The sequence below is a fragment of the Ammospiza caudacuta genome, chromosome 4 (genome assembly GCF_027887145.1).
Source record: "Ammospiza caudacuta isolate bAmmCau1 chromosome 4, bAmmCau1.pri, whole genome shotgun sequence".
Classification (NCBI taxonomy): Eukaryota; Metazoa; Chordata; class Aves; order Passeriformes; family Passerellidae; genus Ammospiza; species Ammospiza caudacuta.
Window position 1 is genome coordinate 77,758,125 of NC_080596.1, and position 71,048 is coordinate 77,829,172.

General features: G+C 43.1%; 2 protein-coding genes across 6 annotated transcripts in view; both read left to right on the forward strand.

The window, feature by feature from the left end:
• Positions 1–2,265: 2,265 nt before the first annotated feature.
• On the forward strand, positions 2,266–49,990 carry MAEA (macrophage erythroblast attacher, E3 ubiquitin ligase). Of its 4 annotated transcripts, XM_058802986.1 has the most exons (10): positions 2,291–2,425; positions 9,920–10,013; positions 19,762–19,944; positions 23,396–23,599; positions 36,359–36,481; positions 39,400–39,476; positions 45,388–45,496; positions 48,279–48,412; positions 49,097–49,292; positions 49,687–49,990. In XM_058802986.1, exons 3-10 carry the CDS (start codon positions 19,837–19,839, stop codon positions 49,780–49,782), a joined length of 1,047 nt encoding a protein of 348 aa, XP_058658969.1. In that variant the 5' UTR covers positions 2,291–2,425; positions 9,920–10,013; positions 19,762–19,836; the 3' UTR covers positions 49,783–49,990. The 4 variants fall into 4 exon arrangements, with proteins under 4 accessions (XP_058658967.1, XP_058658969.1, XP_058658968.1 ...); XM_058802984.1 differs by lacking the exon at positions 9,920–10,013 and having other exon boundaries at positions 2,266–2,425; XM_058802985.1 differs by lacking the exons at positions 2,291–2,425; positions 9,920–10,013 and adding an exon at positions 11,506–11,585.
• A 17,566-nt stretch (positions 49,991–67,556) lies between these two features.
• Positions 67,557–71,048, forward strand: part of UVSSA (UV stimulated scaffold protein A) — a 46,609-nt gene continuing 43,117 nt past the window's right edge. For both annotated transcript variants that reach the window (XR_009274647.1, XM_058803156.1), the window contains exons 1-2: positions 67,557–67,781; positions 68,016–68,346. Coding sequence is in view for 1 of the 2 variants with exons in the window: in XM_058803156.1 (XP_058659139.1) it covers positions 67,684–67,781; positions 68,016–68,346 (429 nt within the window). In the remaining variant the exon portion in view is untranslated. The remainder of the gene's footprint in view (positions 67,782–68,015; positions 68,347–71,048) is intronic.

The following is a 71,048-nucleotide window of genomic DNA, read 5'->3' on the forward strand; positions in this document are numbered from 1 at the left end:
ATTAATCATGGGGAACACTGAAGAGCAAATTTCCTTCTAAATATTAGCTTACAGGATGCTGAAGACAGACAGGAAGAACAGGAATATTTTACAATGCCACACAATTATGTTTGTAAATACAGCAACAATTGAGCAAAGTTTTCAATCCTCCACCCAAGCAGCTCAGGGTGAACCATTCCCTGCACAGAGCCTTAATGGAGTCAAAATCCCCCTTATAAAAATCCTCTTGCAGGATCTGGTCCCAAGATCGTGTCTGGACACGAATGCTAATCCCAGGTGTAACTAACACAAAGGTTTTACTAACACACTTCTCAAACAAAGGCTTTGCACCTGGTGTGGGCTTGGTAAATTATGTTTAGGCATACATTTGCTGGTTATGGTCAGCACAAGGCTGAATGCTAGGGCAGCTGTGAGTAAATATCAATAAAAAGTTAAGAGTCAAGAGCCAAAGAAAATCCAATACTCAACTACATGGCTTCCCACATTCCCTTTTATTTACCCCCATCCCTTTGTGGTGGACAGATACTTTCAGTGCAATGAGATCTATGCACATCAGAAATAATACCACTAAATATTCTCAGAAACATACTTGCTCTTTCAAACCAAGAAAGCTAAATGTGTTTGCTCCTCCTGGAAGTCTTGGTGTTTATTTTCCCTCAGTCTTCTGCAGACCAGTAAAAACATAACCGCAATGTTCAGAGAGCATAAAAATCACCAGGGTTATTGATAGGTACACGGTTTGGGGGCTCTTTAAAGCTTCAAACTCAAGCAGCACACTGCTTGAAGCACATTTCTGCCAGTGCATCAGGAAACTAAACTTTTGACATCGACTTCAGCAAGAGAATGAAGTTTGTATGTACTGCACGGGCCGGAGGTATGGGCGCCTTTCCCTTCCTCTCAAGCTCGCTGTGCTGCAGGTCCGTCCCGGTGCCCTGTGTCACTGCGGGTCACAGCGAGGTGCCGAACACCGAGACACTGCCCAGAAAGCAGCTTTTACATTAGGACTGACACTCCAAGAGCGGTTTTATTCCCTCGCACACGCACAGAAGTAGAAACTCTGCGGGATTGCCTCCCTTTTCTTTTCTTTTCTTTCTTTTTTTTTTTTAAGGAAACACTCACGTACGTCCGCCAGAGGAATTACTGCTCGCTTAAACCGGTGCTTGTCACCTTACAGGGACGGGCCAGAGGTCAGCGGGTCACGCGAAGCCTCTGAGCGCAGCCATGGAGATCCCCAGCCCGCCGGGAGCCCGCCGGGAGCCCGCGCAGCCAGCGCCGCCCGGGACAGCCCCCGCTCCGCACCTGTAGCGCCCGGCGGCGCCGGCTCCGCGCCCGGCCAGGCTGCGAGGGCAGCGCCGCCCATGAAGGGACCCCCAGAGCCCCCGGCGGCCGAACGGAGCCGCCCTCCCTCTCCACCCCGTCCCCCGCGGGGCGGGCGGGACCGGCCCGGCTGCGGCGGGAGCTGCGCCCGCCCCACGCCTCCGCTCACCGGGAAACTCGGCGCCGGCCCGGAGAGCCGCGGGCAGGGGGCTGCCGCCGTCTCCGCTATTTAAACCTCTTCCCGCCGTCTCCGCCTCACTGGCTCTCACTCGCTCCCTCCGCCCCGCGGAACTCACGGAGGCGGCCCCGCCCCTCCCGATGTACACACAGCCACACACCGCCCGCCGCTCCGCCCGCCCGCCCCAGAGGCACCGCCCATTGGCTCAGCAGCCTGCCCGTCAACCTGAGAGGCTACGGCATTGGCTGGTGGCGCTGTCAATCACATCGCACCCCGCCCTGCGCCCCGCCCCTCCCCTTCCCGGACACCTCGGGGGTGTTAAAACGGCCGTTTGAAGTCACCAGCAAAATTTACTTTTAGGCCCCGCCCACTGAGCCCGAGAGCTGTTCTGATTGGGCCGTAGGAAACGGCTCTCTGCCGCCCCTGAGTGGCTGGGTGTCCATAACCCCCCCAAATCCCGCCTATCCCGATGCCGTCATCCCATTTGATTTGTCCGCGCATCTCCGCGGCCCCGCCCATTCCCGCACCGCTGCCCATTCAGGCGCGGCTCCCCGAGCTCTGGGGCGGTGCCCACACTCACGGCGGAGGAACGTGAGGGAAGGCAGCCGCTCATTGGCCGGCGCGCCGTCGCTCTCCGTCCGTCACCGCCCCCTCGGAGCGTACCAAGCCGCGGCGGCGCGGGGTGGCGGGAGGGGGGGAGCGCGCGGCGTTGGTTCGGCCCATGTCCATGAGGGCCGGGGCGGGGCGCGCGCCGTTTCCCGGCATGCCGCGCGCGCCGTAGGTAGCTCCCGCCGGGACGCGCTGGGAAGGAGGGCGGGAGGGAAAGGAGGGAGGGGGGAGGCGGCCGGTGCCCGATCCAAGATGGCGGTGCAGGAATCAGCCGCTCAGCTCTCAATGACTCTGAAGGTGCAGGAGTACCCCACTCTCAAGGTGGGTGCCGGGCCGCCCCCGGCGCGGGGGGGAGCGCGTTAACGCCCTCAGCGTCCCGCCCGAGCAGCGCTGAGGGGGAGCCCCTTCTCCCCACCCCGTTCTCCCCGCCTCGGGAGCCCCGGGGCTGTGGGATGGAGGTCGGGAACGATTCCTATCGCGTGGTTCCCGCCTGTCCTCGTTTTTCCTCCGCTTGACGTCTCGGCCGGTGCCGCTCCGCTGCTGCTGTTCCCATCCCCCTCCGCGGAGGGAGAGGGACGTGCCTGGAATATGCGGCTGTTCCCTGGTGTCTCCGTGCCCTGAGGGGACGGGGGAGGCCCCCGGGCCACGCCGGGGACACAAAAAGAGCTGGAAAGGAGCTGGGAGAGAAGTGAGGTCCTTGTGCTCGCGGGGCGGTGTGAGGGGGGAGCGGGCTCGGACGGAGCCGGGCTGGGGGAGAGGGGCTGGGGCGTGTGAGTGGAATGTGCCCCCTCAGGAACACCGAGCGCTGCCTGGAGTGCTCATCCCAGATGATTATCTGCATCTACGTGGCGTTGTTAGGAGACGTGGTAAAGGGGAGGGAGTGGAGGTGGCGGTGTAATATGGTTCCCTGGCTGCTTGGTCCCCCGAAGATGGAGATGAGCTTAAAATATAGAAAGGGACAGACGTACTGGGGGGCTGTGGAGGCGAATAGGCAAAATGCAGTTCGGTAGAAGCTGTTCCTTGAGATGCTGGGGCTGCCTGCGGAGGGAGGTCTCCCAGGGCTGCATAGGTGGGCTCGGGCTTTGAGCAGGTGTTGGGAGGCAGGTGAAGGACTCGGCGGTGACCTTAGCGCTCAGTGCCCCCGAGAACTGTTGAGCTGCAAGGATGGTGCTCATAGGAATCAGCGGGAACCTTTGTTTGAAGTGTCGTGGTGTGTATACAGGACGTTTGCCACATAAATAGCTGCAGCTGTGGAAGAAGGATCCCTATTGCAGAATGCCTATTTAAACATCTCTCGTGTCAGGGTGTCCACGTTTTGCCGTGTACAGGAGATGTTAATGCAAAGTCAACTTTGTTGTGCTGAGATCATGCTGTCCTTCACACGCCGAGCATTGTGTGCTCTTTACAGTGTTGGTTCTGCAGGTTCTCTGGCCATGTTCTTCTTGTGCACGTCCTCCTCCACCAGCTCCATTCTGCTCGGGTCTGAGAAGCAGAAGGACAGTGTTGATTCCCCTTTTACGTGTGAAGGCTCCTTTCTGTCACCCAGAAGTACTTTGAACCTGACAGCATCAGGCCTAAATTTTAAAATAGCTGTAAAGAGCTCTCTGGCACTTTCCATAGCCAGAACAATGTGAAGGCATTTAATGTTAAGAAGATCGTTTTAAGACTGTATTTTAGGTGTATTCCAGTTGTTGCCACAGCTTTGGTTGCTGCATTCCTGAAAAATTACTGGCAGTGAGGATCAGTGAGTTTTTGTTTTGGTGCTTATGACTTAAGATGAATTGTCAAAGTGCCAGCCATTTCAAAGGTAGATAATATTTTGGACTAATTATTTTATTTTCACAAGCATTCTTTTCACCTAAAATATCTCAACAAAAATATACATAACAGAATGGAATGTTGTTTGTCAAGTTAGCAAGCTAGATAGTAAGAGGGTGATACACCCTTGCACTGAAATTCCTAATTTCCAAGCAGAGGTGATGTTTATTGACTCTTCCCAGCAGCCATTCAACTTCTGGGTTGTTCCTGTAATCTTTAGTAACATTTTTCATTGTTTAAAAAAACCTGCCAGAACATTGTCTGCTCAAATCTTTTCAATGTGTCCTCTGAAATGTTCTTAGCTCTGAGTCATATATCAAAACATTTTACTGGTGGAGGTGAAAAGGCAGCACGGAGAAATGAACACTAAGGCTAAAGTCTGCTAAAGTAAGTTGATATGAAATCTCATTTTGATCTTTAGAAATCAGATGATGCCTACAGGTTTTTGTGGGACTGAGACTGAATTTTTATTTCCAGTTTATTTAAAGGCTGTGTAAAATGAATGTGTACCACTGAGGGCTTTTTATTCACCAACACAGTAGCTCAGATGTGTCTCTTGGAGCTCTGGACACTGGTGGTTTTCCCTTATGTGAGTAAAATAGAAAAGATTGCAGACTTGTATTTATATCCTTCCTGTTTCCTCCCTCTAGCTTCCTCATGCCAGCATCACTAGATAATAGTTGTGTAATAGTTCTACATTTACAGTGTGTTCCACAGAGCTTTTCATGTGAGAGAGTGCTTCAAACTGCAGAGGGAAATCCCTGCTCCAGAGCTCAATTGTGCCTGCTGCTGGAGTGGAAATACTTCAGCAGTTCAGCTCAGGGGAAGTAAATACACTTCTTCAGCTGAATCTAGAGGAGCTCTTTAAGTGCAGAAAATAATTCTTGAATATTGCCCCCTGCTCCCTCCAGTCCCTTCTCAAGGACAAGAAGGTTGTCAGCTATTCTTCTACCAAACTGCTGTGGAATTTTTTTTTCTTTTTTTTTTTTTATCCTACCGATGGGGAATTCTGCTAGTCTCAGATGAGAGCATGTAAGATGAAAGCTGGCAATTTGAAAGTGAATGAATGCAAACATTGTTATCGGAGTTCTTTGCTGAAAATAATAAATAAGTGATGACAGGAAGCTGGATAATTCATCCATATCTTTAGAGTATGAATGATTATTAAAGTGATAGCAAGCTGTATAGGCTAAGACCCTCCCAAAAGTGAAAGACCCAAAAGCAGGAGTGGTCACTTTGAAAATATTCTGGTCTGCAGGTTTGGGTTAACTGCTCTGCTACTGCTTTAAAAAAAGTTGCAACAGGAGAGTTGTAGAAGCACAGGATCTGTCAGTGCCTTCTCAGAGCTGCTCTTTGGTTTCTTTTGTTGGCAGCTCTGTCAGGGAACATACTGGCAGCAGATTTAATAAATACTAATTTCTCATGGCAATGCGGTTTTTGGATTGTTGCAGGGAAGCATGCAGGAGACTGGGTTTCTCTGAAGTGCATGTTGTGTCTGTCCTGGGCCCACAGAACAGCTGAGGTTCCACCTCTGCAGACAGTCTGGTGCAGTAGCAGCCCTCCCAGCAGGGTCAGCTGGAGCAGGCTGCTCAGCACCACAGCCAGACTGCTCTCAGTTCTCTTCCAAGACGGACACTCCAGCCTCTCTTGGCAAAGCTAGCCCAGTGTTTGACTGCTGTTGTGGTACTAGAAGAATGTAATCTTTTGTTGACAGGAAATTCTCTCTATTGCAGTTTGTGCCCATTGCCTGTTGTACTTCGATGGGGCACTGCTGAGAGGAGTCTGGCTCCATCTTCTTTGTTGTCCCCATCAGGGACATTCACACCCCTTGACAAGGCTTCCCCTGGGCCTCTTCTGGGCTGAACAGTCCCAGCCCTCTCAGCCCCTGTTCCATGCCAGATTCTCCAGTCTGGTGGTGATCTCTCTGTGCTCATCCCAGCGTGTCCATGTTTCTGTTGGACGGGGAGCCAGAACTGGGCACAGCACTTTGGGTGGCTCTGAGCCCTAGTTAGAGGGGCAGGATCACCTGCCGTGAGCTGCTGGCAGTGGTTGCCTCACACAGCCTGGGGTGCTGTCATGGGCAATTTGTCCAGCAGGACCCCACGCTCTGTGCTGCCAAGCTGCTTCCCGGGCTTTGTCTCCAACTTGTCCTGGTCCAAAGGGTTGTTTTTTCTCAAGGGTAAGGCTTTACATTTCTCTTTATTGAATTTATGAGGTTCTTGTTTGCCCATTTCTCCAGCCCAGTGAGATCTGTGGAATGGCACCACGAGCGCCTGGCATAGTAACAACTCCTCCTGGTTTTGTGTCCTCTGCAGGCTGGGGAGGTGCACTCTGATCCATCATCCAGGTCACTAATGGAGATGTCAAACATCTGAACAATCAACTTTTTACCCAGTGAGGCAGAAGTGCACATTAATTTTTTGCATAACTGGTAGCAGTACTTTATTTTTTTCCCATGTTTATAAGCTTTACTCAAGTGGGTTTTGAACCTAATTTTAAGAGTCAGGAGTACTTTTGTTAAAACTTTGAAAAGGTAGCAGCAAAAGTTGTTCAGTGAAAGTGGTTCAAGCAGGACTTAAGACAGAAGTAGCAACTTGTAGCATTTAGTTCACTGTCTGTACATCAGCATAAGAAAATACAAATACAGATCCTGATAGAATCATAGAATGGCTTGAGTTGGAAGGGACATTAAAGATCATCTTGTTCCAGCCCTCCTGCCAGGGTCAGGGACCTTCCACTACACCGAGTTGCTCAAAGGCTTATCCAGCCTGGCCTTGAACACTTCCAGGGAGGAGGCATCCTCAGCTTTCTGGGCAGCCTGTGCCAGTGTTTTACCATCCTCACAATGGAAAAATTTCTTCCTCTTATCTAATCTAAACCTGCCCTCTTAGGTGGAAGCCATTCCCCCTTGTTCTGTCACTACCTGCTGTTGTAAGAAGTCCCATTCCAGCTCTCATTGGCCCCCTTTTGGATTATCTGAGTGCTTTTCAGACAGAAGGTTGGCAAAATAAGCTAAGCCTGATGTTGGTGACAGCTCTGCACTAACTCACCATGAACACTTCTCTCACCCTAAATCCATCTTCAGCCTGGGTGCTCTGACTCACCAAGTGTGTTCAGTGTCCGTGCCGAGCGTTCCTGTGCTGCTGAATAATGCACTTCCTGTTTTGACACATGGTGTGTGCGTGTGTCAGCAAACAAGTGTGAAATCTTTCCTACTGCTGTTGTTTTCCTGCACTGCACTCTGTTCTAAAAACACTCCTAAGAAAGAGCTAACGCTGGCACGTTGTAAGAAGTTTGACATTGTGCAGTAGCTGAAGAAATTGGTTTCTTTTCCACCCCCGCCCACTCACTATAAAATACATTTTAAAGTTATTTATGAAGGGAGAAAACCCAGTAAAAGACAGTGTGGTCATCACCTAGAGCTGTTGCTTGGTTATTAGTACCCCTTTGTGCCTGTAGGAAGATACTTGAAGAAAGGCATTCTCAACCATCTCACAGAGGATCTCCTGCTAGTATCTTCCAAGTGAACGCTTACCTGATGTTGCAATTGCTGGTTGCACCATACTTGGTTTGTAGTGTTTTCACAGGACAGTGCCCTGTGGTATTGTCAGTTTGGTTTGTGCATGTTTTCTGGTGCAGGAATAGTATGTTTGTGTGGTAGCTAGCACATTGGGGTCTTTCAGTGTTGACATCAGACTTGATTTGAGTCTTAGCACAGTGAGTGTTTCTCAAGAGCTGGGAAATAAGTAAAGATGAGCCCCAAACATTTCCTAGTACTGCAATAGGAGGAGAGTGCTTTGCTTGGTGTGCTCCCTAAGCTTCTTCCCATTGTCCCCCAAGTCAGTGGTTGCTGTGTAATCAGGAGTGTTCCTTTCAGGCTCACAGCCCTAGGGAAGTGCTGCTCTGGCAGATTTGCTGTAAGGGCACACTGACAGCATCCATCAGTGCTTGTTCAGTCACAAAGCTGCCTGAATTGTGCACTTGGCCTCCCACAAACTACAGCCCGAAGATACACTGTGTGGGAAGTATTTGCTAACCCAGAACGTGAAATATGCCCAAGTAACTGACTGCTTACAATATGTGATATTTCATTTAAATAAAGCCATTTTTAAGATACTTTTATTTTGATAGTCAGTAATTTAACTACTTCACAACTTCTTTGGATTTACTTCAGCTTTTTCAAGAGCTCTGTGGATTAACTGGACTTGTAAACCAATGAAAATGAAATTAAACCAGATGATACACTGAGTAGAACTTTGGTCATTCATATATTCTGATATGGGTCTGCTAATTTGAATCAATAATGCCTAATTGTCTTACAAGAAATGCTGTGACTTTGGCTGGAATAGGTTGTTTTGGGAGCAGTTTGATTGGAAATGGGATCTCTAGCAGTATCATGGTGTCTGGGCTGTGCAAACACACAGAAGGACAAAGACCTCTATCATTTAAAGAGGTAAAGAGGTGGTGCTGGGATTAAAATGAGCAAATATTTGGAGAAGAGAGAAGGATCGAAACAAATGGAAGGACTTGCTCAGGACACAGACCTGCTGAGTGACCTTAGCTTTGCAGCTCAGCTTTGGCCAGGAAGCAATGCTTAGGTTCTTGTCAGTACTCCAGTATTTCTACTGAAAGAAGAAAAGCAAAGACATTTCTTGTGAGGTGTAAGTGCAGGGTGGCAGCTTTAAACAAGTGCCTTGGAAAGGCCTCTGATGTGCTCAGGGTGGTTCTAGGCAAGGCTCTAAAATGGCTGTCAACCCCCTTCTACAGGGATGTAAGACAATTGTTTGTAACTGTAATATCACTTTGTGAAGCACTTCATTTTCTTGCAGGAAGCCTTGTTCAAAAGTTGATCATACATTCAGAAATAAGTTCCTTGCAGTTTGTGTAACAGGATAATGTTCTGAAGGAGTGTGATTGCTTCTGTTGTAAGTATGTGTGTAGCAGATGGATAGCCCAAGAATTTTTGCTGTTCATTCTCTCCTGTATTGAAGTAGCAGCTTCCAATAATGCAATGATGGTTTCTTTTGGGACACAGCTGCTCTGCAATACACAGTACTGTGTTCCTGAGTTGTGAGACTGACTGCTGTGTAACTGAGGCAAGCTACTGGGCTTCCAAAACATGTTTGCAAAAAGAACTGCTTTTTAATAATCCAAATTACCTCCAACTGCTTTTAGGCTTATGAAATTACTTAATTTGGCTCTGTATCTCTTCAAGATTTTATTTTAATGCTTTTCTCTAATTAACCTAACTCTAGACGTTATTTTAAGCCATCTATTCCTCAAATATACTACTACTCTTTTAAGTGTATTTTCCTTTTCTGATTTTGCCTAGAACAAGGAAAAACTATTACTGTTTTAAGGAATTTGTAAGAGCTACTCGTCAGAAGAGTTCACTGAAGAGGTGCTGATACCATTTACATTTTGGATAAGTCCAGTGACAAATAATGATGCTGACTCTGGTCTGAAGTAATCCAAGAATTGTTGAGGAAAAAATGAACTATATAAAAATGCAGAATTTCAGTAATTCTGCAAGGAAGTTCTTAATTGTTATTTCTTTGAGGGAAAATTTTCAGTAGTTTATTGTGCCCTGCCTCATTTTTCTATGTCATCATATATAGTAGATATCCTCTACTGTTCTGTTTCATTGAAGCAGTGAGCATGGTGTTCTAATTTAGTCTCAAGAAAAGAGCTGAAGGTGTTTCTTGTGGGGTTTAGTTTTTCTCTTGACACAGTTTATTAAAACTCTCCAGGAGATGCTTAATTTTTCTTACAAGTTGTTATATTTCCCTGTTCTTGCCTAAAGTGGTGCTAAGTTGTCTTTGCTGCTAGTTTTTTGAAAGGCAATTTCATCACTGCACCTCTCTTGTTTTCCCTAGCTGGCTGGCCAGGCTAAATTTCATGTAGGGGCATTTGAAAAAAGCTTATTTCTATCTGAAAGTCTTCAGCAGAATTGTCTTGGAGACCTGTAGATTGATACAAATCTCTGGTGCTTTTCAGGTGTTGTAAGCTAACACAGTTGAGGAGAGGAAGCTCACCATTTTCCTGCCCCTTGAAAGGAGAGCATAGTTCTGTAATGGTTCCCCCCACCTAGGTAGGACTCTCTTGATTTTATATTTCTTGAAACTCTTATTTTTTTTCTTCCTCCTGATTTTGTGACTTCATGTACTTGATAAGATTTTTACAAATCCATTTTTAATTCCCTCCTGCTCATGACTGAGTTAATTTGAAAATATACACAATGTGGGTTTTTATGTTTTTAAAAGAACCACATTTTCTGTGGGAAGGAGTTTCCTTAGCCAAGATAGTTTAACACTGAGGATGCACACAGAGATCTGTCAAGTCAGGATATACAGTTAAAAGTTCCCTCTGTAGGAATTTGTACCAGTTAGACCCAATTACCTACTTTATATCAAATACAGAAAGAAAATGGATGTTCTTTACAGAATTGCAAACCTGTGTAAATGATGCTTGTTTCTGTTGTCTATACTGTTTTCTATAAAAATTAGTTTTTAGAAACTTGGAAAATTCCTGTTAACAAGAGTCTGGAGAATATTTAATGATTTTATAGCCAAATACTTCTTCCTTCAATTTCTTCCTTCAGCTGACTTTTTTGAAGGATCACTTTTACTCTGTAATTCTCAACAACCCAATGATAGCTATACAAACTGTTTTTTACTTTTTTCTGCTACATCTGAATTAGTTTCGTCCATGCAGTTACTGTGGGCTAGAAACATTTTGAATAATCTTGTGATCTGAAAGTGATTGTGTTTTAGTTTCCATTTTTATTTGGAGCTCCTTAGGGTTGAATCTATATAAGTAAAGAAGGAATTTGGCCAGTGTTGTAGTGTGAGAACTGGTGTGCTGAAAGTCTAAGGTAAGGCTAAAGATTTGGGGGAGAATAAAGGCTTACATTTTTTTCAAATCTTCAGTCATAAAAGAAATTTTTAATTCAGTCTTTCAGTATCGGTCTGTACCAGTTAGAAAAACTTGTGGGCAGCATCAAAGTGGTATTTGAATTTTTCACAGTGGCCATTAGACTTTGGCCTAACATCCTACACCTCCAAAGGAGTAGAAATGCACACATAACACTTGTTATAAAAAGCTTTTTATTTTGGGAGAAATCCCCTTCTCCTGTGTTGAGTCCTCCTCCTAATTCTCTGATAGATGCTGAAGTAGTCTGGGGATTTTGTTGGATAGCTGTGGAAGAAAGACAATGTAGAAGACTGTTTGCATGCTTCTACTTTAAGTAAAATTTTAGTGAGATTTTTAATATATGTAATTGATTTTTCCCTTCCAGCCAATGGCTTATTGATGCAGAAATAGTATCCTGACTAATCCAGTATGGAATAATGTACATCAGCTAATGTGACTTTTAAAAAGTGCATTCCATATAAAGATATTGGAGTTGTTTTGAAAAAACTGCAGTGGGCAGTGAGGTGGACTTGGTTGATAGTTTATTCATATCACTGGATGTTTTCTGGAGATAAGCTTTACCAGGAACTCTTCAAGAAAGACTGAAATCCTTAGGCAGATAAGGAACTGAGCAAGATAAAAAACAAACATCAAGATTTAGTAGCCAGCTTCTCTAATGGAGCAAGATTGGTGTTAGGATTCTGCTGGCATCCTGGTGCTATTCAGCTGTTTGAACAGCCTGGAAGAAAATGTAAGTGCTGAGATGAAGCAGTTTCCTTGATGCTACTGAGATAATTGAGGTATTACAGCTGTAGCCAAAGTGTGAACCATTAGAGAAAAAATAGTGAGAGACTGAATGGGTGTTAAAATAAATTAAATTCGGTATAGATAAGTGCAGTGTGATACAGTTTTTAGGTATGGTGGAAAGAAAATTAATTCTAGTGTTAAATATATATATAATAACTGTGTTGGAAGTGATCATCATTGCTCAGTGGGATGTCAGGGCTCATAGTGAATGCTTTGTGTGAGTGGCCCGGTTAATGGTAACAAACACAGGACAGAAGTGTTGGGAAAGGGAACAATGGAGAACTCTACACAGCTTAAAAGCCATGGTTTCTTCTTCTCTCAAGCAGGATGAGTTACTCTTAATTTCTCCCTTCTCTCATCCTGAGAAAGGGTTTAGCAGAACTGGAAAATGGCTACAGAGGGCAAGAATGATTAGAGAGATGGAATGTCTGTCTTCAAGGAATGGTTCAAAGAGTCTCTCCAATCTCCAGATATGTGAGAAGTATGTAGGAGAAGGTTCCCTTTTTTGCTTCCAACACAAGAACAAAAGGGTTTCAAGTCAATTGTAAAGTCAAAGCTAAGAGTATTTCTTCACATAGTTGTGAGCCTGTGAAATATCTCCCAACAGGATGTTGCAGTGCTAAAACTCAGGTCAGCAGCAACCAGAGTTCATGAGTGAGAAACACCCTGTGGTGTTCAATTCCCATTATTAAATTCCCATCTCTGGCTCAAGAAGTCCAGTGAGACTTTGGGCTTAGTAACTTTGTTCTTGCCTTTTTTCAAGTGTCATCCTCTTTCTGGATATCCTCAGAGGAAAGACAGCGACAGAGAGGGGATTTTTGGTCTTATCCGGTATGGTCATTCCAATCTTCATATGGCAATGTATTTTTTGATGTCTAAGTTAGCAGAGATGAATTCATTAAATTAAGGTAGGAGAGTACTCCTGCAGACTGTTAAATTCAGGCTTCTGCTCGAACCTTGGCTAACTTCAAAGCTGGTCTGGGTTGCTCAGAGTCCTGCCAAGTTCTGAAAGTTTTTGAGGGTGGAGATTGCATCACCTTTCTGGGTTGCTGTTCTAGTGCTTACCAAATCTTCTGATTGAAATATTTTTTGATGTCCAGCTGGAATTTTCTGTAGTGACAGTTGTCAGCTCAGCCTCCTTCCTTTTTGCTCTGTAACTCCGGAAGGTCTGGCTGGCTCTTATCTGTGACCTTCACCTTTTGGTGGCAGAAAGCTTTTATCAGATTGTGCCGCTTCCAGCTCCCAGAGCCTTCCCTTCTGCAAAGGAAACAAGCCTGCCCCTGTCAGCTTCTCTTGGACTTTGTTTTATCCTCCACTGGCATGGTGGCAGCCTTCTGGACTCCCTCCAGGTTGTCAGCATCTCTTTTTTAGTGGGAGGGGGGAATGACCTGAAAACCAGACTCAGTATTCCAGATGAGTCTGCATGAGTGCTGAGCATGAACAATCACTCCTCTCTACCCACTGCCTTTAGTCTTGCTAATGCAGCCTGGCATGGGGTTACCCTTCACTGCCATGAGAGCCTGTTGCTGATTCATGTCCCACCTGCTGTCCATCAGGACCTCTGCATCTTTTCTTGCACTGGTGGTCCTAGCCAGTTATTCCACATCCAGTACTAAAGGCTGGAGCGGTTTTGTGCCAGATATTGGGCTCTGGTGTTTCCCTTGATTGTTTCACAAAATTCTTGCTGTATTTCTCCAGTTTGGCATTGTTTTTGAATGGCAGCTCTGACACCCATTTATCAAGCACTCTACCAGTTTGCCCTCTATGTGTTCTGTAGTGCAGGTGGTTGAAGATGACGTTTGTTGGAGTTGATAACATTCCTGGAGACAAGCAGTACTTGTCATGGGCCACCAGGAAGCTTTGGGACCACTGACCATTATTCTTAGAGCCTGAGTAGTCAGTCCCTGACCCATCTTGTGTTCAGCCATTGAGTCTGTGTGTCCTGTTTGGCCACAAGTGAGACAATGTCAGAAACCTCACTGCTATTGGCATAAAGAGCTGCTGCGTGCCCCTGCCATTCAGAGACAGTTCAGCACTGAAAGCAAACAATTTGTCAGCTTGATTTGCATATGACAAATCTGGGCTGGTTGTTCCTAGTCACCTTTATAAGATTGGAAATGGTTGGGCTTTTTTGTATGTTTTTTCTGTAACTTTCACGAGAGCTGAGGTGAGGCAGACCAGCCTGTAGGTTTTGTGATCTTCCAGGTTCTCTTTTTGGAGTAGAGGCACAAAACTTGCTCTTTTCAGTCACATTCACCTTTTCTTGTTCACTGTGGCATTCCAGCAATGGTAGCAGGTTAACAGTGTCATCCAGGAGCTCTCTCCTTTCCTCCCTTCTGCTCCCGTGTACCTGTGTACCTTCAGCTTGCTTTGGACTTCTTCCATGAGTGAGTAGCACCTCTCTGCCCAGGCTTGCTCATACACCATCAGGAAGGCTTAGGAGCAGACCTTACCAGTAAAGACAGAGAAAGCATTTAGAAGGGAGACCCTGTTGTCCTTGGTAGTTGGGTCACAAACTCAATTCTGTAGATGCTTTTCATCTTCCTTAAGCTGCTGGTGTCTGTAAGGCCCTGGTAATGTCCATTACTTATTTGAAGTCTAGCTGAATTAAGTGGATGTATATGCTGGCTGTGATGGTAATGAGAGCTGTATTTCTAGCTGTAGCTCAGAAGGTTTTTTGGCTGGACAACTACAACACCTCTGCAAAGAAGAGCTCTCCACAGCTGATGTTTGTTTTATGTTGTACTCTATCCCAAGCAGAGAGCCCTTCAGCAGTGTCTGTATTCAATTTGTTTGCAAACCCCAGGTGCTCAGTGAGTGACTGTGTCTGTTGTAGAAGCTGCAGGTGTGCAACAGGCTGAAACTTCACCCCGTTCTCAAAATGCCATTCAGCTGCTTAATAGAATTCAAGGTGCTACAATGAGCTTAAGTCCAGTCTGGGTGTCTGACTTCCAACAACATAAATGCCATTGAGGTAGCAAAGCATTTGAAGCTTTGATCACTATAATTAATAAACTTCTATGAGGGGAAAATGGTGTGCATTCTGCTCTCCCTTTTCACATTGTTAAAGGCTGTATGGATGCTATGCTCTTATCATGGGTTTTCTAAAGGCATTTTTCTGTGAGTCTGTAGAGATAAGCAAGAGCTGAGGTGGGAGTGTGTTCAGCAGCTGGTTCTATATATTCCATTTATGGAGAGAGTACAAAGTGTGCACACGTAGATAAATTCAGAAAACCTTAAGAAGAGAAGGAAAATGAATCTCAGTAAAATCTTGATAATGAGTAAAAAAGCAATATGCATTGTAGGATGCTGTGTAAAGGATTAGGTGGTTTAGAATCATAGGAGGGTTTACTTTGAAGGCAACTTGGGGATAATTTAATTCCAGCATCCTTGCCATGTTCATTAAAGCAGGTTGCTGAAAGCCCCATCCAGGCTGGCCTTGAACACTTCCAGGGATGGGTCATCCACAGCTTCTCTGGATAACCTGTGTCAGGGCCTTTCCACCCTCACAGTAGAGAATTTTTTTCTCATATCTCATCTAACCCTGCCTCTGCCATTTTGAAGCCATTGCCCCTTGTCCTGTCACTCCATGCCCTTGTCAAAGTCCCTCTCCAGCTCTCTTGTAGCCCCTTTAGGTACTGGAAGGTGCCATAGGCTCTTCCCAGAGCCTTCTGTTCTGCAGGCAGGACACCCCCAGCTGTCCCAGCCTGTCCCCACAGCAGAGGGGCTCAGCCCCCTGGTCTCCTTTGTGGCCTCCTCAGGCCTCGCTCCAGCAGGTTCAGCTCCTTCTGGTCTTCAGCTGGGTGCAGCATTGCAGGTGGGGCTTCAGAAGAGCAGAGTACAGGGGCAAGATTGCTTCCCTTCACCAGCTGCTCACACTTGTTTTGATGCGCTCCTGTATGCAGTTGGCTTAAAATTATTTATATTTCTTTAAATATTTATTTGCTGCCTGATAATTAACACTTGAGAAGTGTATACAGTTTGCAAAACATCAGGTTACAACATATGCAAGCATTTAATACTGGCTGGTGTTTTTTTCTATTTTTAATGTGTTTTCAAAAAACTCAAGAAAATGGAATCACTTAGTAAGTGAATGGCTCGCTGAAAATTTTCTTTTTATGAAAATATATTTAAATTCACTCTAAGGATATTTCAAGTTACATTTGATATGGATCATGAAAAGAAAGATTGTCTACAGTTGCCCAATGTGAATAGTTTTAGCCACTTCATGATTTGAGAACTCTGCCTTGCTTTGGTACCTTATTTGCATTCATGGGCAGGAAGAGGACTGTGTTTGGGCTGAAGGCCGGGTGGTAAACTTCACAGCTGAGTTCCCAAGTGTGCACTTAAAAACTCCCCCTGACGTCCTTAGCTCTGCAGTTTTCTACTCCTTGCTCTGAGTGATCAACATGTAGCTCTCCTGGCAGTCCTTCCTGCTCTTCCACCAGTTCCAGCTTGTACACCCAGAACAATGCTCTTCTAAGTCTTGTCTCCACAGCTAGAGGTTGTTGGAGCATGTTCTGGGACAGCACACCACTTTTTTGGCTTTCTGAAAACAGTGAAGTAACTCCTGAAATGAAGAAAGTATTTGTTTCAGGTTAATCAGTCGTCTCTGCTTTTTTGTTAGTGTTTAGCACCTGGAAACAGCCACTATGGTTGCAGAAGCCTCCAGCCAAGCAGACTTTGCTTCACATCACAACAAAATTCTGATCTTGGAAAAACTTGTGTTACTGGAATTTTACCCCTTCAGTCAAATTCCTTTTCACTAGGTTTAAGTTTGACTTGGTTTAGGACATGCTTAGGTTGAATATGTGTCTGCAGCTGTGGAAGCTGATGAACAAAAGGAGCAGAATCTATTTAGTGCCACTGGATTTAAATGTGCTGCCCACTAATATTTTACAACTCTCCTTTGTATCCTGTTGTATGCTCACCATAGGAGCCAGCTGGGTGTGGCTTTTCAAGCTCTAACGAGTAGGACAAGTTGGTATTGTGCTCATACAGAGCCCATCCTGGTCAGTACTTGCTGCTGTATTTCAGATGTTCTTTTTTCCTTAAGGTAATGCTTCCCTAGGCTGGGCTCTGTAGGTCACTCTTGTCTCTAAATCATGGTGTGTAATCCAGGTTTGGTCCCAGAATGGTACTGGCAGCCAAGATTCCCAGTCTCTAATAGGTTTATGGCAATTAATGAGATATAAATCTTGCATCTGTCTCTTAGTCTAAAAACTTTGGTGTTCACAGTGTTCTAAAATGGTACCTGAAAATCAAGTGAACTATAATTAAAAATGTTTAAAATTGCATTGTCCAGAGCACTTACATGTTCTCCTTTCATTAACTTTCATTATGGGTGGAAAGAAATGCTCCTGTTGGTGCAGTGCCTGTAACCTGTGAAGGGTTCTGCAGCAAAGCAAGCCAGTGCTGGGTCTTTTGGCATGTTGGAGCTGTAGGAGTAATAAAGAACCAGCAGATGAAGATGCAAATTCAAGATAAAATCCTGCTGTGTAAGGAATGTAGTTCTAAATTTTGGCATTCACAGACTCTGTCTCTGTAAAGTAAGTGTAAAATCTGTACCAAGATATGATTCACAAATATTCTCATGAAAACTGCTGGCTCTAGAATAAGAAACAACTGCCTGTGCAAATTACAAAAATCTCTGGTAAAGTGTATTTACTGTCAGCTCCAGTTATGCAAATAATTTCATTGTACCTTTAATTTCCCTTGTTATGACACTTTAAATTATGTTTCTCAATATGTTTACTTTTGTTTACTTTCAGAGTATATAGTGGAAACATTTCAACTCAGTCTCTTCCACAGAAGACATTCAGATTGTTTTTATGGTAGGGGAAAAAAAAAGATAAGATTCAAGACCTATTGCACCTAGACATTCTAAATGATATATAGTGTTAGCAGCTGAAATTGAAAGTTCAATTGTTCTAAATGTCATATGAACACAAAGTGTGCCAGAACTCTGCATGCTGAAGAGACAGCACAGGAAATGGGTGCTGTTACTGCTCTTGAGCACAGATAAGGAACTAGGCAAAAGGGAGATTAAACACAGACTTTTTTCCCAACTGACTAAATCTGTGTCCAGCTGACTGCTCAAAATTTAACAAAAGCACTTGCTGTACTAAAAAAGGTACCTCAAATTAATAGTAGCTTATGAAAGTCTTTATTGATGCAGATTTTCAGTGTGGCGTGGAAAGCTGATTGGCAAAATACTTGCAGAAATATTTTTTGGTGAACAGTAAGAAAGATGCAGTGGGGCAAAGGAAGGGAAGAAGCTATCTTAATGCTGTCTGGCATCAGGTCTTAGAGCTGGAAATAAGTTTCATGTTCAAAAACATGACATGTCAAAATAATGGTCTCCTAGAGCATTCATTTTATCTGTGGATCTTTAAAATATTTCATATTTTTTGTGTAAATGGAAAAAAGAAAAGAGGGTTGGAGATGGAGTGTTGTTACATAGGCAACTAAGTAGGTGCTGAAGCCTATAATTTGTCATGGTTTATGTGGCTTGAGTTTTGGGTGGGTGTACTGCTGGGATTTTATGGCAGAATGTGTAAGGAAAAGAATTGTTTTGGCTCAGTGCCTTCTGTGGTGGTCTTGTCCTGTCACTTGTTTAGGTTGAGATCCCAGGAACCATTAAATAGATCATTTCAGTCCTTACAAGAGGAGCCCTTTCATGTCTTATCAGGATTGTCCTTGTCTTTTATTACTACCACAAAGAAGCACAGCCTTTTGTAGGCAATGCAAAGTCTTGGAAGGCAAATGCTTTGGCTCATCTTCCTTCCTCTGAACCAAACTGTTCTCTGATGGGGAATTGCAGTGCTGCTGCAGGAACCTCTCTGCTGATAGAGCCCAGAAGGGCTGTGGCCCCTGGGGATACTTCCTTGCATGCAGATAATTAGAAAGAGGAAAACTGAGCCCTTGATGTAATTGATTAGAAGTTATATGCTTGAAAGATTTGTAATCAAACATACACGTGATATGTACCAAACAGAGCCCTGATTTGTGCTTCCTGTTTTACCTTTAGCATAGATAATCTGATTGCTATCCAAACTATGCCTTTGATTAATGGAAAAGCAATCAAGATTATCATAACTACCTGAAAGAACTTCTCATGGACTTTTAAAAGATTAAAGATATGGCTGAATTAAGTGTATAGCTCTGGAATGTCTTTAAAAATTCCTGTTTCTGTGAAGTAATAGAACTTCCTGTGTAAATTGCTTTTGCTGCCACTGTAGTGGAAGCAGTTTAACACTTCCTGTAAGCTTTCCCCAAATCATTCCCCAGGCTGACTGCTTCCATCCATGTGTCCCTAATGGCCATCAGCAGCAGGTTTCATTCAGCTGTTCCACAAAGGTGTGGGACAAGTAGGACAGGAGAGCTCCAAGACTGGCAAATCTCTTAACTCAGGAATGGAGCATTAGAGGAAATTAACCAGTTTAGTCATACATTTTAGGCTTTTATCTCTTAAAATTTACATGGGGTTTCTCTTGGAATTCCTTATAATTCTTGTATATACAAAGTATATACTACTTTTTAGTAACGCTTCCTAAAAAGTAGTCTTTCATGGGTAGAGGTATGTAGGAGACTCGTTGGATTTCCTGAATGACTGTTGGTGTACTGTGCATAAATTTTTCAGTAGCCAGTATGCATTATACATGCTTTCTCTCAAAGGTAACTTTCTCTTTTTTAATGAATTAGAGAAGAGAAGAAATGTAAAATTAGAAAGTCAGGGTCTGAAGAGTGATCTCTCAGTTGTGGTTTAACTTCCAGCTTTCCTTTTGTAGGTACAGATTTGTCTTTATATTCTGTTGTCCCTGGATTGTTTCCATCAATGCTTCCTACAGCCAAAGCAGGATAGGTGAATCTGGTATCAGACAAGAAACTGCAGCATTTTTCCTGTTGTTTTTTCATAATCTTTGAAGTGTGAGCTCCTTGCTGAGAGAACTTAAACAAGGGTTTCGGTATGGGAACTAAAGTTCAGTCAATGACCTCTAGTCCCCTGGAACCAAGGTGCTCTTTGGGCTGCATCAGATGAAATCATCGGTCTTGCTAAGCTCTGGAGGAGCTGACTTGTTGAACACAGCAATCCTACCGAGCTGCTGTTTGTGCTTCAGGTGCCGTATGAAACCCTGAACAAACGATTCCGGGCCGCCCAGAAGAACATCGACCGCGAGACCAGCCACGTGAGCATGGTGGTGGCCGAGCTGGAGAAGACGCTCAGCAGCTGTCCCGCTGTGGACTCTGTTGTCAGCCTGCTCGATGGGGTTGTTGAGAAGCTCAGCGTTCTGAAACGCAAGGTGGGTGCTCTTCTGCCTTCGGTGCTGTGCTCTTTGCTTGGGTTTTCTTTTCAAGGCACCGGGCATTACTGAATCTTTAAAATGAAACTTTGCTTCGCTGTGCTTCAGAAACACAATTTGGTGGTCCTTGTCTAAGTATAACAAAACAAACTTCTGTTGAGAGGTAAAATTAATAGGTATCTGTAGTCCTGGAAAGGACTTTCTTTACTAACAGAAAAGAAATAGTAGCAAAATGCATTGATTTGTACAATTCCTGCTTGACTAATGGAAAGATTTGTGTAATTGAATAAATTGATCACTGGAATAGCAAAACAGGTAGAAGATGAAGCTGAAAAATGGGAAACCCCCAGTGCAGGAATAGTTGTATGCAGTGTTGAGACTTCTCTGCAGAAGAAAGTGCAAGTTTGTCCTGGATTGTTACTTGAATATTTTTACAAACACTCAACTTGCAATTTGAAAGATTCCTAGGGAATATTAAGAGCCTTTTAAACAAAATTTGGCTGGATAACCTACTTCTAGCTGTTAAGCTTGAACAAAATACAACCAGCCTTTCATGCTTTTACCACATCTTTCTTAGAAAAAGATGTATATGTTCTCAGAAAAAGAAGCATAAGCCATCCTTATTTTGGATGGGAATATTACTCATCCCTAGAGTCATCAGAACACTTACTTGAAACAAGTCTTGCAGAAAAATGGAAATAGCTTTGTTGCCTGACTTGAGAGCAGTGCTTCTCCAAAAATAAATAGATGAAACATAAAAGCAGAGTCATTTCATTGAAACTTAAATGAAATAACCAACAGATATAAATCTTGTGACAGTACTATGTGAAGCATCAAAATACCTTGGAGGTTTGCAACATGAAAATAATGCTGTCATATGTGTTGATTTGGGGTTTTCTGCTTGAACAACTTAGGTGTTGAAAAGCTGTTCTGCTGAAGGCTTGATAAATTAATTGCTCTTTTCATCCTTGGCTTGTGAGACTTAAAGAGGTCTTAAAGGATATGTTTTCTTCACTTCTCTGTTACTTACAGAAAAATAGGAGCTATTTGTGACAGAGGTGTTGTATCTTGGTGGTAGGTGTGTAGTAATGATGTGGAGGAGTAAAAGTTATTTACTTGTTAAAGCTTTGCTGACTGTGGGGGTGTGTCTGAAGGCATTGCTAAGTGTTTTGGGTGCAAAGCTCCATTTTAGATTAATTGCTCATTTGTTTTTGACTGCCTGAAAGACTCTGGGGAATCTTATAGCTACTTGGAAAGAACAAAAGGCCAAAAAAATTATTTAACAGTAAAAGTCCTCTGAAATACAAAGGTCTTGTTTCTGCTCCAAACCCTCAACTCCCAACTGTCTTCTCTATAATCTCTGCCACGAGCAAAATTGTTTTCTTTAGAGCCTGTGGACCCATGTGGGATCTCTGTTGCCTCCTGTGTTTAGACAAGGATCTCATGAACTGCTGAGATGGCCATAATAGAATTGGATGGTTCCTTTATTTAACACCTCACTCACTCTTGAAAGAGAGCTTTAAAACACAGCAGGTTTCTTAGGTTCTGAAAATGATCCTGGGGAAACCTAGGCCTTTGTGTTCTCCCTTTTGTATCCTGTTTAATATGCTTGTTCCCTCAAGTTCTGTTAACATCCAGCAGGGCAAGTCCAGATAGACTTGCTTCAGAGGGTTTTAAAAAGAATCTGCAGCCTTTCTGAACATACTAGAAGGATCAAAAAACCAGCAAGAGCTGTATAAGTCCAGATACAAAGCCATATAAAAAGAGCCCTTTGGGAGCAGAAGGGGTCTAACCTTTGTGCCTGGCTGCCTTGAGTTCTTAGTTGTATTCAGAATATTTCTCAAGGTTGCCTTCACATCTGATAATACTACAGATATCTAAAAAGTGAAAATGTGTTTTGTCTTGAGTTAGTATTTGCCTGCTGCATAGGAAGAGACCCAGTTCATAACTCAAACAAAATACTTGTCACCAAACTCTGTTACAAAGTAAAGCTCGAGTCAGCAGCACAAGTAACTCCAACTTCAGTAATAAAAGTAACTTATGCTAGAGATGTTTACATGGATGTTAAGAGACTCTTGTATGGTGACTAGTGTTTCAGATACTTGAATTTGGTATCAAGGGCCAGATCAGAGTCAGGCTTAATTGGGGGGAAGAGGGGAAAAAGCTCAGTGAGCTTTCCTTGCAAGTTTTCTCTCATTTAACTTTGCTTTTCAAATGCTGATCCTTCCAGAAGAAGTCTATGGGTAGGCATGGTAAATGCAATTAGAGCCAACCTGTGTTTCCAGAGCTGGAGCTGTATCATGTATGACACTACAGTTTGAGTTCTGGAAAGGTCTCTGTGTCAGCATGGAGTGCAGAGTGGGCTGCCAAAAGCCTGCCAGGTTCTGCCTCTGCCTTGCAGCTGCCAGAGCTGTGCAGTCATTCCAACACAAGCCAGCAGGTTTAAAGTCACCACAGGGCAGCCTAAGGTGCAATTGCATCACCAGTGATGTATTGCAGATGGGAAAGGTCCTAACCATCCTCTGCTGGTTTGCCTTTACCTTAGCAGGCACATTAAAGTTCTGCCAGCTCTCTGGAGTTCTGTAGCCTGACCTGGCCCAGAGTTGTCCCATGCTGTGTACTGAGTCAGCTGGCTTGGAATCGTGGCTCTAAGGGTGAAGGAAAGCAACTGAGCTGTGTGTTTTGGTTTTAATTAAAAATATTGTGGCAATACCTTGAGGGATTGGTGGGTGGTTTTTTTGCTGGGTATGCCAATATGTTGGTTTTAAATCATCAATCTATTTCTTTGGACAAATGTGTTTTCCTAAGTAAAGCTCCTTAACAAGGGATGCACGTTCCCACAGTAGCAGAGATATATAAAATAATACCAGTTTAACAAAACTGATGATTTTGAAAAACTGCTTTCAGATCCTTGAATTACAGGTGCCAAGAGGCCAACCATTTGTATAATTTCCATTATTGCATGACTGATGAAAATGGCTCCAGTGTATTAGAAGTAATGTGGATTTACTCTGCATCACTCCTGAGTAGAACTAATCCAGCAGGACAGCTGCTGGAGGAAGAGGCCATGCATGGGTTAGAGGTGAAAATTTTGCCTTTCAACTGTTTGGATCAGATTACTCCAAACCTTCACAAAGCTCTTTGCAGGCTATTACAGGAGTTGCTGCCATAGTTGATATGTTTCTGGTTTTGGATAAACTGCAAATTAAGCAGAAAAATGTATATATTCATAGTGTCAAATAGATCAAAACTTACTTGTGTGCAAGAATACCTCAGAACTGGACCAGCCGTGCAGAAGCTTATGCACTGCCATGGGCAATATCTCTAAACAAAAGAGACACTACTGGGAGTAGCTGTGTAACACATAAAGAACGCTTACAAGCAATGGCTGTGTTTTGCTGTAAAAGGAGATGGCAAGCGTGCAGCCCTTACGGTTGGCTTTTCCTTTCAGGCCGTGGAGTCCATCCAGGCGGAAGATGAGAGTGCCAAGCTGTGCAAGCGCAGGATCGAGCACCTGAAGGAGCACAGCAGTGACCAGCCCGCCGCCGCCAACATGTGGAAGAAGAAGCGCATGGACCGCATGATGGTGGAGCATCTCCTGCGCTGTGGCTACTACAACACAGCTGTGAAGCTGGCCAGGCAAAGTGGCATCGAGGTGAGGCCGCTGGGGAGGAGCTAGCTAACAGTGGCAGTAGAGAGCAAGGTGGGAAATGGGAACAAGCTGCTTAACCTCAGAGCAGTTATTGTTATGTATTGGTGTGCCTTCCTGCCTAATGTTTATTTCTTATCATTTTAAGCTTGAGTTTGTTCTCCTTCCTTGGCATAAATTGTGTTTTAATGCATTAAATAAGTCGAAGGCATCATTTTTAGTCGCAAATTAAATACTTTTGGATAAACACCTTTCTCTGTTAAAACTCAGATTAATTCTCAAATGTCATACAAAATTTCTTGTTAGAGGCCTTTAGGCTGCTGATTAAGCAGGTGGTGGAGCTTCCCATCTGTCTAGGCCCACTCAGCTGATACGTGTAGGTGACCAGACTGAGCAGAATAGCATTTGCTGATTGCAGGAGCAACTGTTCTGTTGTATCATCCTACTGTTTAATGCACTGAGAGAAAGGCTGGCTTTTACTTGGGAAAAGAAATTTTGATACAATTTGGGTTTTTTAGTAGCCATTATATCTTGCATGATCCTAAGAACATTTTGCTGGTTTGCAAATCACCATTTTGTGATTGTCGCTTTCCTTCTCACTGGTGAGCTAGTTGGTTTTGCTTGGGCTCACAGTGAGTTATGAAGTGTTTGCAGTTTGTGTACCTTGGTGTAGCTATTTTATGCAGACCAGTGAATCCTGATTGTGGTCCTGTGACAACCAGGAGGACATGAAAACTGATTTTTCAAGAATTTGCTTTTTGTCTAGAGAAATCATGTTTTGCAGATTTTAGGTAGCCTTTGCTATTTGATCCTGAGTGGTCCTTGAATCTTGTTTTGATATGCCTGATTGCAGAACGTATGCAACTCTTCTAGTTAAAATCTTACTCTAATAAAGATGCTGAAAGTTGAATTCTCTTACATGAGTTATGTACTTTGCCTTTCTTAGGTGGAATAGTTGAACACATCTCTCTCATTTTGTTGGGGAAAAAATATATTTTTTACTGATGTCAAATTAGAGCATATGTACTTGTTCTTTGTTGTGTAACAGGGACCTATTTGTCATGTGTCTCTTATTCCTTGGCTGCTTTGCTGTCTAATCCTGTTCAGCCAGCAGCAATTTCAGTAAATGCCAAATAGGAAATAGCATGTAGAGGCTGAATAGAAGTGAGAGGGGAAGTGGGTTACAAAGTATTAATAGGAAATAGTCCTGAACAAATCAACTGAAGAGGCTGTTGTGCCTCACTAGTGAAGTAGCCCGTGCATGTGAGTCAGAAATACCCAAGGCAGTGAGCTGGGATAACTGCAGCTTGACTGCTCAGCAGCTCTCCCACTGCTGGAAGATGCTTCCCTCTGTTCTGAGCAGGAGCTCATCTCTGCTGAGTCATCGTGTTACTGCACCTACTAGGTCTGCTGAAAAAGCACTATGGAAATATTTTCACTTTCCTAGCAAGCTCTGTTATGCCTGATTAAGTAATGCTCAGCTTTGGTTTGGCCATGAGCGTGGAAGTCTTCATGACATACTGCAAGACCCTGTGGTGAAAACATCATACTTAAAGCTTTCCATTCTGTTTGTTGAATAGAAAATTTTGTGTTGAAAAGCGAGTTTTAAATAAGATTATTTACCTTCTGTCTGCAAGTCTAACTCTTTAATTTGCATAACATCAGAGTAATAACACAGAACACAGTTGCATGTTGAATGCACTGAGGCCTTTTTTGTTCTAGTTCACTCAAATTATGCATTTTAGTCAGTGTTATGGTTTGTTTTGGCTTAATGAAGATAAGACTTCCCTCAGTTTCCCTGATTTGCACTTGGTCTGACTGTATGGCAATCTTCTTTGTGAACAGCTTTTACAGAGTATGATTCTGGGACGTGTTTGTTACACAGAATTTCTGGTTTTGTTGGTTTAGTAAGGCAGCAGCTTTGTTTCTTTTTGTTCCTTTCTTGCTAAAGGATGTGAGCATTGAAATGTTCTCTAATGCTTCCAAAATACCATTTTATTCTCTCATGCCAAGTAATCTTTGTTTACTGTGGTCTCACCTGGCATTCTGATTAATGTCCCCACCACCATTCTTGTCTTGATTTTGTTACGACTGGGTAGACATTATACCCTAAGTAAGAACCTGAAAAAAGTTCTGTTATTGTTCAGCTTGTCCAGCAGCCAGAGGTGAGGTGGGTGCACAAGATAAGCATGGCCCAGTGATGTTCCCTGGTGGCAAAGACAATTGAGCAGCACTCTGGGTTGCACTGGGATCAGCAGCAGCAGAAGGGAGGTCTCCAGCCCCTGTAGTCACCCCTGCTTAGAGCCGGTGGAGTGCTGTACCAGTTCTGGGCTCCCCAGCAGGCACAAGGACCTGTGGGCTCTCCCTGTACTTGGAGATGCTCAAACCCCACTGGAATGGGAAAGATCCCAAATAACCTGTTAGAGGTGACCCTGCTTTGAGCAGGGAGACTACACAAGTTCAGAGATCTGAACCTCAACCATTCTGTGACTGTTCCTCTGCTTGTGGGGCACATGGCTGAGGTGCCCTTTGCTGCTCCTTGGGAAGGCTGAAGGAAGCAGCTTTTTCAGTTCAGTTGTAGCTTGGGGATCCCAGTTAAACACTTTCCAGGAGCTGTTAGACCAGTCTTGGGAGCGAGTCTCAGCCTGCCTGGTTGAATTTCTTGTGTGGCTCCTGAACGTGAGAGACCTGCAGGGCTGCCAAGGTGCTCCGTGGGTGAAGCAGGTCAGAAAGGATTCTGCTTCAGTGACCAAAGGGAAACCATTAAATCACCCCAGTGTTTGGGCAGACTGTCAGCTGTGTGCTATTGGCAAAGATTGACTGTGTGCCATAGTGTACAACTCCAGTAGTTTTTGATGGCCTGTGACAAATTCTGGGCTATTTTCTAAATTAATTACCTCCATAGGAATGATAGGCTATCAAGTCTTGTAATAGAAGATAAGTGCTTAAAAACCATGATTATAAAGTAGGAAGCAAACAGAATGGAAAGGAATGCTGGATGTAAAAAATAACAGGGAAATTTTAAATATCAGAGTTAAGAACTTGCTCAAGTAAGGAGTAACTGGGCATAAGGCATTTATACAGCATAAAGTTATGGCAATATAAGAAATAAATTCCAAACATTAAATATTTTTTATATGTCTTTAAAGAAAAGTAATGCTATTTGGGAAAGTAAACCAGAATGTAAGATTAAAATAAAAGCTGACAGTCAAAGACAGAAATTTTTGTGCAAAGTAAATACGAGGTAGAGGGGATTCTATTGTGGACTTTTTTCTTGATGTCTTCTGGCTCCATAATGATGTGAAAAACAGTTTGGGTTGAAGATACAAACTAAATGTTATGGGTTTTTTTGTTGCATATGAATAAAACTCATCTGTATAGGCTTATTAGAATAAATAGAATCAGAATAAGGTCATTATTGCAGTGTAATACCACATCAATATAAAAATGCCTATTTTCATCTGCAGATTCATATTTCCAGCTAGCTGGCAACGTTGTCTGTTGACTTCAACTTTGTTATTTCATGTTTTGTTATACTGCTGTCTCATTCCTATGCCATTAATTGATATGCAAATCTAGTTTAGGAAGAGTGGTGTTCCAGTAGGAAGTTGGTTTCTGTTTGTAGATAAATTTTATAATTAAGCTATGTATATGGTACTTAGTGTACTGTTTCTGGAGGTGGTGGGGTTTAAAATTGTATTTGTTTTTCCAGCCCTTTCCTTAATAGGCTAGGAAGAAAAAATAAACATATAAAGTGTCTTTACATTCTTTGCTTAATTATGTATAGCTGTAGTGATTTTTGCCTGTAGGACTGAAAACAAACCCAGATTCTGAAGCTTCCAGTCTCCCTTATCATATGCTGTAAATCCTCTTTCCATCTTTGCTTAGCTTATTTTAGTAAAAGGCTGTATCTCCTTGCCTTACTGCTCAAGCTGTACAAAAGCTGAACAAGTGGCAATGGTTTTTCTGTGAAGGATAGCATAAATTCAACCTAATTATTGGTGTGTTGGGGCAGGGAGCAAATTATTCAAAAATCTGTAATCCACTGAGGAACAGAAGAGTTACTGCACCCTGGGCAGGGTGGGCAGTGACACTGGAATGTGGACAGTTAAATGCTTGAGTTGAAAAAACTCTTAAATGACTTAAAAGTTGTTAATTTCACCTTAAATCAGGGATTGTGTATATCAATTAAAATTCTGCCAATTAATGTTCTTAGATCAGTAATTAAGTACATGCATCATCCCTCAAGAAACTTAGTTAGCCCTTTGCATTCATACCACAGTGTGCTTTTTGCTTTTGAGAGCTGAGGGGGAAATGAGTGTTCCATTGACTTAAGGAGTTTGGTCTAGACATATGACCATTGTCATCACTGATTGGTATTAGAAGGGCTTCTTGACACTTCAGGTATTGACAATTGACACAGTCCCAAAAAGATAGTCATTTTCTTGAAGTGGGAGTTCAGGTCTCCAGTTATTGTCAATGGTTTCCTTCCTGAGCTGAACTTCTATATCTGTGGTAATGGTTATTCACTGGAGAATGTCAAAACAGGGCAGAGACTGAAAAGCCATTCTACAAGTGTTTGTCTTTCAAAGTAGTAAATACATTTATTTTAAAAAAATTCATTTTGTTTAAATAAGGAATAGTAGTCATTGGAAAAACTGATTATCTTCCATTTTTCTCTCCCTCCCTTTTGGTCCAGTTATTCTTTTTTACTGCATCATTGCAGCTTCAGTTTCTGTAAAGCTGTTTTTGGAGGGATTAGCCTAACTAGAAAAGATACCTGCTACAAATTCAAGCATGTTCCACTCTCTTAATTTTGTTACAGAAAGCTGTGAAATATTATTTGATGTCCTGTGGTATAAGAGAAACTTGAACTTCATGGCTTTTGACCAAATATCTGATCTCTTTCCTATTCTATATCATGTTCCTATTTTCAACCCCAAAGCTGAATGTTCTTTCCTTGCTTTAGAAAAGTGTTCTCAGCACTGTGATATGGATCCTCCAGCTGACACCTCAGTAGAATACTGCTGAAGGATTTCTGTCTGCTACAGGGCAAAATCTTCCTGAAGCTGCTCTTTTTGAAGTAATCCATCCCCTGAAAAACTGTTTCTGCTTGATAACTCTCTCAGAAAATGGGAGATAGAAAATAACCTGCACATTTGAGATCACAAAAAGGAGCAGTATTAAGTCTTAACTCAAAAAGTTAAAAGCTGAATAAACACATTTTTTAACAATCATACAGATGTGCCTTTAGAAATCCTCCTTGTTAAGATGCATAGTCTGAGAATGGCTTGTAGGCAAACACACACGTATGTATTAAAGTAATTAATCAGAACACATTTATATTCATAACAATTCAATTTCAAATAGGTAAATAATATTCATCGTAATGCTTGAATGTATTATTTACTTTGCTGTCATGCAGAACACAGCCAAGCTGAGTTTCCAGATGCAGGCTGAGTGGTCAAAGGTGCCTTTTGCCAGGAGCTATTTGTGTCCCTCTCCTGTGACTTGCTGTTCCCCCCCAGGAGATGTTCCAGGAAAACTCTGTGTGAAGGAACTCCTAAACTGGCAGAGCTCATTTAAAGGTGCCAGGATTTAGCTTGTGCTGCTTGGAGTTACCTGCAGTACCAGGCTATAGAGAGCTGCTTGGAAACTCCTTTAAACGTGTTTTGGCTGTACCCAGTGTAGGCATGGCAACTCTGAGTGGATTGCTGTAATGAATGTCTGGGTGTGTTCGTCTGAATTTCAAAGTGCTGCAATTCCTGCACAGCCTTACATCTGCAGTTTGTCTCAAGCATCTTGAGGAATTAGAATTATGTAAATGTGGAATAGTCAAGATTGAAGCAGAATAACAAACTTCCTCATTACGAATCATTTGACACTTCAAAAGCCAACAACGTGAATTGTGCTGTGATGTTGAACATGTTTTTTTTCAGTCTATTTAGACTAAGTGGGTTACCTGTAGTGTATCATAACTGAGCTAATTTATTACAAAATACTTACTCTGGAAGGCTGCTGATGCAAGAAAAATTCTTGAATTGAAATTCTATCTAAATGGGGAATGATCATGTCACCTGGAGATTACCCAGGAGTAGAAGAGGTTTGGGTTTAGTTATGCCTCTTCTTACTGTCCTTTCTTCCTGCCAGACATTCCCTCAAAGTATAAATCTTACCTCACATTTAACACTTGCTCTTACTGCTACATTAAATGACAAGATAATGTTTTGTTAGAGTGTGTGTAGCTGCTAAGACAGACTGATCCTGCGTGGACAAAGGCTGCAGGCCTTGTGCTCCTCTAGCAAAGGAATGGTGCCTTTCCTCTGCTAGAAGAGGCTATGACAGAAAACGAGGCACTTTTTTTCTGCCCAATGATGCATCTTAAGCTCTAGAGGCTTTGTCACACTACTGTAGTGTAGTCATTTATTACTGCACTTAGCATGGTATGACATGCTGATGGGTAAAGGTGCAGCTGTTTGCTGAGCTACAAAAATTGCTGAGGCAGGAGCAGAGGATGCGTTGGGAAAACAGATTGCTAATAACCAACCTCAGTGCTTGCTCCAACTCTGAGGCTCTTCAAGCACTTTATGTCCTTGAGTGAAAGGAGCTGGATGAAACACTTCTTTGTGCTTGGCTCTGGAGCAGCCAGTGCCAGGATACGGATAGTTTTGGTGACCACACTTTGGAGAGCTGTTGGAAAAACTGGATGGAGGGACAGGATGACTGGAGAATGTTATGGGTGGGTGCTTTGGGTATGTGTGAGAGCAGAGGTCAAATACCGAGGAGTTTTGTAATCTAGTCAGAAAAATAGAAGTTGGACACAAGTTTAGAGCATGAATTAATCACTAGAACTAATTAACAAAAGTACCAGTATCCTCTAATGCTGCACAAGCTTGCTCTTCTGACAGACACTAAGTGTAAGATCCTGGGATCCTGCAAAAACAACCAGACAGAGCTAAAGGTTGGTGCTGTGATGAGGGTATGGAAGATGCTCTCATGTGAAAGCTTGACTGTACACCATGGGTACTCTGTTTACTTGGTAGACAAAAACATTTCTGCCTCTTCTGTTGATAAATCTGTGGTTTGGCTGTCTGTTTTTGCATTTTTCCCCAATAACTAGCTCTGCAGCTGCCTTTGAGTAGGACATTCTGTCAGTTACTCTCTTTAGTTTCTCTCTAATCCTGTTAATGTGAGTAGCATCATAACACTTAATATAGCTTAATGATCTTCAGACCATGTTATTTTATGAGCAGAGTAAGGAGGCCCTTTACTGTTAATTTGTGCCCTACTTTAACTGGTCTTCAGTAATTGTGGTGTTGCTGTATTGTCACCACCTCTGCCATTATTTTCTTAATTTGTGTCTCCCTTCAATGTTAGTGCAGTTTATACATGCTGTGTTGACTTTGAAGGAACTGTTACTCCAGCAGCCTTGGATTGTGCTCCCAATTCCTCTTACTGCCATCACAACCACCTGCACTGCCCCCTCTTCACCTGCACCTGATTTTTGCTTCCTGCACTTGTTTTCAAGTAGGCAGTGTGACTGTGCTGCTCTCCAGGCTTCCTGCTCCTGCCAAGTGATGCCTCTTTCACTGCTTCCCACTGTGGAAATGCACTGATCTCTTCTTTCCTGTGGTCTTACCTTGCAACTGCTTGTGTTTGCTTCTCCCTGAGCTGCGGAACAGCAATCACAGCCTGACATGGTGCCTGCATTGGCTGTGTGTTCATCACAGGGGAAGTTTTAACAAATGAATATATTACTACAGAAGACCAAATTGACCTCTTTGTAACTGTTCATTAGTGCATTTCTATTTCACTTCCATAGAACTCAATTGTACTGAAGGTTGTGTTGCTGTGGAGAGTATGAGAGTAGTCATTAAAAGCTTAACACAGCTTTTTCTGAAGTTGTTGTTTGAGCGACCTAAGTGTTCATTGTATTTCATACACAAGTAGTTTACCATGCTGCTGAACACTGGAGTGCATCAGCAAAGGCTTTTTTATGAGGGTAGTGCTCTTGTGCATGTAATGTGTACAGATAGACAGATAGTCAATCTTACTAAAGCTGTTATTGGTACATACTCTTGGCAATGAGCCACTGATAGCTTGAGGCATACTGGCCTATTTTCAGTTTCATATTGATGTTAGTAAGCAATTAAAAATAAACAATTTGCATTTTTGAAAAAATACATAAACAGCATCCTATGATATTATGAATTGCTTATTTTATACAACACATAGCCTATTTTATGATGCTTTTTTCCATTGAGGATACTTACTTTTCTACAAAATGCTGCCTTTTCTCACTGCATCAGATCTTTTATTTTATCTTAAGCCTAACATTTCTTTTTTGATGAATTAATCTTGTTTTGAAAATGGCTTATAGGAGATTTGAAAATATCAAGTATTTGGTGTTCTAGTACCCATTTCTGGTTGGTTTTGTGCCCTGTTAAAGATTCTCTTTTCTAATGTGAAATATTCTGGGGGTTATATTAATACACAAATGTTCATATGAATTAGAAGGGATTTTATCACACATTCCTTCTGATAGCTTTCCAGACTTGTGACTGGAGATCTCATAAAGTAAAAGTACTTCAGCTCATGTGCATAGCGAAGACCACTGGAGAGGAATGACTTGACCTGATTGCTCCAAATTTTAAAGTGTTACATAAAACTCCTCATGTGAACACTACATGAATTTCTGTAGTTATTTTACTACTGCAGAAAAGATGGTTTTGTTCTTTTTAAGTAATTTCACATACGATCTCATGCGAAGTTGCTATTTTTGTTGCATCTGGTGCTGAAAATTCTGAGCAGCTTTCCTGGTGAATTTAGAGCCACACATGTAGAGCTCTGGGTTTTTTCCAGCTCACTGCTGAATTCTCTTAATTGTGCACAGTCTAAAGTTACAGCCTTTGTTTGGCTTTAAATTCAGTTTAAAATCACATTTTTATATATATTTGCCAGTTTGGTTCACAACTTTAGAATAGATGTAGCTGTGTTTAATTTTAAATTCATATGAAGCTTATATATCTGCCAGTTAAAACAAATTACCTAACTGCCTTTATACATACCTTCTCATTATTTCACAGCTATTATTCCTCACAATATTTTTGTGAATCACTTTTTCTTTTCTGTGACACAACCACATAAATTCATTAAGTCCTGGGCCCATTTTATTTGTTCTCTTAGTTTTGTTGTTTCAGACTAGTGTTCATTTTTGCTGCAGTCTTTATCTCCAGTGAGGACAGGCCCTGCTGAGGAGCGAGCCCAGCCCATCAGAGCTCAGCCCATCCCTGCTCACACTCAGCAGAGTCCAGAGGCTGTTCAGAGGAGGGGATGTGCATAAACATGTTTGGGATGTTCTCACGGAGAACCCATCTGAGCAAATGGGATCCAGCTTTTATGTTGGCCAGGAGTATGTATCTAGTAATCGTCATCATAAAGGCATCCTCATTCCTCACAGGATTTTATACCTAATAATTGGAGTTCTGTGCAGAATCATGGGGTTGGTAACCTCCCTCCCTGGAGGCACTTGCAGCTTAAAAAGAAGCCGTGATATTTTAAAAGCTATATATATGTAAATCAGGCAGAGCACAGGGTGATGGATAGCTGTATTCTTGTTTAAATAAGTATCGCTGCTTTCACTGGAGTGACTTTAGCCTTCATGTGCAGTTTTCTCTAATGAAATGTCTTTCTCTGGAGTTTTCACTGTTGTAATGGAATTAAATAGTTCTTTTATGATAAAGTTCACCCAGTGTTGAGATAGTTACCCTTCTAAAACCTGGTTAGTAACTGTTGTATAGAAGGGAAAGTTAGTTCATTTAGTCCAATACCATTTTTTAAAGCAGAAATTATGAAATCCATGTGGCACTCCTTGGTTTGTACTGTGCTTCCCCCCCTGAGTGTCTGGGTAATTGTTACCAATACTTAATGGGATGTATTCTCCTCCTTGAGACATTTGAGGCTATTTTTCAGTACAGCTGTAAAATTAAATGAAAGTTTCATGTAAATCAGTCTTCCTGCCCAACCTCAGGTAATTGTGTATTTGCTATCAAGTGATTTAGGCAAAGTTCTGACAAGGCACAGAGGCTGGAAATCTGTGCTAAGAGTTATGGTTTGATCCAGCACTGAAAAAATCAGAGTGTGGGGAAGGGTTCTCCTTATTCTGCAGCACGGGCAGGAAAGTATTGCAGCCCCCATTTCAGTGTGAAAGCTGAAAGTGTGAAATGAAGGGAGATGTTTCTGTTGTAAAGAGGGTAATTAAAGAGTTTAGAATTCCTCTTTAGTTTATGTACAAGTCAGAAAACATTTGCAATGGTGCTGAATACTGTCATTTCAAAGGGGAGTGTGTGGCAACAGATTTCTTGCTTCTGCTTTTCCTGCACCTGCAAAATCAAGTGGCAGTATTTCTCTAAAACTGTGTATTTACATTTACTTAATTTTATATGTAAATTATATAAGAGAGGCACTTTGTAGCAGCCTGTGAAATCTTAATCGTGTTTTGGGAGCTGAGAAAGACCATGTTTCTGTATGGTCTGCAGCCTGTGCATCTTGGAATTGCAGAATACTTTCAGAAGGCTGTTCAGGACTGGAGTTTTAACGGGGATTTGTTTTGACTGGAACATGAGACACTTGTTCCAAATGCTGAACTGGTTCCTGCCCATCCAGGATGAGGCAGACAAGTTGTACTCCTGACTGGGCTGTGTAGCAGAGCTGTGCCAGTTTTGATAAATCCTCTGATTCTCCTTTCTTCTGTTTCCTTAGTCCTGGCTAAGGAGGAAGCACCAAGAGCAGGCACTACCAGGAAAGATAGGAAAGTATGGTTGGATTAAAAAAACAAACCTGTGTGGCATGTGGGGTTTTGAAAGGTTTATTGCCCAATTGTATCTTAGTATTTTTGTAGTAATCAGTCTGCATGATTAAGATTTCTAACTGCTTATAAGCAAACGCAAAAGCTATTCCTGTCTCTACAAAAGGATTTCTTAATGCCCTTTTATATTGTTTCTTAACTTTCTATCAAGTGAACAGAGAAGAAAATCCTATTTATTGGTGCAATTTAAATGTAATTGTTGGTTCTGAAAGAAACTCTTTTAATTTAAAATGTTCTCCTCTGTTTTCTGGATACATAATGTCTATTTAATAGAGAAGGCTGCCAAGCTTTGACTTCTTTTGGCAGCCACGAATCTAATTAGCATTTCTGTTACATAGAACCTGATTCATTTTAAATTTTCAAATGCAATGTAGAAATTCTCTTTATTGAAGAGTTTTGTCTGTCTCAGCAGCAATTGCAGTCTTTTTGCTCATAGTAGAGGGCTGCTATACCAACACCTGATTGATAAATACAGATAGCTGGGATTCTCTCACCAGCTCGTGGGCTTATAACAAATGCTGCCCTTATGCTTCTTTATTTTCTTTTGTAATGAAGCTTAAACTCTAAAAAGCTAACAAATGAGATTAAACCAGTGATTTGTTTCTGCTTAGCACATCCAGCCCTTTTTTGATGTAAAAACAAATGGTTTTGTTTTAATTTGGTGTAAAAGCAAATGCTGTTCACTAAGAGAGCACATAGCTCAAAGCTTGAGGAGATGCATGGAGACGTTATTGTTTGTAACTTCAGTGGAATTGTCTTCCCACTCCAGCTGTATGGAAGGCAAGCAGGATAATTAACATGACTGCATTATGTGTTACGCTACTTACACAGAGGAGTTAATGGGCAAGAGGTTTTTATATGGTCACCTTATGATGCACAGGGGAGTAATGCACTTTCCTTCCACTTGAGCATATCATCAGGGAAACAGCCCAGCAAAATGATTATTCTCATGTTCTTGTAGGAATACTCTAAAAATACTGTTGTGGAACAGGCTGGCATTCTTTCAGTTCATTTGCCAACACATTGATAAAATAGATTTTTGGTTTTTTAACTCTAAGGGTATGGGAAGAGTCCATTGAAGTCCAGTCTCAGTGTTGTCCTATAAACTTGTAGCTGTCTGGATTCTGAGCTCAATCTGACTTACCTGGGTTTGATACCAGCAGAGCTGCAGGAGGCCCTTTATTCTTTTGATGGTAAATGGTTTTGTTGGTCATACAACCTATAAAATAAATGTTAATGTTTTGGTTTTAAAATTCAAGTGATGAGAGAAAGATTTAGTAAAAGCTGCAAGTTCTGCTGCACTTTAGAAATAGATGTGGTTTGTTTAAATTTCTGTAAATAACCTTTCTGCTAACCCTAATATGATTTAGTTCACTTCCCAGTAGTATTAGACTTCCTGTATTTATAAGGAAAAGCTGGCCAATGGAATGCCAGATGTGAATGTGATGTATAGCTGATGCTAGTTCTGGTTTTTCTCTTTTTTTCTCTTGCAAGGTAGAACTTCTAAGATTAAGTGTATTCAGCTATTCTGACAGATTGAAATGCCATCTATTTCTGAGAGTAGTTTAGTTCACTAGAGCTATGGTAATATTTGTGATGTTAAGCATGTCAATTATATAAAAGTCTGCAAGACTCAAGGGTTAATCTTCGTTTTCTTTTTTGTTTTGTTTTGTTCTATTCTGTTATGTAACTAGACTCAGAGAACTGTTGTCACTATCAGAACATTCCAGTCCATGGAAATATCCTGTAATGACTTTTTTGCAAAGTACGGTTCTAAAATCCAGAAGTCTTGAGAACAAAGTCTTTTGTGTCTCTGTATTCCAGCTTAGTTGAAGAATTGTTGTGTGAAGTATGAGTACAATTTAACAACATCTTCCTTCCTTTTTTGTTTTTTGAAGGATTTGGTAAATATTGAGATGTTTTTGACTGCTAAAGAAGTGGAAGAGTCATTGGAAAGACAAGAGACTATGACTTGTTTGGCTTGGTGTCATGACAACAAATCCAGACTCAGAAAAATGAAGGTATGAAAATACAACATGTTCATATTTTGCTTCATTTGTTGTCTAAACTACTTGGATGCTGGATGTGGTCAGTGTGCTTTAAATTACAGATCTTGTATAAAAGTAAGGACAGTAAGTATAAAATGTTCTTAAAAGGCATAGGTAGTTGGAGCTAAACAGTCCCACAAATGTCAGACCTGGAAGTGAGTGATAGGTCATCTTCTGGATTCAGTGTTGTCTCAACAAATGATGCTCAAATAAAATAAAATACTCAGTTGGGTTTAGTGTAATCTGAAAACAAAGGGAGAAACATGTAGTGTCTTAATGCATGTAGACTTAAATTAATAACTCTGTGCATCCTGCTGAGACTTTAACTCTTAAAAATGTGTCTTAAGAATGAAATTAGGTGAAATTCATTCATAATCTCTTCTCTCAGGTTTAAAATTCCTGAGAGAAATTTGATGCAGATTTTAGTCTTAGTAATTTTTAACTCTTAAATATAAGACGACAGAACTTGAGAGTAAAGAATTCACTTGCTGTGAGAAAATACAAAAACAAAAGCTGGAATCTAATCAAGCAATAAACACAAAAGTCTTCCTCAAGCCATCCAGTACCATGGGCTGAACATGCTGTGTACTTGTTGCTGTGCAGTCCACTTAAATTTCCTTGTCTCTTAAATTATGCATTTCAAAACATGCTGGAATCTTTTATAGGGCTTGCAGAGATCTGTTTTTAACTGATATTGACCAAAATCCCTGCCTCCCTGAAAGAAGTTTTTATCTTATTTTTTAAACTAAGTGCTTTCTTTAACCAAAAATGTTTGAGTGCCCTTAACAATAAGCAAGGAGTGACATTCTCTGTCACTCAGGGGTGCCAAACTGAGATGAAGATGGGATGCAAAAGTCAATGAGGCAGTGATTGTTCTAGAGAAAATGCTGGTCTTGTTATGGAAACCATTAAAGGAAAACCAGAATTGGTATCTAAACCACATTGTATAATTATACTGCTAAAAAAAATCCCCCTTGTGTAATCTTAATGTTAAGTAATACAAGAAATATAATCTGAACGTTTTGCTTTTTCATCACCAATTTTCAACAGGCAGTAAATAAGGAAGACTCTTCCCCATCCTCTTTTTGAAAAACAAAGTACAACAAAAATCTATTTCTGCAAGCCTTATGCTTTTTTAATTTTCTTTTTTTGTTTCTTTTTTAATCAAACAAAAACCAGAGCTAAGGCTGTGAGAGATCAGAGTTGGAAGAAGAGAAATTACTATGCTTCTTTTTGAAACACAAACATTTCTGCTGCGTCTAGTTGCTTAGAACATCACTGTTAATGTTGTAAAGTCCCAGCCACCACTACCTGAATGCAAGCCTTACCTGAAATCTGAACTGTTGGGTAGCCTGGGAAAGCAGTCCTGTCATCTTTACAGATGTGAGCTATCTGAAATCCTGTGAAGAGCTGCTGTGGGACTGTGTGAAGGTACACAGAGTTGGAATGTGCATCATCTGATTGTCCAGGACTCTGCTTCTAGTTACACCTGTCTGCAGAACCCTGGGGCCACTGGCTTGCACCTCACTTGGAAATTCATTTGTTTGACATGTGGTTTTGCTATGGAAACGTCCTAGCAAAAGAGGAAGCCCTGGGATTTGGTATCATTAACAGTTAAAAAGCTTGATCAGATTTTTAGTAGAAACAAGCTTATTTAAAATTCTAGATGAGGACTTGTGTAGATTTGGTTAACAAAGATAGTCCTATTGAAAATCTCAAGAGGAGAAATTTTTGTTTTCTGCTAAATCTGGGCTTGAATACAGAAAAATGCATATTTGGAAAGTAATTTTTTTCTGTTCCTTAAAGAAGTTAGTTTTAACATATGAAAGAATGCATCATTTTTATGTTCAAATGGCTTGTGTTTTAAATCTTAAATAAGCAGTTGTTGCAGTGTGTGCATTAGTCACCCCAGGCAGCTAACTGATAGAAATTTGGAGTTGCTCAAATTCCTACTGAAGACACTGAGGAATTTTAATGTGTCTGTGCTGATGGACAATAAACAAAAGGCAACTATTCATTACAAACATGGTTGAAGAAAAAACACTCAGCAAGTGGATTAGAGGAATACAGGGAATAGAGTTCTATACATGATTCAGAGCACTTTGGGGTTTCATTATTTTTATAAGGTAATAAAACAGTTGACTGTGTCCCCATAAAGAAGCATAGTGATTTGTTCTTTTATGGGGAGAGATCTTTTTCTTTTTAATTCCACATATTCACAGTTTTTTTATAGATTTTGTGAACTGGTTGTGGAATTTGATTTAAAGGGACACTCTCAACTTCATTAGGCTTCAAATTTTACCTTTTTCCATAAACAGGTAAATGCCACTTGGTTTTCTTGTTTGAGATTGTTTCCAGCATGGCTTTTAGATGTTTGACAAGAGGAGTGGGATAGAAGCTTGAAGAAAGGGAGGGAGTGAATTGCAGCAACTTAAACTTTGTGCTGGTTTTTGTTAATACTGGGGTTTTTCAAAAGACATTCAAAGGCTTGATTCTTCCTTGCAGTCTTCTGGGTAGGCCTGTCCAAATTAGCACATGGGCCCAAACTCCTGCTGACTCTACTGCTTTATTGTGAGCAAGTCCAAGGAAACCACCTATTGCTCTCATTTGTGTCTCAGGTAACAAGGCTTCCAGTCTTTAGGAGAAAGTTCATCCCTGCTGAAGTTGTACAGGAGGCAAGAGGAGGAGGAATTTGTTTGCTTTTATGGAATTCTGTGCTGATCTTGTGTGTAGAGTCAGCATTTGAACTTTTTTTGCATGAATGCCTAAAAGCAAGCAAAGCAGGTTGCATGTTATTAACAGTTTCTCTTTTGTTGTGCACACAAGTCGTTCACAGAGCGTGCGGTGCAGCTTTGGCACCATCTAAGAGCCTGTCTTGTGTTTCATCTCAGAGCTGTCTGGAGTTCAGCCTAAGGATTCAGGAGTTCATTGAACTCATTCGACAGAACAAGAGACTGGATGCTGTGAGGTATGAAATTAGGATGCTTTCCCAACAGTGTTCTTAACGAGATGGTATTATGCTTCATTAGAAACATGTGATTGTTGCTGCAACACCCAGAAGCCCTGTAAAGCCTTGGAGGGTCTCCCCTGCTATTGTCATCAGTCTTTGGATTTAAGCTGGGCTTGGACTTTCTTTAAAGGCCAAGTGTCATTCCACAGATGCACCTTCTTAAAGAATTGATGTTGTCCCTGAAACTCTGTCTTCTTATTCTTCTAAATCAAGCTTTAGAAAATTAACCTGCTTTAAAAATCAAATGGATTTTCTGATGGCATATAGTGTAATATATAAATATATATTCACCCTTAACTGATTTTCAAGAGGTACAGCTGGCTTCTCATGGCAATTCATTACAGTTTTAATTACCAGAAATACTAAAAGGTTAATGAAGCCTTCATCTAAAGCTTTAACATTTCAATTTTGACTGATTCTGCTCTGCTATCTTCATTAAACTTTTTGTTCTGCAAGTTACCTGCAAGGCCATGTTCACTATTGATGCCTAATTTAGAGTTCTGTATGGATGTGGGTGGGAGAGGGATGAGCTGTGTTAGGCTTTCCTCACTCCACTCTTCTGGCTCCAAATGAGGAAACCAACTCAATATCCATTTTTACCTGCTCTGAAGTAGTTCAGTGGGACTACAGAGAGAAAGCAACAATGCCCAGTGGGGTTGTGAATCAGTGACAGAAGTGCAGTCACACCTCAGCACTGCCTGACTTAACCACAAGAGAGTTTTCTGACAATGCTTTCAGTACCAGCACATAAAGCAATTTATACATCCAAGTTAATGGTCCTGAATTGAAGGTGGAATAATGTTCCAGGATAACAGAGGAAACTAGTCTTGCTGAAATAAGTAGAATTTTGATACTGGGACAAAGAAATGCATTGATAATTTGATAAGCAATGACCTTGCCAGCACCAAAGAACGGTGCAGGTGGCTGAACTACTGGAGCTTACATGTGCACAAGGGAGGGAGAACTCCCAGCAGGTTCTGTTTTGTAAGAATATTTAAACCTAAAGAGAGGTGACAAGTTCATGGCCCAACTTGAAGCTTTGCTGATAAATCCTGATAAGAACACTGTTGCCACATAATATTTCTGTGTTAAGGAAGTTGCAAGTTCTGCTGCCTTTAAACCCAAACTAGGTACTTGAGAAACTGAAACTTGTATTTGTGGCAGAATTGATTTTTTGGTCAGAGCAGCACAGAGGGACAGAAAACTACCATCATGTATTCACAGACTGAAAACATTCTAGCATATTCCCAAATCTGGATGGAGAAGCTCTCCTGCAGGGCAGAGTTTTAGGGTTGTTTTCAGGTTTTACTTCTAATTTCATTCAGATGCATGGCTTGCTTTGAGCTAATACCATTCCTACTTTGCCCTACTTGCACTTAAATCATCTTTGCTCTGGTCCCAGCCAATGCAAATGTGCAATCTGATGAATTCCAGCTAATTTTAATGTTAATAATTAAAACCGAACATAATTAAAAACAAAACCTACAAGCTAGCATTTAGATGTGTACACTTACCCTTTGATAGAATTATCAAATCCTAAGGAATTGTCAAATACTTAAGAAAAGCATGAAAGAGACTCAGCTCCATTATGTCTTCTGAAGCCCATGGTGCTCTTTATACCAAATGAATACTGTGCCTTTAGCTTTATTCTCAGTTTGTTTCTTTGCCAAGTGTGCAGTCATGCATCTTAACAATGAGTAGTCCATGCTCTAAAAACTATTTTCTTTGAGCTACAGCTTGCTTATGTAGCTTGGAAACCAGGGGGCAGGCACAGAGCTGGAATAAGGAAATAGGCTGAGAACTGGGACAAAGCAGATAAGGTCCTTCAGTATTTTATTGTCACTGGATATTTGTTTCCCTCTCATCCCTTTTCCACATCAGAAGTGGTAAAATGTGCAAGCTGTCAGCCCTCAAGAGGCCACAGCATGCTTTGTGTGGAATAACCTGTCTGGGGTTTACAACTTAAAGCTCCTGTCTGTATGGCAAACAAGGCTTCCATCCCGAGTGCTGTTGGGGTGAAGTGTGTGTATTCCATGTACCTGCTGAAATTCAGGGCTGACATACATTTTACACTTGGCAATTATAGATTGCTACTCATGGCAGGGCTGCTTTAACTTCATAACCAATTGTAAAAGGAAAAGGAGCTGTGGAAGTCTTTCTGTATCTTAATTGACTCCTTTCTAGGAGGATGAGTTTTGATTATTTTGTACATTCAGACTTCAGCATGTCAATGCTTCCTTTCAATAATGTGGCTTAAAAACTGTAAGTTTTTACCATTGCGTTCTACTTGTTTGAAAGTAAATAAGTAATGAATAAGGGAGTACCTTTGGGGAGGTGTGGCATAAATCTCATTGCTTCTAGCAAACCCTTGCAACTTGTGGTTTTATTAGCTTGCTTCTGTTAAGTGCCTGCAGCAGGATTCTTTCAGTATTGTCTGTGGTGCAATAAATAGGTCAGGCATCCATTAGAAAGCAGAGAAAGAGGCTGTTTACCAAGGAGTTTCCTGGATGAGTGGAACTGGGGGAACTGACATTTTGTAGAAACGCAGCTGGCGTTTAAATAAGTTTGAAAGCTTTTGCTGCCTGCTGAGAACCTCTGAAGTGACATTGCTTCTACATTAAAATGGATGTGAACTTTAAAATTATACATCTTATTTAATAAGTGTAGCTTTTAGAATGAGTACAAACAGACTTTCCTCTAAGGTGCCTTATCAGAGTAGCCTTGAAAGTGCAAGTTTCAAGAATGTAAAGAACTGTTCTTGAATACAAAGAGTAAATCTCTTAACCTTAAATATAACACAGTTTTTTGCCTAGTATCATTAGCCTTTAACTCTCAGTCTCTAGAGCTTTTTTGTCAAATTTGTACCTACTAAAGTAACAATGAATGACTGATGACACCAATTTCACACTTTCAGAGCTCTCACTAATTTCATTCTGGGAAATCTGACAGCATTTTGATATTTTGCTCTTATGCAATGCCAGAGATACACAAAGTTCTCAGCTAAAAGCTTAACAAAACATCATGTGCACTTCTTGTTCTGGGAATACAAAGGACAAAAAGGAGTAAATAATAGCTGATGGTGGGCAAAGTTAGGGAAAAATGGCTACAGTCTATCATTTTAGTCAACTTCCCTCCTACAAGGATGAATGAACACTTTATTTTTCTAGTGGGGTGCAGTTGAACAGGGGTATAAATGTACTTTTGAGCCATTTGAGGATAAATTCTGCTGGTTGTCATAAGGGTCCCAGATAAAGGCATTCAGGCATTGCCCAGAACACTGAGTAGAAACAAGTCCTCTCTTGGTAACCCCTTATATTTGTGTTCAGTTATTGCTACTGCCCAATAAATATGTTCATTTCTATCTTCAGGCATATGTAGACATCTAAGCTGGGCATTGCAAATGTGGATCCTTTTAACAATTTAGTGAACTGTCGGTCTTCAAGTCTTTGTAAATATTTGCCAAGTACAATATATCAGCTGTACCTGTGTGGGCTGGAGGGGCACACAAAAGATGATGAACTTTGTCCTTGCAGAGTTTACAGGATCATTCTGGGATTTGAAAAACAAAATTTTCTACCTATTACTTAGATCTGTCACAGGAATTTAGTGACTTCAGAGATGGTCTGTTGTCAGGATTTAAAAATTATTTTCCTGAAAAATTCAGCCCCCTGCCTTAGCTATAGAGACTCATATGTGCTAATAGTGGTAAAAACATGGCAATTAAGCATTGTAATGTTCACACAGACCTCAGGAGCAAGCCAGCACTTGCACAGAGATGGAATTAGCTGAATGACAAGGAAAGGGGTGAATAACGGCATGAGGGCAAATAAGGTGTAATTCCACTGTTGTGTATTCCCAGGTAACTTACAGTGTTGTGTCTTGCTTCCCAATCTAAAAAAGACTTGATAATGAACTTGCTCACCTTTGAAAGATGCCTTGCTCCATTTTAATTTTTCAGTGGAGGGAGTTCAGCCATAGCATGCAGACCTTGTGGGAAACTTCCTTGTTGTTTTTTAAAGAACACAGGAGAGAGGGAAAGTCAGGAGATAAAGACTAACACAGGGTCACTCTGGAAACCTAACTCCTTGTGGCTGAGCCCAAACAGGCCCCACATCCCCGTGTGCTCAGTGCTTGGCACGTGATACAAGGCTGGTGGTGGGGAGGAGAGCTCAGCCCTAACCGGGCTGTGCAAGCTCAAGTGTGGCTTCTGTTCCACCATCACAGAACACAACTGCACTCTGATCAGGTCTTGTGAGAAGATTTTCCCCCTTTTTCTCTCATGCATGCACAGATAATCTCAGCTGGTAGATCTGAATTTTTTTGTTTGTCTAATCTGTGTTTGCAAAAGCTCTCAATTTCATCTGCAGCTCTCCACAGTTGTTTTAGCTTTCTTCCAGTGTGTCCAGGCTGTCTCTTCTCCAGGCCAGGGGGTTTGTGCTTCGGCCCTCATAACAGTTATCACCTGGGGAACATGTTTTCATTCCTGAATTGCTCACCCAGCATAGGAAATTGGGTGGAAACATTCTGTCCTACATAACTTCCATTGCTTCCTGGCTTGGGTGGGAGAGGAAGTGGGAGTACTGAAACACTGCTGAAGTGACTGTTCTCATGGTATTGATGACCTCAGTGTACTTGTCAAATTCAGAATTGGAAAAAAAAAAAAAACAACTTGCCTAGGTTTTCTTATTCAAGCCATGAAATGGCAATTTTGAAAATACTGTCTATTCCTAATAGTAATTTAGGAATTAATAAAAGACTATTCAAAAGTTTAAAAAGAGCAAATTCTTAGTGGAGGACTTGAGAGATGACTTGGTATCTTTCCTGCAGAAGTCACAGCACAGGGAAAATTCTCCTACACTTATGCAATGCCAGAAATTCAGTGTAATGCTGGTTCCATACCCAGCCTGCTGTGCTACATCTGTGCACCACTGAAAACAGGAGCTTTAGCAGAAATGCTGAACTAATCACCAGTTTAAAGGCTGAAGGTCTTCCTGCACACTTACACTCCAACTTGAGAATTACTGATCTTGTGAACACTAGACCGGGGAAACTTTCATACAGGCTTTTAAAGTAGTTGTATATCCTCATAATCTGGTAATAATTTTGTGGCTTCTTACTACTTCCTGAAAAATATTAAAGTTTGTATTTTTTATTTAAATATGTTTCTGGTAATTCTATCACTTATTTCAAATATCCAAGCTTTCAGCCATGTGTCTATCCCTTACAATCTGTATGTGTTAAAGTACAAAAATTTATACTGAGGTTCTAATTAATTTTTTATTTTCCTGGCTAAAAAAGGTGCTCTTAACAAGGGGTTTTCTATTACATTGCCCTACAATTTCTTGTAGTCTGCACAGGAAGTGATACTGTCTTCAGGCCTATACCCCTGCCTCCAAAGAATCATTTATTCAAAATAAACGTTGCAGTTATTTGAACACTCTTGATGTGTAATGGGTTTGGAACAGCTGATTTTCAGCCTGCCTTTATCTCACTTGTGAGTGTATGCCAGAGGAGTGTCATACACTGAGCCTGCATGAGCAGAGGCATTTTGTCTAATAATTATGGTTAATAATCATTCTTCTAATAATCATGGTTGTTTTAGTTCTAGGTGAGGCAAGACTTCACACTACAGTAAAAAGATTCTGGTTTCTAAGAAATCACAGTGTAAAAATAGTAATTATTAGTCATTCTTGCATTCCCATTTGCAGGATGTGGTTTTTCCAAGTCCTTTAAATGTACATAGAGCACTCCTGGAGTTCATATATTGAGAGCAGAATCTGTAGGTTTTCTCTGAAGTCTTCCATAATTAAGTGAATGTACTTGATTTGGAGCCAAGGCTGTCTAATAAAGTATCAATTCTCTGTTTCAGACATGCAAGAAAGCACTTCAGTCAGGCTGAGGGGAGCCAGCTGGATGAGGTTCGACAGGTGATGGGGATGTTGGCCTTTCCTTCAGACACTCATATCTCTCCCTATAAGGTAACACTGAAATTCTGTGCTGCAGCACAATATGAAAACAGATGTTCTTTTTTCAGCACAGGAAAATACATTGATAATATCAAGTTAAAGGTTTTTTAAAAATTTTACTTCCTAAATTCCACCTTTGTAAGAGCTTTTAATTTTAGTAACCAGTCCTTGTACATTAATCCAGAAAATATTTGTATTGTTTCAGCTGGTTTGTAACAGTAACATGGATTGACACTGAGCTAGGCTTACCATGAACCCAGCATTAGAGATCTGTGGGCTGGAAGCACAATAATTAAATATACAGCAAGAGCAGATGGGCAAGTACAAAGGAAAAAAAAAAAAGAGAGAGAGTCTTGTTCAACATACAAACCTGTGGATTTAATACACCAGCAGCAGTTCTCAATTCTGCTCCTCGCATTACTGTTGTTGCAGTGGTTGGGATGAGGAAATGAAGGATGATTTGAATGATGTGAAAGCAGTATTTTTGTTCCTTAAAATAAGTTTTCATTTATTTGGATTATGCAAATGGATGTAGATATTAGTGGTAATATCTACATCTAAATTTAAATCAAGCACAAAATTCACAGATAGCTGTTTCTACAGACAGTTCTGTGGTCATGTGCTAATTCACTTCTTTTTAACTTGCTTTGGAGGCAGAAGGTAGAGAAGAGCTGAGTTGTCAAAGCAAGACAAGATTTCCATGAAATGCCAAGCCAGTACTGGCAGTGCCAGTATAAACACATTTTCTAAACATGATGATGAAATCATGGTTTAACAAAACAACCACACAAAAAAAACCCTGAAACGAACAACCCACAGAATCAATTTTAATTTCTTTGCTCATCCTGGAGTCCTGGAAGGATCCTGGTATTTTGCATGCTAGATTTGATCTAAGTCATGAATATCAATGATAGATGTGTTAGAAGACTGGGTGTATGATAGAATTTATCAATATTTTAGCAGTTAGAAAGAAATAGGTAGGAAATAAGAATCCTGTGTTTTATTCTAAGGGCTGGTTTGGATGGAGTTTTTCAGTGAGGGAGAACAAGGAGAAATAGGTGGGATTGTTCCACATACAACCATACAATGAGAGCAAATTCCCTAATGCTTATGGATATGACTTAAAGCATTCTAGTTTATGGCAGTTAAGTTTTGAGTTCTCTAATAATTACCTAGTTCACCACAATTGCAGCACATGGTTGTTTGGAGTTACCTTTAGTATCTTGACTATGAGTTCTGTGCATAAATGGCTTCCTAAAATGCCTCTTAAGTAAATTCTTTTTTAAAAAATCTGTGATAAAGTTGGTGAGATCATATCTCTAACCAGCTGATTTTTATTAATCCAAGGAAAGAAGCATCCTCAATAACCAATGAATAGAACTTTCTCTGGCTTTTCCTCTGTCAGGACTTCAAGGAAAACATTCACTGCTGTGGCAGAACAAGCTGTTTTCTTTGATATCTGTTGAACAATCTTATGTCACTTTGCCTCCCACTAGACCAGATTTCTTGGAGCCAAATCCAACCTGGTCTCCAACAGCAGAGCCATTGAACTGTGAAGGTTGGGAAAGGTCTCTGAGATCATCCAGACCAACCATCAACCCAGAACCGTGTTCTCATCTTGGTTTTCTCCAGGCTAAACACCCCCAGCTCCCTTGTGCTCAACCCTTCCCCAGCTCTGTGCCCTTCTCTGGAGCCACTCCAGCCCCTCAGTGTCCTTGTGAGGGGCCCAAAACTGAACACAGGGCTTGAGGTGTGGTCTCAGCAGTGCAAAGTTCTACAGATGGCACATCCACAGCCTCTCTGGCACCCTGGTGCAGTGTCTCACCACCCTGACAGCAAAAAGCTTCTTGCTAATGCCCAGTCTAACCCTGCTTGCTTTCTGTTTGAAGCCATTTCCCTTGTCCTGTCACTCGATGGGAGGGAGTGACTCGTGTCACAAGTCCCTCTCCAGATCTTGTGTGGCACCTTTAGGTGCTGTAAGGTGTCCCCAGATTGATTCTCCTGGTTCCCTCAGTGCAGCAGGCAGAGTTGGCAATATGAGCAGTATAGTATTTATATGAGAAATATGATATAAAGGTAAATAAACATTGTCACTATTGGGTGTCTCCCTGCATAGATGACACTCAGTGTATTTCCAAAGGATCTTCCCTTCTTACATGACTCTTGAACAGCACTGCTTTTAAAGCTCAGTGTATCCTTGACCTGTGGGTTTAGTTCTTACTTCCATGGAAAGAAAAATCCTGACTTTTAGGTAACATACAGCATTAAAGAATTTTGTCTCTAAATGAGTAGCTTATGCAAGCTTTCTTTAACCTGGGGTTGTGGCAGCTTCTTCAAATTGAAGTCTTTTTACAGAATTCTGTAAATATTATGTACTGTAATTGACTATCAGCAGAATTAGCCTGCCTTAAGTTAAAAAACACTTCTGACTTTTTGATGTTAATGGTTCAGAGGCTGCAGAAGAACCATTCCACAGTGCTCATGTTGTTTCCTATGTAGCCCAGCATTCTGGGAAACTAAATGGAAGAAGTAACCTCTTTACCAGGATTTACGTATCTTGATTAGAACATTTGGTAGGTGATGGAGATTGAATATTGCTCCAGCTATTTTAAATAACACTTGTGTTAATAAAGTAGTGCTAAAAGGTACTTTTTAAACACTATATATTGGGGTGTCACTTCTGGCTTGTGATGGGTTTGCACAAGTGAGTTTGGCACAATTTGTCACTCCCAGGCTTTTGCTCCCTGGGACAATCAGATTGAAAGCAACATATAGTTGTGTTGTTTTTTAACAGGATCTCTTGGACCCTGCTCGATGGAGAATGCTGATCCAACAGTTTAGATATGATAACTACAGACTACATCAGCTGGGAAACAATTCTGTTTTTACTATAACACTCCAGGCAGGCCTTTCAGCTATAAAAACACCGTATCCTTTAAAGCAGATATTACTGGGAGTGAAAAAAAAGCCATGTGGGGGTTTATTTTTGGTTTATGGAGGCTTTTCAGAGAGCTCAAATAGGAAATGTGGCACTTCAATATTTTTGCTCATCAGTTGTTTAAATGGGGTATAAATTGGTCACTATTAAATTAAGGGGAGATCATAATTAAGAGCATTATGGTTAAAAAAAAAGGCATGCCCAAACAAAAATTTTAAGGTAAAATGTAACATTGTGTCTGGTTTGGCTGTCTTTTCATGTCTGAAATTAGTGAATATGCCTGCAAGGGTTACTGAGCTGGGTCAAAATTACTGGTTTTTAAGCACTTAAACACAAATTGACCTGCAAGGTTTTCCATGAATATTCAAAAATAGCTGCATCTTTTGAAATTTCATTGGGTTTGTTGGGCTGGAGAAGGGATGGTGCTGCTGGAGTGCTGCACCTCAGAAGCTGCACCTGTGCCAGACATGAGTTTTGCTCACTCTTGTTCCTTGAAACAGAGCAAACCCTTGATTCTTTTGTGTGGACATGAAACTTGAGTTAAATGTTCTGTGCATGCTGCCACCTGGGCTCTGCTGGCACAGCTGGCGATATTTCCCATTTCAGGTTTCCATACCCTGGGCAGCTCACTGTGGTTTCATGGTGGTGATTGTTCCCTAACTTGCTGCTAACAGGCAGTGTTACAAAGAGGACGGGAGCTCCAAAAACCCCGACTGCCCCGTGTGTAGCAAATCCCTGAACAAGCTGGCTCAGCCCCTGCCCATGGCACACTGTGCCAACTCCCGACTAGTGTGCAAGATCTCTGGGGATGTAATGAACGAGAACAACCCTCCCATGATGTTACCAAATGGATATGTCTACGGCTACAATGTAAGTGCTGCAGTCCCTGACTGCTGAGGGCTGAAACAGCGGCTGTTGGAATAATCTAGATCAAAATAAGAGCTTAGAAACTCAGAAGCTGGAAGAATACTTCTTGCAGTAATGTTTTTTTAAGGACTGTATATTTAGCTGCTTAAATTGGTCCTAATAAAGATATATTAATGGTCACATGCCTAACTATGTGAATTTATAACACCAGATCAAATGGCATTGGAAATCTTTCCCTCCAGAGAGCAATAATGTACAATAAGTCACTTCTGGGGGCAAAGATGTTTTGACCTCAGACCACAACGTTTTTTTAAATTAAAAGTTCATTTCCTAAACAGTTCAATAGTGCTTTGAATTACTGTTGTGAATATTATCTTTTGGTTTCCCTCTTTTTCAGTCTCTGCTTTCTATCCGTCAAGATGACAAAGTAATTTGCCCAAGAACCAAAGAAGTCTTCAACTTCTCACAAGCTGAGAAAGTGTACATCATGTAGGTGTGTGACCACAGGATGAAGTGCCGCTGGGATTTTGACACAGAGTATCTTGGCACGCCCTGCAAAGGGGGGGCCTTAATGTGTGGCAAAGAAGCAAAAGCTGCCACCCTGGGGAGCAGACCTGTCGGTGGCATTATTGTTTCTTGCGACCAAAGATCAATGAGCAACAATAAACACTCTTGAAAGGAAAAAAAAAAAAAAAAAAGAAGAGAGGAATTATGACTTAAGTTTGTACTTGAATAAAATACACAAAAACAAATTTTGATTGTTAAGGTTTTGTAACATAAGGTCAAAAATTGGACTCTTCTCAAAGAAAAGTACTTTCATCTTCTAAAGGATAGCTTTCTTTAAAGATGGACACTTGCACTGGGGGAAAACTTAGAACAGATTTGAAATGAAATCCATTTTCCTTCCCTCTTTTTCACAATTGTCCAAGACCCTTTTGTTATCAAAGATCTCAGTACTACCAACGTGTTCTCCTTTAAGCTCCTCTTTGCCTTCTTTATGATCCTCTGGTGAAGTAGTCCTGAACGTGAATGATGTAACTTATTTCCATGGGAAGATATTTTTGATGTCTTTGGCACGAGGTGGCTTCTCTGGAGGATCAGATAGGGACTGCTTTCAAGGAGTATGAAGTCTTTTTCCAAACCCAAATATTTTAAGGAGGTTGCATAAGTATCACGAAGAACTGAGAACATTTCAGGCAAAATCCAGTGCTTGTTTAAATGTTCTTTTTCCAGTCTACCATAGTGTTAAAGTCCTTCTAAAGTTATTAGTTATGTGCATAGGGTTCAATATGAAATCATTAGTGCTACTGCCTTATTTCTTGCTTTGAGAATGTACTCACATGACAATGAGCTGGTATTCTTAAGTGTTGGGCGAAGTTTCTGAAGATGCCTTGCAGGATGATTACATAATTTTAGGGTTTAAATAGTATTCATTACTGAAACTAATAGTTCAATTTTAACAACTGCAGAACACATCCTTATGACTTTTCAAAAGAATTAAACCATTGTAGTTTAAACAAAACCATATTGTAGAGGTTTGTATTTAGCGCTTATTTTTGCATGTTGATGTTGATTAGCTAATAAAAGATTGTAAATGTAAGACATGTTAATAAAAATTGTTTTCCATTTCTTGATTATATAAAATTAGAAAGCTGTTTTGTGTTTATATGTAAAAGGAATTAACTCTCGGTGGCCTCTCTGAGAGTTAAGAGCAGAGAACTGTGGAACTTCCACGTGTTGGTTTTCAGTGTTCTGCAAGATTTAAAAGAAAAAGAAGAAAACTAACAACACACATGCATACAAAAATCCAAACCAACAAACCCCAAAACTTCCCCAGCAAACCAAAAAAATGCCACACAGCAACCATGAATGTCATTCTTCAGAGCATTTCAGTCAAATAGGTATTTTTGATTTAAACTTTTCATATATGAACTCCGGTAAACTCCAGGGTTTTTTCTGTTCTTCCTAGAACACTGCCTCTCACTGTCCTAGAGCCTTCCTGTTAATAAAATGTTGTGGATGATTTAGGTGTGGGTTTTCCATGCTTTAAAGAATGCACAAAGCACAAAGGACACAACTTCTTTTCATGTTCAACACTTAAAGGTCACAGATATTGCTGAACTGCTGGTGCTAGCCCCTGTGGAACTGTAAATACATGGGATTTCCAGGGAGGTGTGTCTGAAAAAGTTCAGTTTTCAGTGGGTATCAATTACTGATGCTTCAGAACAGATGTGTCTGCACCACTGCAGTGCTGCCAGCTTGGCGTGGGCCAGTGCTCTGCACTCACTGCTGCAATGCAGGGCTCTGTTCTTCTCTGGGCATCTTCTGAAGTGGCAAGTTTAATGATTCCTTAGGACAAATGCAGTGTACCAGGAGTAGGTGGAGATACTGAGAGAACTTAGGTTAGTAACTGGAGTAATTTGCTTTCAGTTCTGCAGTAACTTCCTTTCCCTTCCTTTCCCCTGGGGCAGGAGTTGGAGCGCCCTCAGCTCAGAGTGGGGCAGGATGTCACCCTGAGGAGCAGTGTCACTCAAACCCACGTGGAGCAGCACCCCTAGTTGGGCCACTGTTGACAGCATCCTTGCAGAAGGGCAAGCATAGCTTTGAGCATGGCAACCTCACTTTTCCTTACTTTGCAAGAATTCATAAAAGGCCAAAGCAAGAAAGAAGCAGTAGATTTCTATTGGACCTCAGGGAACGTGTGATAAATGCACAACAATTGTAGGGCATGGAAATTGTTGCTTTTGCTTCTCTTAAATACCAGTTAGAGCTGTGGTTTCCTGAGACCAGCCTCTTATGATTTCTGTGACCTGAGTAGAGTGCTGGAGAAACTCACACTCCAAAAAATCCTAGTTTGGGATGGGAGAAGAGAACAGCTGTCCTACAAGGAGAGCTCAGTTTCTGGGAGGTGTGATTCCAGATGGCCAGGTGCCAACAGGAGCACTCAGTCTGTGCTGGTGTGTCACTGTCACAGGTGCCAGCAGGAGCACTCAGTCCCTGATTGTGTGTCACACTCACAGGTGCCAGCAGGAGCACTCAGTCCCTGCGGGTGTGTCACTGTCACAGGTGCCAGCAGGAGCACTCAGTCCCTGATTGTGTGTCACTGTCACAGGTGCCAACAGGAGCACTCAGTCCCTGCGGGTGTGTCACACTCACAGGTGCCAGCAGGAGCACTCAGTCTGTGCTGGTGTGTCACTGTCACAGGTGCCAGCAGGAGCACTCAGTCCCTGCGGGTGTGTCACTGTCACAGGTGCCAGCAGGAGCACTCAGTCCCTGATTGTGTGTCACACTCACAGGTGCCAGCAGGAGCACTCAGTCTGTGCTGGTGTGTCACTGTCACAGGTGCCAGCAGGAGCACTCAGTCCCTGCGGGTGTGTCACACTCACAGGTGCCAACAGGAGCACTCAGTCTGTGCTGGTGTGTCACTGTCACAGGTGCCAGCAGGAGCACTCAGTCCCTGCGGGTGTGTCACACTCACAGGTGCCAGCAGGAGCACTCAGTCCCTGCGGGTGTGTCACTGTCACAGGTGCCAGCAGGAGCACTCAGTCCCTGCGGGTGTGTCACTGTCACAGGTGCCAGCAGGAGCACTCAGTCCCTGCGGGTGTGTCACTGTCACAGGTGCCAGCAGGAGCACTCAGTCCCTGCGGGTGTGTCACTGTCACAGGTGCCAGCAGGAGCACTCAGTCCGTGCTGACTGTGTTCCTGTTACAAGGGAAGGTTCCAGAAGGAGCCTCAGCTGTGTGTTAGCTCTGGTTGCTCACTTTGGGGATCTGCAGTGAGCCAGCCCGCTGTGAGTGCAGCAGGGCCGCTGTGCTCCGGCAGCTGTGGCCCCCTGGCTGCCCCGCTGGGCTGCTCTCAGGCCGTGGCTCTGGAGCCTCCAGCTGTGTGAGGCTCAGAGATGGTGGCAGTGTGTTCTGCTCTGGTTTGCATTCCCTGGCTGCTCGGAGCAGCCCTGGGCTCCAGCAGAGCTGTTGGTTCACAGCTCATCTCACAGGTGGCCCCGACATCAAACCAAGAGCAGCAGGTGGCTCAGGGAAGTATAAAGTTGTTTGAGATGGTAGAAGCTCTCTAGGAGAGCAAAGACTCTTTCCTCTCAAGATCTGGCTGAACTGGAAATGAACACTATCCTTCACTGGGATGTTTTTTCAGTCGTGCCAGGCAGCGAGGCTCTGGATTTTGGTTCTGGTGTTCCTGTTTGAAGGCAGCAGTTTGTCCCAGCTGTGATCAGGACGGGTTACTCTGATTCCCACAGTTACACCAAGGATGAGAATTGCCTTAACCCTCTGTTTGTTGTGGTCCCAAGCCCTGCTCTAAACGCTGAAGGTTTTCCAGTGTTGCAAAAGAGAGACACTGGTAACTCTGCCCAGTGCCCTGGGGGCTTTTGGTGCCTGTTTCAGCTTCCATTTTCTTCCAGGCTGAGAAGGGCTCAGGATGCTGAGGTCACAACGTTGTGTGTAGGAAATAGCAAAGCTGATAACAAACTCTGGCAAAACATTTTCCTGTGAGCTTTAAAGACTGATGAAGTAGTCAGGGTTTGGATTTTTTTTAATATAAGCATGACCTTTTCTACTCAGTAATAAAATTACTCTTTGGGGAAAAAAAGAATATATTATTTGGGACAGGAAGAATGATAAAATTACAGCTGGAAATCTGCCAAAAAGAAGCCTTTGAACATGCATAATGGACCACTATTCAGAGGGAGGAAAAAAAAAAGGAATACTCTGAGTTGCTTTTATTTCAGCCTCAGGCAGCCTGAGCAGAGGGTGTTGGGAAGCACACTGAACATTTTATTGAGGGTGCTTTGAGACCCACACCGACAGCATGCACTGGGTGTCCTGATGCACAATGGAGGTCACTTGATAGAACAAAATGAGTATTTAAAACTTCTCCAACTGCATTTTCATGTTCCATAACGAGGTATTCTGAACTCATTAATCTGAACACCCAATAAAGCCCAGCCCAGATCCACATGATGGTTGGTCAAGTGTGATTTTCATCTCCTCCTTGAGCAGATCAATTAGTTTCCAGTAGTTCCCTCTAGTCCCCGAATCTGTTCCTTGTTTGATGATGAGGGGGGTCAGAGATTCACCAGGATCTCACTGCTGTTATCCTTTTCCAGAGATTCAGTGTCTGGTTGGTTCTGCATCCTGCATCAGCCACACATAAAGGCATTTTTCTTAATTCAGTCATTTATTTTAAAGATTTGTCCCTATTAGCTAAGCTCTGAGAAATTGTCAGAAGCTCAACTTTCTGTTTGTTTTAGAAGGAGATATAGGATGGGCAGAGCAGGACAGCAGAATTTCTTAACCCTTTACTAACACATCCTCTGAGAGCCAGGTAGGTTCTATATGTAGAATTATCTCTGGCACAGTCAGGGGGAAAAAATTGCAATCAAGGCCAGTGAGAGGGAGCAAGGAGTTCCAGTTCAGTTCCTGTTGGATGTGAGGGCTGAAGATGTTTTTGGCACAGCAGGTGCAGAGCCAGCACAAAGCAGTTCTGCCTTACAGCTGCCTTTTGTGAGAAGTTGTGTGAGAACCAGGCATTGAAAAACGATCCTAAGAGATGTAGTCCTGATCTCAGTTTGAACTGAAGTTCTAAAACTGTACATGGGAGTTCTTAATATCAAAAATAAAATTAGTCCTCACAGCTAGCTGGGCAACAAGTTGATTTCACTGAGGAGCTCACAGTTGTGAATCAGTATTTTCAGCTACACCATAAAATCCTGCTATTTGATCACATTACAGTTATCAGAGATCTGTATGCTTAGCCAGAGGAAATCAGCTGAAGGATAAGCAGCACCACAAGAAGAACAATAGGAAACAGCAGAACAACAAGGAACAGAAAGGACTGCTGAACAAGAAAAGCTGTTTGCTTTGACTCCTCAAAAATGAGATCAAACATCAGGGTAGAGCTAAGAAATGTTATCAGCCAGTTACCTTTCAAAGAGATTAAAATATCTGAAGCTTTTAAAAGTGAAAGAAGAAAAAATTAACATGGAAGTACTGTGTGACAGAGATCCAGACTTTGTTACAAAACTCACCCAGCACCTTGCTGCCTGCTCCTAATAAAGATGGGAATGTGCAACATGGGTGGGAGGGAGATGCACTGAGGAAACCAGAAATAACTCAGCAACATGGAATTGAAAAAACTGTGCCTCTTGTAGAAACCAAGTGATCCTTGTAAATTGTTCAGCTCTAATGGAAAGAAGCTGCTCCAGTGTCCAGTCTGGGAATCAGATCACATTGAATCAGAATGGTTTGGGGTGGAAGGGACCTTGCAGATCACCTCATTCCCTGGGCAGGGACACCTCCCACTATCCCAGGTTACTCCAAACCCTGCCCAACCTGGCCTTGGGCACTGCCAGGGATCCAGGGCAGCCACAGCTGCTCTGGGCACCTGTGCCAGGGCCTGCCCACCCTCACAGGAAAGAATTTCCTCCCTATATCAAATCTAACCCTGCCTCTGCCGGTTTGAAGCCATTGCCCCTTGTCCTGTCACTCCATGCCCTTGTCAAAGTCCCTCTCCAGCTCTCTTGTAGCCCCTTTAGGTACTGGAAGGTGCCATAGGCTCTTCCCAGAGCCTTCTGTTCTGCAGGCAGGACACCCCCAGCTGTCCCAGCCTGTCCCCACAGCAGAGGGGCTCAGCCCTTGATCACCTCTGTGGCCTCCTCAGGCCTCGCTCCAGCAGGTTCAGATCCCTCTGGCGTGGGGCTGCAGAGGGCTCTGGTGCTGCTGTGCTGGAAGCTGGAGCAGGGAAATCACTGAGCTGTTCAGTTCCCCAAACTAAAATGGAAAACTAAAGCTGGCTAAGGGGGGGGATAACATCTGTACCTACTCCTTTGACACTATTTCCTATCCCATAAAATTAAATTTTATGTTGTGCATTTAAGGAAATAGTTATACCTACCCACAGAGCAGAGGGGCAAATTTTCCCAGGGAGATCTTCTGCATTCCCAGCCAGGAGTTTTTCCTGATAGAGCCAGAAGGAAGAATGAGGAGAAAAAGATTATAAGGTCTATTCACTTCAGGACAAAAAAAGATCTTTAACTAACTTAAATATTTTGTTCCCCACCCATGGAGATTAGCAGGATCATATAGACAAATTCCACAAAAGGAAATAAACAGATAATAGACCAGTAGACAATTTCCTTTTCTTTCTTTGCAAACCACAGCAAGACAAATTGCTCAGAGGAGCCAGAAGCAGAGCTGTGGAAGTTCCTCAGGGTGCCCATGTGGGCCCCTTATGGAGTTGTCTCCTCTTTCAAGTAGCAGCTTTAGGGATGCAAAGCAGAGAAATATTTTATTAGAGACTGGAGGGGTCAGGGGAAAATTTATCTTAGAGAAGCTCAAGTTGCCCAGGATGCAGTCATTAAGGAAAACCTTGTATTCATTCCCTGCATGCAGGGCATCATCCTGGCATCGTGCTGCAATGCCCAGTTGACACCTCCACCTGAACCAGCTCTGTGCCCTGCTGGCAGAACTGCTCAGGGGCAGCAGAAACCCAACAGGCAGGGTTGGAACCCCTGGCTGCTTGGTGCTGGCCCCCTCCTTTTGAGGTGGCTCCTTGGTGGCAGCAGTTCTGCTCAGGGGTATGGGGGAAGAGGCTCTTTCTCCATGAGGATCGTGACACAATTTTCTACTTTAACCCCTGCACCCCCAGGTGACTGTCTCATTGTCCTGCATTGTCCTGCACAGGAGCTCATGAAATTATTTGTTCCTATTTGTGGCCATAAGGAACATCCCTTTACAGGCTGACTTCCACCAGGAAATGGAGAGGAATTCAGGCTGGGTGCTGGGGATGCACCAGGGGAGCATCCCTGAGGGTGGCTGCTGGAGCGAGGGAAGCAGCAGCGTCAGCAGCACCCATGTCTGTGCCAGCTGCGGGCACTGAGCACAGTGGGGAGCTCTGTGATGGAGAGGAGGGGAGCCCCAGGTCTGAGCAGCTGAGTGCAGGGTCAGGGTCAGGGTCAGGGGAGCCCCAGGTCTGAGCAGCTGAGTGCAGGGCCAGGGTCAGGGGAGCCCCAGCTCTGAGCAGCTGAGTGCAGGGTCACATTCCTGTCTCAGGAGTGTTCCAGCCTGCTCCCTGCCTCTTCCCTGCAGTCACCATGAGGCTTGAGCCCAACAGGCTCGCTCGGGGGCTGTAAGTGGACCTTGCCCTCAGGGTGTTTGAACTTGCCCCTCCTGTGGGTACAGAAGGTGCCTGGAGCAGCTGAGCTGCCTGCCTTGGTGTGTGGGAGCTGAGCACGGCCAGCTCCAGGAGGAACAGCCCTGGAACAGGACAGATACCATGGAGGGAGTGATCCTATCTGGTCAGACAGGGAAGAACAGATGAGAATTGATGCTGCTGATGCAAATCTGCTGGCTTCTCTTTTCCAGCAGCACTTTGCAAATGTTGATCTCAGATGTACATACCCTCTGATGATCCAGGCTTTGTGACATCTGTTTTCTTTGAATATCCCTTGCCAGCATTGTGGCTTCAGTGCAGCGTTATCCTACTTCAAAAACCAGTGAATAACCAGGGTGCTGGTGCTACAGGACAGCTAATGATTCACTTTAACTACCAGCTGGAGAGAAAAGCCCAGAGGCTACAGCTGAATTGCTGCTTTGCTCTTTCAGTGAGTAACAGACCTTCTTTGATACACCTCATTTTTTATAATAATTGGAAAGAATGTCACCTGCCCTGTTAAGAGAGAAATTTTCCTACACTTGGCCAAAACATATTCCCTGAGTCTCTGGAACTTTCTTCTGAGGAGGTAAAATGAAGAGTTCCTCACTGAAGTAAGATTAGCAGCTGCCACATCCAGAAATACCTCCCTTATTCTAAGCCAATTAGCAAAGGATAATGACTGCTTTCTTTGCACTGGGAAACCATAAATAACATCACCTGTGATCTCTGCACTTGAGGGTGTGAGATGCTGGAGTAAATTTTTATCTGAATAAAGTGTTTGGCATAATTCTTTCCCTCCCTTATTTCCAGGAACACCATGAAAAGAACTCAGAGTGCTGGTGTCAGTTTTGTCTTGGCCAAAGAAGCCGAGAATCTTTGGGCTAGTGAATCTAACACTGAAATTTTGGGTGGCTATTAAAAATATTATTTCAATATAACACCTCAAGGTATAGGTGAAGATCATGCTCAGGTGAAGAGATACTAAAAGATCTAGGCTAAAACAAGATGTCTTACAGAACAAATTTTTGGAATGTTCTAAAACTTTGTGCAAATCCCATTAAATACACCAGTATGGATCAGTTCTGTTAAAATAACAAAGATTAAAAATGCCAACTCACAACTTCATCTGCTCCAAGCAGTTCGAGGGGCTGCTCCCACCATTAGAGGAACCTTCCTATCACCCTTCTTTGTCCTTGGGTAATTGAGTCCTGAAATTTGGAATATTCTTGAAAACTTCCAGTACTCACTTTTAAATCAAGGATGCTTCAGAGAGACACAATATCCTTTTTCTTACACTCTATTTGCAAAACCCTCTGTGCTGCCCCCTCTCCAGGACCCACAGATAACTCCAGGGATAGCCAGGTCCTGCTTTAACAGTCACTGAGTCACCGGGAATTTCCTGTCCTGCCATCTCTGCTTTGTCTAAAATGTCTTCTCTGTAATGGAATGCCCTCCAAAAGAGCCACTGGCAACAGATCTCCAGTGTCCTGATTTGGGATGCCGAGTCTCAAAACTATTGACAATCCAGGGCTGTTTGGTTCAAGCACATCTGTCAGAAAAACATCATCATGACACAGGGAATCTGTTTCCTCACTGGCAAAATATGTGCCTGGTTTCCAGTTTGAATTCATCTTTTGTTCCTTGTGTTTTTCACTGCTATACCCAGAATTATTTAATGTGATCTTTTTCCCTGAAGATAATTTTATTTTATGAACAAGTTACCCAGCAATAATCAAAACTGATTTAAATCTTTACTAGTAGGCACTATTGCAACTATTTCTGTTCTGCTGTTTGTTCTTGTACCCTTCCTATATGTCACAGAATTTTTTAAAGAACTTTATAAAATGCAGATTCTTTTAGTATTTGCTGTGCTATTTACACATTTTACAGAGCTTAAACTACTTAGTGCTTTTTGTTATTGCTCTGAAACTGTTTAACCCTGCTGTTCCCACAGAATGATTCTGTATAATAGAGACATATTTGAAATTTGCTGATGGCTCTGAAATAGCAAGGGCTGCTGCTTTTCTATGCAGCAAATGCAGAACATGGATTGACAGTAAAATATTCCTGTGCACTTCAAGATCTGTGACACTTCTGAAGAGACAGTGCAGGGTGTTTCTGTGTCAGATAGATTTTGTTCCCTAGGGTTTTTGCTGCACCATTTAAAGCAGAGTCCAAGCAGTGATAGGAGCATTTGGAGATGAGAGAAAGCACAGTGATTGCAGATGATTCGGGTTCATGTTTGTAGCAAGCAAAGTTGCACTGTGTTTGACTCGTGCAATGGAAGCTCTCAGCACTCCCCTCGTTTCCTCTGGAGCCACCTGAACCGAGCTGTGCTTGGGGTGCCCAGGGCAGTGTTTGGGCAGCTCTGCTGTGATTTCAGCTCACCAGCACTGGCCTTTCAGGGCACAGTCACTCCTCTGACAGGAACAGCTTTTACAGTAATAATAAAAAGGGAAAATAATTAAAATAACTTTTTCAGCAGCTTTTTGGTGCAATCAAGCTTTTTTCATTGATCAAATATCTTAACAAGATCAAATATCTTCCATATTGATTTTTTAAATTTACTTTAGAGTTTGGGGAGGAGGGGATGCTTTTGTTGGGTTTTTTTGGAGGGTGTTGGTTTTATTTGTTTTAGATGGATATTTTTGTGTGTGCATGTGTGTTTAGAAAAAAGGCAGAATACCACTAGACACTTTTAATGTTTCTGTGTTTATCTGTTTCTGTATTTTGGGTTACTCAATTAATTTACCTCTACAAACACAGTCATTCCTCTTGGAAAATGCCCCCACCTCCAGTGCTTTCTCAGAGACATGTGTTCTCTTTTAAACTGTCATTAAAATTGTTTCTATGATATGATACTCAGGAATGCTTTGTTCAAACGAAATCTCTTCTTTGCCTATTTTATTGTGAGACTGTGGTCATGTTTAAAGGTTCAGATCTGTTTCAAGATTTATTCCTGGCTTGGAAACAGAGTGGCTCTGCACAGGGATGGAAGATGCAACAGAATATGCGGAAAAGGGTTGAAAGTGGGGCTCTTAAGGGACATTTTGTATGTATGTATGTATGTATGTATGTATGTTTGTGTGTGTGTGCGTCTGTATCTATAGATAAATATAACATGCCACATTTCAATATCTGTGGCCTTGATAAGGCTGGGTTAATGGCTGGACTTGGTGGTCTTGGGGATCCTTTCCAACATAAATCATTCCATGACTTTGCCAGGACCCCCAAGGTTTTGGCACACCCACCCCATTGCCACAGGCTGCTGTAAGCTCAAACCCTCCAGTCTGAAAAATTCAGATCTCTCGCTGACAGTGAAAACGGTTTGGAGCCGATGCTGCAAACATTTCCGGGATTTCCAAGGCGAGGCGTTTCCCCAGGAGCAGCCCCGGCCTTCCCCGGCTGGAAGGGCCGCAGGTGCGCCTGCATTGCCACCTGCTGGGGGCTGCGCCAGGGCGGGGACACCGGGACACCGGGACACCGGGACACCGGGACACCGGGACACGGGCACCTTCGGGACACGGGGACACAGGGGTACAAGGGGACACGGGGTAAGGGGACACCGGGACACCGGGAGCGGGACACGGGGACCTTAGGGACACGGGGACACAGGGGTACAAGGGGACACGGGGTAAGGGGACACCGGGACACCGGGACACCGGGACACCGGGACACGGGGACCTTAGGGACACGGGGACACAGGGGTACAAGGGGACACGGGGGTAAGGGGACACAAAGATACGGGGACACGGGGAAAAAAGGACACGGGGACACAGGGGCAAGGGGACATTAGGGACACGGGGACACAGGGACAGGGGGACACAGGGACACAGAGACAAGGGGACACAGTGACACAGTGACACAGGGACACGGCGACACGGGGACACGGTGACAAGGGGACACGGGGACAAGGAGACAGAGGTGTGACCGTGTTCACAGGGTCTTAGGATGAGGGAAGAGATAAGGATCTGACTCCATGTTTCAGAAGGCTGATTTATTATTTTATGATATATATTATATTCAAACTATACTAAAATAATAGAAGAAAGGATTTCATCAGAAGGCTGGCTGAGAATAGAAAAAAAAGGAATGAAAAACAAAGGCTTGTGTCTCAGAGACTCCGAGCCAGCTGACTGTGATTGGCCATTAATTAGAAACAACCACATGAGACCGATCCCAGATGCACCTGTTGCATTCCACAGCAGCAGATAATCATTGCTTGCATTTTGTTCCTGAGGCCTCCCAGCTTCTCAGGAGGGAAAAATCCTAAGGAAAGGATTTTTCAGAAAAGATGTCTGTGACACCCAGGGACAAGGGGACACAGGGACACAGGGACATGGGGACACAGAGACACGGGGACACAGGGTCACTCCTGCAGGAGTGTCCAGTGCTCCCCCCGTGTGTGGCTTTACCCCGGCAGAAATGCCCCGGGCTGCTCCTGGACAGGGAAATCAATGGAGTTTTTGGTGTGTGCAATTCGCTAGGGACACTGGTGTGAAGAGTGACAAAGTTCACAGCCTGATAATGTCAAGTTTTACTCTTATCTGCAAAGAAACTCTTCTTAAAAGGACATGATGCTCCTGTATAAATTTCATTTCTGTTCACATTTAAAAATGTACTTAGACATAGCTCTATGTCTTTTTGTTGTTGTTGTTGTTGGTTTTTTTGGGTGGTTTTGGTTGTTTTTGTCTGTTTGGGTATTTTTGTGTTTTTTATTAAATAAATAAACCATTTTCTAAATGGATGTAGAACTGTTTCCCTCAGCAGCCAGGAGCCCGTGTCTCTCAGGGGCTGTGCCCTCTGGCCATGCAGGAATGCAGTGCCAAAGGCAGTGACAGGGTATTTATTTTCTGTGATTTCAGCTGAGCAGAGGCTCTCAGTCGCCCAGCTCAGACCAGTGCTGGCAGTGCAGTTTCCTCTGCCGTCCCTGTAAATATACCTTGAAACTACTGCCTGCCAGTTTTGTTTACATCTCAGAAAACTAAACCCCATACCTGACTAGAATTCAGGTTCCATCACCGGCAGCAGAACTGGATGTCAAGGATACCAAGAGAATTTTGTGTACAGTTTACCGAGCAATGTTCACCACAAATGCTGCGTTTTCAGTATTTGGTATAATTTTACCACTATGACATGTGCAAAGAGGAAAAGCAGGAATTATCAATTTAAGAGGATTTTTAGCACTCAGGTGAGACAAAGCTGAAGCTCAGGATAGGGGTGGCTGCAGGAGCAACACGGCTGAGGTCACCCTGCAGGAGGTGCTGCTGCCCAAGGGATGGGATCACATCTGCTGGCTGCACCTGCAGCACCCATTCCAAGCTGTACTGAGGTTCAATTGCCTAAAAATTGTGAAACATTTAGGAATCCTAGCAGGGCAAAATCTAAAATAATGTTGGTCAGTGGAACTGTCGTGAGATGCTGCAGAAATGTTAACTCCTGGTGTGGATATATACTGTCTAACACAGGAAAATGCTCATTAAACTCCACTTTGAGTCTGCACAGATATTCCAGTGAAGAAAGAAACAATTTACCTTCACTGATACTAATCAAGTGTGTCCACATCGGTGTGCAGTTTCAGGAATTCTGTAGGATCATTTTTAAAAATTATTCAAGAGATGAATATAAGCTTTGTATAGGAAGGTGCTGCTTGATTTGTGATGGTTCTCCTACAGCTACTGCTGCTCCATCCAACCCACAAGGGGATATTCAATTATTGATCTAGAGCACACAGAGCAGGTTCATTCATCTCCTCCTATGACAGAACTATAAAATGTTACAGTAGGCTGAAGTGTTGTCACAGTCACTATTTCACACAATTAGAGGAGGTCACCAAGCACCTTTGGCCTTGCATTATTGATGGTTTCATGAATAGACTATTTCCCCTTTGAGAACATGTTCAAATATGCTCTTTACCCATTACACGGTAGTTCAGAGCTCTGAAATATCTGTCACCCTTTTGCTCAACTCACTGCTGGTTCAGCATCTCTTCAGCTCACACAGGTCATTTTCTTTACAACCCAACTGGCACAAACTGTGACAATTTAATGTAAATGTTTATCATGTTTCTGTATCTTCAGATCTGAAACAAAAGTTATTTTAGCTCCAAATTATTTGTAGGGAAGCCTTTCTTTGCCTAAGTTCCATTTTGGCAGGGGAAGAAATCCTCCTTTTTAATTTCATGTCATTAAGCTGAATACAGCTATCCTAAAATTTCAGGGGGTTTCTTTTTGGCTGACATTCTCCTTTATTGCAAAGCTGGAAAACAACCCTTAGCAAAGAATCATCCAGTAAAATGGTGGAACTGTATCCTACTGAGATGTTTATTTTATGAAAAAAACTAAACCAGATAATTTAGTACTCCACGAAGTCTGAAATAATCCTTCCTAGAGCCACCAGTTTTACCTTTTATATTTGTGATGGAACAAATGGTTATTCTTTTATGTAAGAACATCCAGACTCAAATCACTGTCAGTGGACAAAATTCTGGAGTTTTTCTCTGCCTGTGAATTTGGCCAAAGGTACTGGACCAACCAAAGATGATCTCTGGATGGACCAACTGTTCCTGTCTGGAGATCCCTTCCAGCAGGAGAACATCCCCTTTGCAAATGGCTCCTGCCCACAGTGACAGCACTGGGTGCTCTGGAGAGGTGTGCAAGGACAGTGCCTCTGGCAGAGGCTGTGCTCCTGCACGGTGTCACTCACTCTGGGCACCCACAAAGTGTCACCATGCTGCTCCTGCACGGTGTCACTCACTCTGGGGCACCCACAAAGTGTCACCACGCTGCTCCTGCAAGGTGTCACTGACTTCAGAGCACCCACAAAGTGTCACCACGCTGCTCCTGCAAGGTGTCACTCACTCTGGGCACCCACAAAGTGTCACCACGCTGCTCCTGCACGGTGTCACTCACTCTGGGGCACCCACAAAGTGTCACCACGCTGCTCCTGCACGGTGTCACTCACTCTGGGCACCCACAAAGTGTCACCACGCTGCTCCTGCACGGTGTCACTCACTCTGGGGCACCCACAAAGTGTCACCACGCTGCTCCTGCACGGTGTCACTCACTCTGGGGCACCCACAAAGTGTCACCACGCTGCTCCTGCACGGTGTCACTCACTCTGGGCACCCACAAAGTGTCACCACGCTGCTCCTGCTGATGTCTCAGTACAGACATGGGAAATGCAACTCCTGGATTCAGCAATCCCCATAACACGAAGCTACAGACCCAGGTTTTGCTGAAACCAGGTGTAAACAAAAAAACCATTTAAATCAAAGGTTCTGAAGGGATATCAGCTGGTGCTCAGCCCTGCCTCTGCACTCCACAGTGTTCTGTTCCACCCCTTGCAACAGCCCAGACCAGCTGGGGAAAATCAGTGCAGCTGCAACGTCTGTGACTTTTGCAGCTGAGTGGGTTTTTCAGTGTTCAGGCTCTCTACAGCCTTTTATCAGGCTGGTCCAGATGAAGAGAATATTGAAATTATTAAATGGTGGATATTTGCCATGTTCATTAAGTAGAAGGGAAAAGGAGACTCAGCAACTTCAGCCAACACAATTTTATGGAATTGTCTTTGATTTTAACAAACAAATAAATAAATAAATAGCCTGGCTCTCATTGGGATTTGCCTAAGGGACTATCATGAATGAATTACACAACTCAGCACTCATTCACCCATTCATCAACTGATTCTTTGCAAAACCATATGGCTCCTTGCAGGGATTTCTTTAAACATTATGCAAAAGTATGAAATCGGTGCCTTTGTAGATGCTAAGTCTGTTGCTTGAGGCTCATTTTGAAATTCCATTTCCAGATAGCACAGCAATGCTCCTTTTGCAAGTCATACCCTAACAGAAAGCAGTTGTCCTGGCACTTTCAATCAAATGAAGAAAAGAAATAGATATAAACAGTGAGAGTAAACTGATCTAAACTTTACAGATGAGCTGTGCCACTCAGCATGAATTTCACATGGAAATGCACTGTGCTTGAGGGAAGGCAATGGGGAAAGGATAAACATTATTAAAAACTAGGATGACACTGGTTTCTTGCATTGAGTCAGAAATAGCAGAGCCACTGCAAAATGTATGTATTCATTTACTGCAGTAAACCTGGTTGAAGATGTGAGTCCATGTGAAAAACGCCAATCACTTGTTTTTAAAATTTTAGAAGTTTAATAATAATAAAAGGACTATAAAATAGCAGAGTAATAATAATTTGGACAATTTGGATTAGGACCAAATTAGGACCAAAACAATAAAAACAAAGAGTTACAGAAAGTCTGGGTACCTTTTTCTGGACAAAATAAGCCTGAAAAAGGACCCACGTTAACAGAGGATCAACCCTTAAAAACAATAACCTGTTGTATATTCATACACCTCATACATGATGCATAAAAGTGTCAGCTTCTTCCTCTGAATCCTAACCATGTCTTCAGCTGACCGAGGCGGGAAGAAGTTAATTTCTTCTGATAAGAGAGCAATAAATTCTTTTTCTCTGAAAGATTTAGGTGTCTTGTGGCTGCTACCTTGGTGTGAGTCCTCTCTTTAAATAAAGTATCTCACATAGCACAGTTTCTATTTTAACATTATCTTATAACCTAAAACTATATTTAACACACTACTTAAGAAAACACAGCATAACTTTCTAACATAACACATATAATATTCATTTTAATATTTTCAAAAAGCCAATCATAAACCACGCATTTTTCACAGTCTATTCCTAGTGAAAATTGTTCAGTGCCATCCTTCCCCACCACAGCAGCCAGCAGACACAGCTGCAACACCAATCCACACAAACGGCTTCCAACACCTGCCTGAACTGTGGATTAAAGGAAATACCTGTCATTTAGCTGACATCCTCAAACGGGAAGAGACAGTTTAGATGTCTGTTTTCTTTAGGCTGTTCCAAGTGGGGGTATCCGCAAGGTCTTGTCCGTTCCCAGCGGTTCAGCAGCACCCTCAGAGCCGGGGGTCTGCAGGGAACCCAGAGCTGCAGGTTCTGCCGGCAGCGAAGCCAGGGCCGCCTCACGGTGTCCCACAGCAGAACCGGACCTGTGCGGGTGGCACACAAGGACACTTTTGGGACACTTTTGTGGCGGTGCAGCGGCGCCCAGGGTCGGGCCCCTCACGACCAGAAGGACCTTGAGGTGCTGGAGCCTGCCCAGGGATCGGGACGGGGCCGGGGAAGGCTCTGGAGCACAAGGGCTGCGAGGAGCGGCTGAGGGGGCTGAGGGGGCTCACAGGAGGCTCAGGGGGACCCTGTGGATCTCTGCAATTCCCTGTCAGGAGCTGGAGGCCGGGAGGGGATCGGGCTCTGCCGCCAGGCAAACAGCGACAGGACGAGAGGACAAGGCTCTAAGGCGCGCCAGGAGAGGCTCAGTTTGACATTAGGAGGAATTTCTTCACAGAAGGGCTGATTGCACCTCAGCACGGGCTGCCCAGGGAGCTGTTTAAGGAAAGACTAGAGCGGTGATGTTTGGTTGGTGTCAATGATTCGGAGGTGTGACTCTGTGACAAGCAGGGGCGTTGTGTAGCGGCTGCTCGCCCCTCCAGGCAGGCTCGGGTTAAACACAACACCCCCTCACACAAAACCGGCGGGCTGGGGTTAAACACAACACCCCCTCACACAAAACCGGCGGGCTGGGGTTAAACACAACACCCCCTCACACAAAACCGGCGGGCTCGGGTTAAACACAACACCCCCTCACACAAAACCGGGGCGCGGCGCCTTTAAGGCTTCCCCTGCCTATCCCCGGCCCCGCTTCCGGGTGCCGGCACGTCACATGGGCGGGGGAGATGGTAGGTGCCGGAGGGGGGGGGGGGGGGGGAGGAAGGTACCACCCGCCGGTGCGGGGGGAGCAGCACCCAAGGGGGCAGGGCTCGCATGCGGGTGTGGTCAATGGGCAGGAGCGCGGGCTCAGCACTCTATGGGCGTGGTTCCATGTGGGCGTGGCTCCACAAGGGCGTGTGTCCCCTGAGGGGCGGGGCCTACACGAGAGGCGGGTTCGTGTGAGGGGCGGGGGTTCCTCGGGGGCGGGGCTCCCTCGGGGGCGGGGCTCCCTCCGGGGCGGGGTTTCCTCCGGGGCGGGGCTCCGCTGAGGGCCGGAAGATGGCGCCTCCCAGCCGCGGCCGGGCCCGTGAGCCCCGGTGGTTCCCGGCCGGGGCTCTCCCGGCTTGAGGGACCCTCGGAGCGGGTGTCCCGGCAGCTCCGGTGCCCCGGTGCCGGCGGAGATGGAGCAGCGCCTGGCTGAGCTGGTGGAGGAGCTCACCACGTCGGGGGAGCCGCAGCTGGAGCCCGGCAGGATGAAGGAGCTGAAGAAGATCTGCAAGTACGGCCGGAGGGAGGGGCAGAGCCGGGCCCGCTGTTGTCCCCAGGTCGGCGGTCCCGGGCGGGGCCGCCCCGAGCGCTGCTCCTGGGCCTGCCGTGGGGACCGGGTGCTGCCAGCACAGAGGCTGTTCACTTAAAATTTAAAATCAATTACGTCCTCAGGCTTATGCTGTTACGTGCTGAGCGTCTTTTTAAATATCTCCCCCTCCTTTTCCTTCGTTGTCCCCGCGCTCAGGGCGTCGGAGGAGCACATCGGCCACGCGTACCACCTGCTGCTGACGCGGCTCCGCGAGGAGCACGCCGAGATGCGCTTCTCCGCCTTCCAGGTGCTGCAGGAGCTGTTCGCCAGATCCCACCACTTCAGGACGCTGCTCATCTCCAACTTCCAGGAGTTCCTGGAGCTCACCGTGGGCATCGACCACGAGCAGCCGCTGCCCCCGCCCAAGGAGGTGGCGCAGAAGCTGAGGAAAGCGGCCATCAAGGCAGTGCAGGACTGGCACGAGAAATACGGGGAGGCCTACAAGCAGCTCTCCCTGGGATACCACTTCCTAAAGCAGAACAAGAAGGTACTCGGCGTTTTTTACTCCGCTGTGTGGTATTAGGTGATGATCACCAGGGGATGCTTAAAGTAAGGAAACCAATAAATGTTAAAAAAAAAAAAAAAGAAAGCTGTAGGAAATGACACTGCCTGTAGGAGACTTTATCTTGGGGATGGTCTTTGGAAAACAAACCCCAGGCTTTCTGTTCATCTTGCAGTACTGTAGGTATTTAAAACTCTGTTCTGTACTCATGGCTGGGCTGTGCCTTTTTCAGGGTGCAAGCATTGCTCACCTGCTGGCTTTCACCCACTGATTCCTCACTGGAGCCCCAAGGTTTAGCTCTTTTGGGAAGGGCAGCAATGGTCATGCACTAAACTGAGGATAAACACCTGCTACATCTTTCCATAGCTAGTTTAAACTAGCTTAATTTCTGTACTGGGCTGCCCCATTCTAGTTCCCCTTTACTGTGCAACTTTGCCAGTGTGCATGCCTGCCATCCTCAGCTGCAGTGTTACTGTGCCAGAAAAGAGCTTTTATGACAGAGAAATTTCATGTAAACCTTAGCTTTTAGATGTCACTTCAAGTTACTGTGTTTGGAACATTCTGCTGCTTTAGTCTGTCTTCTGAGGTGCAACAGTGAAATTTGCAGCACTGTTCTAGCATTCACACTACCTACAATGATAATAACAGGCTTTCAGTAAATATACTGGTTTTCTTTCTCTTCACAAAGGCAGATTCAGATTCCTAACAACAGATGAAAAGCTTTTGTGATACCTGAAGTATTTCTGTTGTTCTGGTTCCACAGTAAGCTAATGATGTTCCCTCCTGAACTGTACTGTGCTGGTTTTTTATACAGATATTGGCATCTGCTCACAAAAGATGACTGTTTTTGAATTATTCTTTCTTATCTTGTTTAAGAAAGGAAGAAAATTAAATGACAGTGCAAGACTGGGGGCTTTAACATGTAATGCAGTTTCACACAGGTGTCCAACAGCTCTGCTGAAGTGTGGCAGGTCTGTCTGTGCTCCTGGGGTCAGGGGCTGCTCCCCAGTAACAACTGGGGATCCCTCTCCAGGTTTTGAACCAGCTGTGCTCTTTTCTAGAGCAGCTGGATTTGAGCTCCTCTGCAAACATTAACGTCAATAGAAGCAATCTCAGGTAGTTTGGTAACTCTTGTACTCAAAGACTTGCTGTGAGCCAACTGGCCTTTTGCCAGCTTAATGCTTGAAGTGTGAGAAGCAACCAAAAGTTTGAGAAGGCATTTCTACTTTTTTGTAGCAAAATACATCACTGTTGAGTTTTACTGGTTTGGCACAGTAACATGGGGCAGCTTGGGTGGTGTGCTAGCTCTGTGTGTGGCCCATAGTTGGGTTTTCATTGGGTTTCTTGTAATAATCACCAAAATCACTTTATAAACAGTCAGAAGATGACAGCTGCTGCTCTTTTAGGGTGTAGAGCTAGAGAACTCCCCACTCTGTTCATGTTAGTAGGTCAGTAGTAATAGGGACCAAGTAGGTGCCTCCGTAGATGTTTGACTTCAAGAGCAAATAATGCTTCAGTATACATAAAAGTAATTATTTTCAAACTGCAGTCTCAAAGTTAAAAAGAAGAAGAAAGAGGAAAAATATTTCACATATTTCCAAATGTTTGCATATTTGGGCACAGACCCATATCGTAGTATCTTTGTGGCTGGGGAATGCCTGGATGGAATGACAGAACAGGATTTCAGATGCACACAGAGAATGGTACTGCTGTATTCCAGTATTTTCACAGAAGTTGCAGTAATTGTGTCAGCCTGCTGCTCAGCATCCTTTCACTTGAGCAGTTTTTTGCTCCTCAGACATTTAGTTCCATAACTGCAGACCAGCAATAAGAGGCTTCATGGTCCTTCTGGCACAATGGGAAAGGATGGGCAGATGCCTCCCCTGCAGGTGCTGTGGCAGGAGGCAGAAGTTGTGCTTTAGGAAGCTGTAGCTGTGCCTGGTTTGCTGTGCACTGCAGTCTGACTGGCAGCAGATGGTGGCTGCGCTTGCTGGGCTCTGGATCTTTGTTCTGCTTTTGTGAGCAGTGTTGCTCTTTGGGTGGATCTGTTTCTCCCAGTTCTCTGTGGGGAGCTGTGCAAACCTGCAGAAGTCAGATCCCGATTTTCAGATCCTGAAAACCAAGAAAGCTCACTCTGGTGCTCTGCATGGTGCAGTAGGCTGTGAAGCCAGATCTTTTCCCTGCCACCCTTCTGCCCACCCATTCCCTACTGTAAAACCAGCTTGGTGTGTGTCCCTGTTTCTGAACTGATGGAGACCCTCCATGCCAGCTTCTCTGAGAGCTGTTAGACAAAAACCTTTGTGTGACTCCAAAACTTTGTTGTAGGTTGCTGAGAGCCACTCCTGGCTGTTGACACGCTTGGTCATCTAGCAGTGGCAAGAATAACAAATTTCACTGAGTGTTTGTGATGGAGAGTCGTGGGCTGCACAATCAGCAAAGTGCAGGCTTGCTCAGCACTGTCTGTCTGGCAGTTCATAGAAGTTATGTGGTAGCAATCAAAGGAAATTCTGTGTTTTCCAAAAGGATTTCCTTCAGCATTAATGCAATCAAGCCTCCCTTCTTTAAAACAGGAGTGAATTTATTTTGTGTTTTCAATCCCTTCTAAGACCATACTAAAAAAAAAAAAACCCAAATATTGCTAATATTTTAAGAAACGGCATTTTGAGTTGTTCAGATTAATATTTATA

Coding starts and splice junctions, on each gene's coding strand:
- MAEA (XM_058802984.1), top strand. CDS start 2,357: ATGGCGGTGCAGGAATCAGCCGCTCAGCTCTCAATGACTCTGAAGGTG. Junction 36,482..39,399: donor CCAGACTCAGAAAAATGAAG/GTATGAAAATAC, acceptor GTTTCATCTCAG/AGCTGTCTGGAGTTCAGCCT. Junction 39,477..45,387: donor AAGAGACTGGATGCTGTGAG/GTATGAAATTAG, acceptor TCTCTGTTTCAG/ACATGCAAGAAAGCACTTCA.